Source organism: Lonchura striata, chromosome 14, assembly GCF_046129695.1.
Source record: "Lonchura striata isolate bLonStr1 chromosome 14, bLonStr1.mat, whole genome shotgun sequence".
NCBI lineage: Eukaryota > Metazoa > Chordata > Aves > Passeriformes > Estrildidae > Lonchura > Lonchura striata.
Window position 1 is genome coordinate 8,825,363 of NC_134616.1, and position 60,948 is coordinate 8,886,310.

Consider the following 60,948-nt stretch of genomic DNA (forward strand, 5'->3'; position numbering starts at 1 on the left):
TTTGCTTTCCAGATTTCCTAAGTGAATGTCTGTAACACAGGGAATAATTAAAAAAACAACTCTTCAGTGGCATGTTTGACAGGTGATAGAATCACAGACATCAGAAAATGGGGGGAAATGGGTGATGCCCTTTGCACAGGCACCATGCTCTGTGCAGTGCTGGATGTTCTCTCTAACAGCTTGTGTGTGTTCTCACTGCAGTGCTTGGCTATGAGGAAATACTGTAAAACAGTGCTAATGGAGGAGCTAATAGCCAGATATCTTCCAGAAGAACTCACTGAAAGGAGAAAGATTTATGAAGAGGAAATAGCAGAGCTTTCCAAGTACGTAATCCATTTATGTAAAATCCCATCTCTAATTCTGCTGCTGTTGGCCATGAGTGGCTCTGGCTGCTGTGGGGCACGAGCTGAGATGCTGATGGAGCTTCTTTCTCTGTACCATGTGATTTCAGAGCACAGGGTCCAGGGGAAACTGTGCTTGAGTGAGCATAAAAACTGGACACTGTGCTAAAGAATAAAGAGAGGTAGAAGAAATCCAGAAGGTTGCTTTATAAACAAAGTACAAAGCAATGCATCTGCTTTCAGTGGACTTCTATGAAAGACACAGAGTGAGAAGTAGTCTGACAGGATGGGGTTTGGAATATACTGGATAGGGAAGAAGTGGGATTAGGGGAAATTAAATAAAGCAATACTAGAGAGTCAGTAATGCTTTCACAAGCAAATCCAGACAGCTTAATGAAAAAATTATCTGCTACTAAGTGGTATATAATTTTCTAGATTATTTAGTCAGTTAAGGGGAAAATAATTTTAGCTTTTACCATTCCAGTAAGAATAGAATTAAGCTTTTAACAATAATTTTAGCTTTCTTTATTCCATTAAGAACTTTATTCTAAAGATGCTATAATTTCTATTTACAGATGTCATAATTTTAAACAATATGAGACTTGTCTCAGTAGTTTGGTAAAACGTCATATCTGATTTTTCCTTTCCTTCTTACAGCCTAAATAAGAATGTTCCCATATTTGTGTGCACAATGGCTTATCCTACAGTCCCATGTCCTTTGCACATCTTTGAGCCCTGCTACCGGCTGATGATCCGGAGGTGCATGGAGACTGGCACCAAACAGTTTGGGATGTGCATCAGCGACCCTGTCAAGGGGTGAGTGAAAAGCTTGGACCATGTGGGGTACCCACTTTGTCTGGAGCCAGTGGAGAGGTGCAAAAAGGTCCATAGCTGTAGCATCTGTGGTAGTTTTCCAGCAGAGAAAGCTTCTTCCTGATCATGCAGGTTAAAGACATTGAGAGAACAGAAGTTTCTCTCTTAAGCACTTGGATTCTGATGTGATGATCTGTTCTCTCAAAACACTCGTAACTCACAAATGAATGAACACAGTGTGTAACATGTGACTGAGCTGCAGACCTCCTGTAATACGTGAAAAGAAAGTGTATTTTTCTCCTGCTTTTAAATCTGTTGTTTTGGCACTAGAAATCAAAATGGCAGGTAGGTGTGTTCTTGGGCTAAATTTCCTTAAATCATGGGATATGTTTATATCCTTGATATATTTATAGTGGAGTCTGCAGAGGTATAACAGGACCTTCACAAGGACTGGCTGAGCATTTACAGTCAGTCTTGGGTAATTTGACTTCAATGTTTGACTTTTAGCTTTTCTTCTTTCTTTTTATGTTATAAACTTATGGTATGCATACTCTGTGAAATGTATGATTTGCAGAAAATACCCACCTGCAAAGTAAAATCTTCTGAAATTGTGCAAAAACTGTTTTCTTCATAGATTTCCTAGTCCTTCCATAATGCTCATATTCTGAATTGCACATGTCCTTCTGTACAAATTGACTGAACATATTAGGATTATGGAGAAAGTTTGCTTCTGATCTGTGTATCTTTCTGTTTCATAAGATGCTTCCTGTATTCCAAAACATCCAGTTAGCATTAATCAGATTAGACAGTCTGAATCTTCCTGATAGTTTTGCAAACAATTGTGGAATAATTTGAACTACAGCAGGTCAGTGCTATGAACAATAGAAATGAGCTGACATTTGTAAATACCTTTGTGGTAGGGACTGGCTGTATGGCAGCTCTGTGGAACTCAGGGTGGAGAGAATAAGATTTGTTTACTTGCTTTTGTTCTGATTTCAATAGGTTTGCAGATTATGGCTGCATTCTGGAGATAAGAAATGTTGAATTCTTTGCTGATGGTCGCTCTGTTGTAGACAGCATTGGCAAGAGGAGATTTAAGGTGATCCAGCACAGCCAGCGTGATGGATATAATACAGCAGATATTGAGTACATTGAGGATCAAAAGGTAGATTTAGAAATATTTCATTTAAACTGTATTACATGTGAAATTCTAAGCATGTATTTAGTGAGCTTTTTTTCAGTAGAAGCATGTTCTAAGCATGTTTTTAGTGAGTTTTTTTTGGTAGATGTTTCTAATAAAACAAATTTGGGGTATTTAATAACTGCTCATGGTTAAGGTGGAACACATACTAGTTACACAAGCATGCACACACACTGCCTATGTACTGAAGAGTGTTTCTGGTCTTTATCAGAGGACCAGACTAAGTGAATCCAGGATGAGATCTTGCTGCTCTTCTAGACAGAATAACTGCAGTTTATAAGAGGGTGGAGGGGGAACATTACACCATTTTGTATGGAAGCCAGTTTAATAATTCTCACTCAGGTAAGAAGCAGCAGGGTTGGGTGCACTACAACCTTCAAAATTGCTTGCATTAATTCTTAAGTGCTTTAGGTATGTAAAGGGACAATAAAATGTCTACTCTGAAGCTCTACTGAATTTTTTTAAAGTTTTGTACAATCTTTTTTTTTTCCCTGTTTTTGTGCAATATTTGTGTAAAAGTTTTTTCATGCAACAATCCAGAAACTGCAAATTCTACAAATAGGTATTTTTGATTTAGAATACAGGCAAAGTGAAGAATTTGGATGGGGAGGGTCATCAGAAGGGGAAACACCAAATAAGCTCTCACTATTCCAGAATTCTTTTGGCATGCTTTTTTCTCTTTTCCTTTCCCCTTACCCACCCCTGAAAATCCTATGCCTTCCCCAACATGCAGACTGAACTAACAGTGACTTTCCCCTCTCATTTCTCATTCCAGGTGCAAGGACAAGAGTATGCTGCATTACTTGTTCTCCATGACTCTGTCTATGATCAGGCCTATACGTGGTTTAACTCCCTCAAGCAAGCACTCAAAAGTAGAATTCTCAGTCATTTTGGTCCAATGCCAGCTAAGGATCCTGACCCACAGGTATCCAGAATCAGTGGCTTATGTAACTTTTAGAGACAGAAATAGCAGGAATATCCGATAAGCTGGCAGGCATTGTGTTTTAAGATGAAAATATGAATACTCTGCATTTACTCCATGTAAGCTGAGCCTCTAAATTCTGTTGCCACACACCAGTGGTAGCACAGTTGTAAAGAAAAAGTTCATATTTAATGTTGGTAACTTTGAGACTATTTATCTCACTGCATTAATCCCAGGAGACTGAATGGCCTTTTTGCCTGCTCTACTTCCCCAGTTAAATGACTCAGAGTAAACACGCAATTAGAAACTTTTTACTTTTGTTAAAGGACTGCAAATGGTGGGGTCCTAAAATAACAGAATATAACAACAAGAGCTAAATATTGAGGCAGTGTCATAAAGTAAGGAGAAGGACTCCTGAAGATCTGGGTCAGTAATAACATGGGAAGGAAATAGATTTTAAAAAATCTAGAAGGCCCAGACTATAAGTTGTTAATAGTAACTAACAATTTATAGGCTTTTTTAATTACAAATTTAGCTAACAATTTATAAGTTGTAGTAGTAACTTATAACTTATATAATTAGTAATTTATAAATTGGTAGTAGTAATTAAGAGTTGCTAGTAACAGAAATGCCTTTAACATCCTTTTTTTAGGAAAGATGCCACTTGTTTGTAACCTGCTTCAGGCCAACCAGTAATCACAAGCCATTAGGCTGGCAATGAAATGATCTGCTTGCTGCATTGCTACCAAAAACTGTTTTCAGAGCCAAATCCTCAAAACCAGGACCTGACCAGCTGTATGAATCCTGACTTCTAATTTATTTTTTTTCCCCCAACTGCAGGCAAACCCCAATGGGCCAGCCTGGTGCTGGTGGGTCCTGGCTGTCCTCCCCCTTGAGAACAGAGCTCAGCTGCCCTTCCTCGCCATGAAGTCGCTCAAGGACCGCCTGAGCGGCATCAGACGCGTGCTGGCGTTCATGTCGCGGGCGAGGGCGCGGTGACGGTGAGGAGCAGAGCTGGGGCGGCCCCCGCGGTCCTTGGCTGCCTCTTGTACCTTCATCTAACTGCAATAATGTCTTACAGATCTGAGTGTCAGGGTGTTTCAAGCCTGAATTTCAAAGAGAATGACTTATAAAGAGCAGGGGATGTTTATGGATACTTCAGTAGTTTCCGTTTGGAACTGAGACGAGTATTCAATCACTGCACTGCTAAATTAATAACAAATGTGATAGAACAAAAAGTGATCTTGTTTGCCATAAACCTTTTAAAAATCTTAAGGGTTTTTTAATTTATTTTATTTTTATTTTTTAGTGGATAAAGGATAAACTGTGCAGTTTAATGTGAAGCAGAAATAATAAGGTTAACGTGTTATTTCGGTGAACTGCAAAGTCTTTTATTCAAATGGTTCAGGTTTTATATAGCATTGTGTAAAATAATGTTCACAACTTCTGTTTGATAATTTATTTTTGCACTATGATTTTTTTGTTTAAAAATGTATATTATTTATGTGTTCATTCACTAAAGGAAAGTGAGCTGCTCTATTTATAGTGGTTTTACCCTGTATTTATGACTGGGGGCAAAAAGGATGATTCTTGCAGTGCAAAAGCAACTGCTTTGATAATTTTTCAGTTATTTGTGTTCAAATACTTTGAATGTTTTTCTACTCATCCCCAGTTCTGCTGTAGCTTAAGAACACCCCCAAAACATCCTGCCTTGAAGTCTTTGAATACAGATTGTCTGAGTTAATTCAAGCACAGCTGTTGAAGGTTCATCCTATGCTTGTGGCGAGGTTTCTGATACAACCAGCCAAGCACCTGCTTAAGCATGAGCTTATGTGCTTGGGTAAATTCAAGTGCTGATGGTTGATACCAGTGGTGGCAGAAGGATCTAACCCCTAATATTTCACAGAACAGAATAACTTGAAGTTGAATTTATACCTGAACTCTTTCTTGCAAAAATGGACAATGGCTACAAACAACTGCGAAGAAAGAGCTGCAATATATGGAAAGTGGCTTATCCTAGAGAAAACTGGAAGTACTGGTGTCATTTCATTGTAGGTTAATACATAGATTTTTTTTTTTTCTCATCAACTCTTGTTGCTGTTAAGATGAGTTTTATTTCTTTTAATTGTTTGGTGGGATTTGGCTTTGGAGTGTGTGTATGGGAGGGGGAGGGGGGAGTTATTTTGAACTGTAGGACTCAGAGTAGATTGTGTCACATAAGAAGGAATATATTGTAATAAATGCTATTTATTTCACTCCAATCTTCAGGTTTCTGTTAGCTTCAAATTTCTACCCAACCATTGCTTTTCTCTTAAGAGATTGGGTAGTGTTGCTAATAATAGTTATCTCCCAAGAAAGGCAAGTGAATTTTAGTGTGATTACTTCTAGCTATAAAGCAGGTAAAAATAGGGCAGAAATGAGAACAGGAAGTATCTTGGTTTTGATTTTTTTTTAAATCAACAGTTCATATACTTGTTTTACTGCTTGTATTGCTTACAGTGTACCACTTTCTGGGACTGCTCCCTCCATCTGATTTTTGTCTTTCACTGATTTCAATGTGAGCAAAACTGGGCCTTTTATTCTAAGCTACTGGTCTCCTTTTCAGTGGCACAAACTAGAATGAAGTGAGAATGTTATGGAATGCTATAAATTTCTTCATTTTTTTAATGCAGGATAGCACTGCCATATCATGCCTTTATGAAAAAAAAATGCAGTAGAATTTAATGTAATTTTTCTGCATGTTTTTCCATTATCTCATCAGAAATATTTGTTAGCTAAAAGCAGTTTCCATAAAGCTACCTTTGTTCCCATTTTGTTAAATTCTGTTGACATTTTTTATTAGGGTACCAAAGAAACAAATGGAAGACAAACATGTTTCACCCTTGTGGTGCACATAGAATCTGTATCCTGTTTGCATTGAGCTACTTTGGAAATGCTGTAACTTCTTTCCATACTGCTGGATTGCTGCACTTCCTCCACGAGTGGTATTTGGCATGCTGAAAACAATGTATAAAAACACCTACAAGTTCTGAACAGTACCAAGTGATGGTGGCTGACACCTGCTATGGCATTTTGTGTTCATAAGTCAGCAATGTGATTTCTACTTGTTTGGAAGTGAAGCTGCATTAAATGCAATTCTTCCACAAACCATTATGTACTGTTGCAGAGCATAAGTGTCTCGTATTGCTCCCACAGGAAAAAAAGCTTTCACTGTTGTTACTCTTATCTGTGAGAAAAGGAGCTTAAATACCTAATTGAAGCTGTTTTCTCACTGATGTAATTACTTTTTTATCCTGCACGCTGTGTCTCCTACATACTCATTCTGCCTAATTTGTTGTTTTAGAAAAGATGTCATGGAAAGAATCTTTGATTTTAAAGATGAATATTGTCTTTTCTATTAGCCTTGAGTAAAGCTGCCAGAATTTCCAAGCAGAGACTTGTGTACATGCCCTGCATTGTGAACACCCAGGGCATTTGTTGCAGTCTGGAAACACTGGACCTACTGCACAGGTGATCTGCATGTGCACAACAAATCAAAATTCCATCTGTACAGGTACAGTAGTATTCTTGATGGGGCTGCTCTATGGCCATATGTCCTAGATTAATGGCTAAAGTCTGCAAATTCCATTAGAAATTAAAATCAATACTGAGAAAGATATATGCTGTCCAGGAAAAACTGGACAAGGAGTATCCTTAGCTTCATTGTATTGAGATGGTAAAGTTTCAGTAATGATGCTTAAAATTAAAAAAAAAATTCTAGGTTTGCCACACTACCACTGATTTTTTTCAGTTGCATAAATAAGTGCAAGGATGCAAATGCAACATTTATCACAGGCATGAATAAACAGCTGAACAGATTTAAAAATACCTTCCGTTTAATTATAGAAATAGCATTGATCAGATACAACACTAATTGGGGGAATATTTTATTTAAGCTGCTCACATTTTTCTAGACACCAAACCCAGTTTTATAACCAGTCTTGCTCATCTGCTAAAAACAAAAAACGGATCAAATCATGATTCAAACTTGCATTTCCTGTGTGGTCAGAAGTATTGATTAATCATTGTGGGGGCATAGGTAATGCATAGGCTGCTTAGACAGTAGTTCAGTAGTTGTAATAATGAAATGATAAAATGGTGTGGTAGGCCTTTATGCTAAGTCTTAAGTGGCATTTTGGTGTTAGCTGTAAAAGTTCCTATTGCTTTTTGTCTGTAATTACTCTAAGTGCTGCTATCTTCCATGACCATGTAGCAATAAGAGTTGGCAGCTGTCAGACATGTGGCTCGCCCATCCTGCGTGACTGCTCACTGACAGAACACCTCGACCATGGATTTATTAATCCAAAGATTGTTTTAATCTAAAAAACAAGTGGATTTGGATGTAGCAGGTCTGTCTTAATCTGTGCTGTAGAGAAAGAGCTTCATAGAGTTGAGTTCTGGTTTAGATGGTCTTATCACAGAATCCCAGGTTGGAAGAGACCTCAAGGATCAGCTGGCCCAACTTTTTTTGGCAAAAGCATGGTCTAGACAAGGTGGTCCAGCAGGCTATCCAGTCAAATCTTACAAGTGTCCAGTGTTGGGAAATCCAACACTTCTCTGGGAAGATTACTTCAATGGCTGATTGTTCTCATTGTGAATTTTTTTCTTTTTAATGATTTCTACTTGGTGCTGAAGTTTTACTGGTGTTTAAATCAGTGACAGGAGTTGTATTTAAATGCAATGTTTAGGAATGGAGAACATGTTCACAAACACTTATTTCAAAAAGAAAGTTAAAATTAACTATAGGGTTTTTGTGCATAAAAACCCCATGGACCTATATGTACCTGGGGGAAATGGGGAGCACTACCCTAAGTCCTACATCAGACGAACACAATCCCTCTTTTCAACCCCTGCTTAGTTCTCATTTCTCAACTGATTCTGTAACAGTGCAGCATGTAGTTTAGGAGCTAGGGTTCATTTCCAAAGCCCAGTAAATCACTGGAAGTCTTATGGCAATAGCAAAATGGTAGTTTGAAGAAAGTCACTCTCTTGAAACACTTTACTAAATAAATATTGTCTGAAAGAAGGAAGAAACTAATCTGCTTAGACAGGATTAAAATGGTGGATAACAAAAACCTGAACTATTACATTGACTTACTCATCCAGGTATCATGTGAAGTGCTTACTGATGTTGGATTTTCATAAGGTCTAAAGTAACCCTCACATAGAAGTGCCTGTATTCTGTTATTGCCATTCTTGAGCTTTTTAATAGTCATAGCCATATATTTTATAAATATAAAACATATGCAGCTTTTAATCTTTACATTCAGTTTGCAGAACAAAGGTTTACAGAGCAGAAGTGTAGCAAAAACAATGTAATAGCTTCTATATTCCCTGATGAGGAACGGGAGAAGTACAAAAATGAGGCGCAAAAGACTATCTGTGTAAGATGTCTTAATTTGGAACCATATACTTGTCCAATTTAACTCCATCAAGCTATGTGGTTACAAGAGTGCCAGAAATATATCTATCAAGCCATTTTAAATAAAATGTTTTGTGGACTTGTATATTCCATTTGTTTGTAAAACATCCTTTTGTGCACTGTAATGAACTTGAAATGAAACTTAAGTTATACTCTCATATCACTGGACAGAATACTGTTCAGCTACCTCTACATAAGTTTGAAGTAATTTGTTTTTTTCCAGATTTGTTTGCATTGTCATATAAAATATATTTTAAAAAAATCATAGTCCAAAGAACCTGTATGTGTTTGTAGATGTACTTATAACTATGTTGTACCAACAAAGTCTGTGTGGAGAGTTGTTTCCTAATTAAAATTTTTGTCTTCTTTACTCTTTGGCTTGCATAACAACTACAGAGGCAAACAAATATTACACAGGAGCTGCTTTTTGCAGGTGTTTTAGATAAAGGAATAAAGAACAACTCCTATATCCTGCAGTCACACAACAACACTTGAAGTCAAGAAGCCAAACCATAGAAATTAAGCTGTTCAAACCTCAGATGTTGTGAAAGAGGACAGCAGGTGCTGCTGTTTTTTGGGGAGGTTTTGGGCTTGGTTTTATTTCCCCTTCTCTCTTCCTTTGTTGCTGTGGTAAAGTAAAAAGGATGGGAGCTGGAGAAGGCCTGGCTTTTACTGACTGCACTACCCTGCACTTCTGTGGGCTTTGGTTCCTCTGCTGCATTGCTATTTGCTTTACAGGTTGCTGTGCTTTAACCCTGTGACCAGGATAACTTTTCATTTACTGTCTCAGGCATGAGATCTGAGCTGTGTCTGTGTGGTGATGAAAGAACTCTTTTTCAGTGATGACCACTTGAGAAATTCCATAGGGCTCCCAAACTCAACTTCACAGAGAAAGCTAGAGAACACCTTTATTCATAAATCTAATACTAAGAGTTTATTCTACAAAAAAGTGAAAATTTTAACATTTTTTGCAAGTTTTATATATGTATGGACTGTTTCATTTGCCTTATTTAAGCAAGTTGTAGCATGCTTGTGACTTGCTGCCTAAGCCCCAGCCACTGCTGGGGTCATAGGTTGCCTTCCTGGCCTCTTATGTAAGCTTGTTCAGACTCTGCATTTAGTTTAGAATCCAGGGCATAGGCTAAGGTGAGCCTACAACTCATTATGTCAAGGCCTCTGTTATCTATAACAAAATATATTTGTGTCTGATCAGATGAAATTTTGGTTGAAGTGCATTTTCATCAGGAAATAGTAAATAGCCAAAACTGGACCTTTTCTTGGGAGCATGTTGATTTAAATTATTGTTTCTAAGTCATAACTTTAGTTTTGAAAGCTTTAAGAGTGGTTATAAAAAAATGGGGTTTAGATGCAATATGAAACAGAATTTAATCCAAATATAGGATAGCAAAATATTTCCCAACTACTTTCTCACTATGTCCTCATTTTATAACCGTACCTACACAGATTGATTCAAATGGTATTTGAAATATGCTAAAGTCATCCACACTTACATAATGCTTCATATTAAAATGATCATTAGCAATTTTGGATGATTTCTATCCTATAAAGCAGTTAAAGGAAAGTCACTGCTTCCAGTCAGCCTTTGCTCCCAGTTCCCTGACACAAGAGCCTGTGCTGACTTTGCTGTGATGGGATCAGGACCCTGTGCCATACTGGGCAAAGGGACATGGGACCTGCCACAGCTTCCAAATGCTGTCAGTAACATGCTTGTATTCTGTACATGAAATGCCACAAAACCCTGGAACTTCTCTTAAAGTGCCATGGTTCTCTGTGTGACTGGGTGAAAGGCATAGTGGCAACAGTTTTTAACTTCAAAAGAGGTGCTGACTTCTTATTTTCAACAATTCTTTAGCCTCTACTGTAGGAACCATGGATTGCCTGGTCTTTGCTCCATGCTATTCCCAACCAAGCACAAGGTAAGGAATGCCATCTCAGCCTCTTGGCCACATGTACAGATGAAAGACTAGAATCTGCTTTACTAAATATTGTAGGGCTAGGATGGGTTTTTAAAGGTCTTCCTGATTTTCAAACAGGCTTTTATCATCAGTCACCAATCATCAATATCAAGCTCTCTAAAACCTACACAACAGAAGAACTGGCTACTTCATGCTTACTAGACAAGAGTAATGTTACATTTTAACTACACAGATAAATTGTATATTGATACCAAAAATTAATATACAGAGGCTACTAGAAAACTGATGGAAAGGACAAGCTTTGCTATGAAGACCAGCCTTCAGCTGACACATACTAAGTAGTTTACTTCTCAGGACAGGATCATTTTCAAGTTGCTAAGGCCCAAAAATCACTGGCTGGAAGAATCTATATAATGAAATTATGCACATGCTGTCAATACCTGTTTTATGCTAGTGTAACATCTTTTGTTTCAGTAGATCTGCTCATGATTTATAATTCCATATAAATGAAAGTAGAATTAAGCTATTTATGTAAGGGACTTTATTTATATAACTGACTTATGCTGTATTATGTGATGGCAAAAAAAAGCAAGCACATGTCTCTTTTGTGTTTTCTATGAGCTACAGAAAGATTTTGTAGAAGTAATGCTAGCAATAAACAGTTTTCTCTATGAGACATAAGAAATTCATTCTCATCCACAGGGAGGTTTTATCATGAGTGGAATACAGGGTAATAGATGATACAATAATGTGGAAGGATTTTAGCAAGTCTGCAGACAGTCTAGAAAATGTGAAAGCTGCACATCACAATTTAGACTGCAAATCAGTTCAACAAAGCAATTGTTATTCAGGCTCTTCCTTGGATGAGTCAATGATTTGTACTGTGACTATTAGTACTGAATGTACCATCTAAAATTCATTTTGAAAGATAACTGAAGCATTAATGATTTTAAAATTGGTTCTACAAGTATTTTTTTTTTATCAATGAGAAGTCCAAACACTATCAAGGCTAAAGAGCGTAACACAGGGATTTTCAACATAGCGGAATTAGGGGTTTTTTCCACACGCTTTTACATTGTTTTTACTCCTTAGTGAACAATGACTGTATAATATTTAGGAAATCAGGGTCAGTAGAGTAAATGCTTCTGTAGCAATGTGGCAGACACACCTTTCATAACTCATAAAGTCACTACTGGAAAGGCACAACTGGGTCACAGAAGTGCATGGTGGGATGCTGCTTTCCAGTTATGCAACCAGGGTAACTAAAGGTTAGAGCAAGTACTTGAATAACGAGCTTTTTGCCAGAAAGAGAGGAACAGAAAAACAGTGTTTTTAAATGCTGGCTTCTGAGCAGCAGCCGCCTAACGTGTCTCGTTAGGAGTCATCAAACCGAAATAGAACCGGATGCGTCAGAACTTTGAAGAATGGCAGTTCAACATCCCAAAAGAAAACTACATCTGCTTGTATTCCAAAAGCAGATTCTACCAGTTCTCTCTTTCCCACAGATGATACTAGAGACATTTGCAGCAAGCATGCTGCTCCACTTTTTCTCCTGGCTCACTGTAACTGGCTTTATCACTCATCTCATCATGTTACTTTCTCCATCATCCAGCAACATTTCCTTCTTTAAGGAATTCCAGTTTGCCCCATTCTCTTTGCTCTTCCTATGCCTATGTCGCTGGATTACTTCTATTAAATATAATTAGTGCAGAATTCTTACCTAACTTCTGACAGAGGAAAGAAGAGAGGAAACTTTGTTTCCACACTAATTTTCTGAGGTTTGGAAGGCTAGGACCATAGCCCAAGGGCACAAATTATGATATAACCAGCAACTAACTCCCATCAGGTTCAGGGATATTAGTTACAAAAACCAAAGGCCATTGCAAAGAGACTAAAACCGGTGGTCTTTTAATCACAATTACATGTCCTGTTACAGCTGCACACCAGATAAATATATTAATCAAAATGACCTCATTTTAGGCATGCATAGCAGTGTGTTATATAACCATGTTAAGTATGCTATTTTATTTTCCTCCCGCCAAGGAGAAATGGTATTTGTCTCAGAAGAGTTCCAAATAAGTCTGGTTATAAAGTGATGGGGAAAAGAACAGGAGGGAGAGACAAAAGTGAGAGCATTAATAAGCAAAATGACTCATTTCCCAAGTGCAGAGGTGATGTTACACTCCACTTCTGTCTCACAAGCTCTGTAAGAAACTAATGTTGTCAGCAGCAGTCTCATAATTCCTAACATGCCCAGTATTTCTCAGGATGGGAAAAACAGATGTGTGACAAGGATGGACACTAGATCTTTTGAGACCTCATTGGTTCACAGCATTCCTGATTTGTTTTCAAAGCTGTTTTTGAAGGCTGCGTCCAAAAACAAGGATTTTTCAGCATCCCCATCACTAATTTTGTTGCTCACTTCTTTGGTGAAAAGTGGCATTCAATTAATTCTTTTCTAGTGCTACTAATAATGCTTTAAACAAGCTCAAAAGCACCCTTAAAAGTAGAATACACCCCCCACACACAACAAGGCTGAGACTTGTCTAGATTCATACTGCACTACAGAAAAAAGGACCAAGAGGCGTACATTTTTGCAATATAAGATCACTCAGCCAGAGAACTCTGATAAGTGCTGAAAATGTGAAAAACAAATGGCAGGGTATGCATTTCCCATTTGCTCAATACACACACATAAAAGAAACACTGTGTAGGCTTCACTGCAGCATACCAGTGCGTCCAAAACTCAAAGGTTAGTTACATAAATGATAAGGCGTGGGCTTAAATGCTTCATTCAGCTTGTTAATTACTTGCTTTGTGGCCTGAGCCAATGTTCTGAAGCAGGTTCATCCAATATTGTGCTGCTTCCTCTGAATTTTCATTTACTGTGTTAAGCTGAAGTGCTGGGAACAATTTGTTGCAATACCTAGGAAGAGTCTGTTTTCTTTTCAACCAATTCACAGAACAAACTTACTCAGACTAATCCACAGATGCTCTTTAAATGTCCTTGCTATTTCAGAAAATTATGAAATTTAATTCTTTGAGTATTCTTCTTAAACAAGGGAACTGCTGGCTGCATAAATATGCATGTGTTATTGGCATATGTTTGAAGGTTCCTTTTCTGTGTTCTTTTCAATCTACAGATCCAATGTGGGGAAATGAATGGCAATGTGTTAGAAAACTCTCAAAATGCTTATTATGTCTGTGTCAGAATATGAGAAGTTACATTTTAATAGCAGGTGATAATATTTCCACCTTCAATTCAGTTAACTGGGATACCTCATTGATAAGGCTCTTTAATGGCCAAGGCTAAGAACAAGACCTCATTACTGAACAGCCCATCCCAAGCCAGAAAAACCCAACTATCTATTTCTTGAGATGTGCAGGCAGAAACTAGAGTTTAGAATTCCTTACCTCCATGGAAATAAATCCTATTGTGTTCAGAGAAAATTGTAGTTTTACCTCAAGATCTCTCCTCAAGATTGCACCTGGGAAACCTGAGATTTACATCTAACAACAGAATTTGTTTTAAAATTAAAACTTCCTAACCTGCTTTGTTTTCAGCAGTGTATACTTGAAGATAGCTTGATTTGCAACTCAGACATGGACTAAGAAGTCTATGGAGACCCTGAATTTAACAGCTACAATAATGTGGAAGCAAACTGAACACAAACATCTCAGAAGTTCTTGACTACCTGCATTTTAAAAAGTAAGAAACGTCCTTCAAACATCACCTTTTTGTTTCTACATGAAGGCTCCATCTTTTCTTTCTTTGGTAAGAATGTCACTTAGAGATTTCTGAGTCACAAATGCAGATTAGCATTTGGATTTGAATTACATATCAAAAAAAGGAGGCTGACTGAAACAGAAACCTCATCCAGTCCATTATATGGACCAACTGCAAAACACAGATCACAGCTGCAAATCTGGGCTGAAGCTCTCTGATTGTATGGACTGCTGAGGGAAAGGTGATGACATTATCATGTTACCACCCTATGTAAAACCTTCTTTCTGTATCATTCTCCAGACTTTTCAGGACTACTACTTCTGAAGTTGCTCATTCCTTTAGTTTCTTCATTTCCTATTATTTTCCCTTCTTCTACTGGCTTGCTGTACTTTGCACATTTCCTTATTTCCTGCCCATGGGTCATATCATGTAATTTCATCAATATTTTACCAGAATTATGTGCTACTGGAATCAGTACAGATTTCTGCTTAAAAATTGATGCTGCAATATGGTCCCATGTTTCTATCCTAATGCACCTGTTCCTCTTAAGGTACAATCCCTCCATGTCTTAATACCTTCATTCTTCACATTGTTCAGAATAGCAGAGTAGTCTAAACTGTATTTAAGCTATCAAAGGAATAAAATTTCTAAGTTAAAACATGTATAAAAATGCCTTTTCCATCAGCAACTGAGACTCAGCCACACTATTTAGCTGATTTCACTACACTGATCACTTTTGTCTTCAGGCTAAACATTGTTTCTTCAAACTGAAGATGAAAACTACAATTAAATATAGGCCACAGATGTTCAGAATGCAGAAGACAAAAATATAGGTTTCATAACTCGGTAGTTATGCAACCAGTTGCTTTTCACATATAAAAATGAACATTTAATTTTATGATCTTATTTACCCTTAATCTAAACACAAATAAGCCTGTAAGGAGTCCTTAAAATTGTGAGACTTAAAGGAAGATGTTTTTGATCTATTTTAATCTTTGATTATACTTTGCTCAAGACATCAATTATTTTCTGATTTAACTTTGGGTTCCTAAATATTCAGACATCCAGTTCTCCACTGCATTAATGAGACACCTAAATAACTTTGAGGATTTCAGTCTTAATTTTGTCACTTATCTGTCAAAGGCTAGATTGTTTTAAAATTATGTCTATTATATATAGATGTTATTTACCTTACCTACTGCATTTTACTTAAAGTATCTACCCTGATAGTCAAAGTCCTCTCTGGGACTGGCTGCGTGACACCCTGCAGCAGTGAAACCTCCAACTAGTAGAGCACAGTCACACATGCAAGAGACAAATTTTTTATAGCAGCTGAATCTAGACTATGGAATTGAATCCTGTAGCAGATAAAAATGATCAGGGGAATAAGCACTTTCTGTGCTTATATAAAATCCTTTTTTCCAACTTAGCTTCCCTCTAGTAAATCACATATATTAATTCTCTCGCACAGAAATAAAGCAGCAAACAAAACATGTTTGGTAAGTGGAGACAATGTATAAATGAGAGAATGTTCTCCTTACAAATATTTATACTTTTAGCCTGGGTTTATACAGAACTTCACTTACAATATGGTCCTGCGTGTCCATCTTCTCTGAGAAGTTTTGAACAAGGTGGCTGACTTTTAGGCATTTTTTTTAATATTTCTACCACCTCCTTTCCAATTTCAGCCTGCCAGCCAATCACCCAACATGCAGGTGCACACAGAGAGAACATGGTGAACTTCCAGGTGGCTCTGGACTATCTGCAAGGTGGAGTGGAGAATACAAGGGACAGGGAACAACTAGGTCAGAAATATGGAAGAGAAGATACACAACTCTATATGAGAGAAAACTTCTCCAGTGTCAGTATTCACAGAATTGATTTCTTAATTATTCAGAAGATGCTTGAATATTTGAGCAGTATGAGTTCCCAGAATGAGAAATACAAACTGAGCCTTGCCAGGTATTTCACAAGTTTTTTAAACTAAGGCCAAAAAGCACAATATTAATAATAATAACAACCAAAAGCAGAACAGAACGACAACAGGTATGCCCAGAGTCAATTAAGACACTCATTCCCACTAGAAGGGATGTTTTGTGATCAGCAAGACAGGCTTTGTAGATATGTCAATCTGTATTTTACATTAGCGTGGATATGCAGAACTAGTAAGCTTTTATTTTTAAGCCAAATAAGTTTAATTTAGACACAACCCAGAGCCACACAATGCCATTTTTGCAGCATAATTGCACTCTGAAGAATGCAAATCAGACAAACTAAGAGTCTGAGATTTCTTAGAATAAAGTCTATGTAAACATCTAGAAGAGCTCTTGACCCTTTCGCAATGTCTGAGGAACTGGAAAGCTACACAAACAAAACACTTAATAAATCTGAATTACAGCTGCTGGTAAAAAGCCCTAATGTATGTGTCTGCTCACTCTGGGTCCCCAGAGCCTTGCAAAGGCAGAATCAGCTGTTCCCAAGCCCTGAAGAAAACCTTCATTAATCTTTTCTAGGAATCTGACCCGGGTCGGTTGGGTCTGTCAGGTTCAGCCAAGCTGCACGAGTCACGTCACACGAGTCAAGAATAGACTTTTACTGCTAACTTGGAGAGAGAGAGACAGAGACATGGTTGTTTTAAAGACCCTATAATAGCCAGTCTGGATCTGGCAGGCCAGTTCCTCTCCACAGCACAAAGCAAGCTTCTCACAGTTTCTAAATGAAGCACAAAGTCCTTAATGCAGTTACTAAATGAGAAGTGGCATCTCAGTGGGCTGCCTCAGTGGATTAATTTTAAATGCATAATTCAATATAGACCCACATAAACCTTTATGAATAGAAATAGAGGTTATATAAGCATGTTCTTACAGCATATATTGCAAATTTAAAGGCCAGTTTGAGTATAAATCAACTCTATCTTTTATTAATATGTTCACCTTCCCATTGGTTCATTTCTCCAGCAAATGTGCTAATCAGATTATTTCCTCAGTCATACATTGAGATGCCTAAAATAAAAACAGCATTTCATTGCCAGAAACCAACTTTTTTCCTCAATCCTTGAAGAAAAGTTTACACTGGGTTTATTCTGTGGAGGCAGTTTGCATCAGTGGTAGCTCAGCAAAGGCACTGAAGGTGAAACCATCATTTCACACTGGTCAAAGTCAGCCATCCACAAGCCCTGCAGGTCTCACAAAACCTTGTCTCACCAGAACATAAAGAATGCTGGACAAGCTTCCATAGCAAACCAGTGCTAGAAGGCAAATTTTCAGAACATATTCCACAAAATAGGTATCAGGCAAGAGTGGAGTGGGATATCCTGTAGAAAACAGGCAAAACCTCTGTGTCTACTCCCTGCCTTCTGTGGAGCCAAAACACACACACTCTTCTGGGAAACCAGAATGGAAACCTGCTTCCTATTTTCAGCCCTTCCTACCTAGAGAAAATTTGCCTCCAAACATAGGCCTGCATTAGACACAGGCACTTCACCGCTTCTGTGACAATAAATGGTCACAGGTCATTCAGTTTAGCTCTCATTTCTGTGCTTTAAGCACACAGCTGTTAACTCATCAAAGACTTCAGAAAGCAAAAAGAAACTAAGACCTACCCCAAAACTATTTTTCATGCTGTAGACAGACTGTTTCCCATAAATTGATTTCTTTCAATGCACATCACTGCACTACAAAGAATAAAGGGGGAGCAAAGAGTTAGTTTGATGATTCCAGAAGTACAGACAGTCATCTTTTTAGCCAGGAATTAATACTGCCTTCAAGCAAGGTAAATCCCTAGCCCAGAGAATGCCACTTTAGCAAAACTGATTAGCAGCCTCACCAGTTAAAAAATATGTCCAAAGCATTAATACAATTTATTATTAAGCATAATAAGATTAATTAGAGTCAGAACGTCAGGTTTAGGCTATTAGTAGAAATATTTATGATTATGTGTTGGTAGTAGCAGCTATTCTGCTATTAGGCTGTATATTAATAGAGTGACTCCAAAAATAACACTGTTTATAAGAACAAGAAAATTGTATGGGTTTAAAAACAAAAACAATCCTCCAAATATCTCCATGCTCTGAGAGTTCAAATCCAAACTCGGACCAGAGCATCTCTACATTACAGTTCCACAACACACAGAACCAAAACCTCAACCTGGCTGTGGTCAGCCTGTGAAATCTCCCACCCTGGGACAGCTCAGGGGAAGGAATATCTGAAGTGACAGACAACATAAGTTATATTCACTCACTTCCTGTGAATTCCAGTGACTTTGGCAAAGTTGCAAAGGAGGCTGTTGCTGTATGTAAACTTAAGGAAGTCAAAGAAGCCAACAAAACAGTATTTCTAGTAAGAGACTAGAACTGATAATTACAAGTCAAGGTTTGAAAGGGCTACCTAGGAAACACAGATATATATTCAACCATTTTTATGCTGTAGGCTATCAGGCAATGTGAATTTGGGGCAATTTCCCTCAATTTCAACATAGTTCTGGCATAGCTAGGAGAAGACTTGACCTCAAGTTGTTTACTGGGATTTATTTTTGAGCAATGCAGAAACAGAAAGGCCCAATTATAATCTTATTTAGACCAAACTAATTCCATTGGCTTTAGCAGATTTGTTCCTGTCTGACAGAGCTGTTCCTCAGATCTGAAAGAAAGCCCGAAGTGCCACTTAACACTGAAATTCTTGTTGTTATTCTACATTTCTTTGGAAAATTGCATAAAGACCATTGCTGTTCAGGTCACTCCCTAAAATAAAAAATCTTTACTGCAGTACTGTGGTTATAGGCCCATACTGTTAATAAAAACAAATGCAAAGTCTAGGTTTTTATCTTATTCCATCCTTTTCTTATGGATTTCACCTTTGAAGGCAGTAGGTCAAAAGTGAGAGTATACAGACACACTGTCCTCACTAACTGATTTTTAGGGCATTAGACTGAGCACAGCCCCGGAATCCCACCAACCTGGTTACCAGGCTTGGATTCCAGGAGTAAGTGGTAAGACCCAAATTTCTCCCACCCAAGTATGGTTGTACTCTAGATTGCAACATTACACTTTGTCACATCAGCCCATAGCATATCAGCTCCTGAGTTACATAGTTTGAATTTGCATTACATGGTTTGCTATTAAAGAAATAACACACTTTCCTGAAAGCTTTTGTTACACTTCACTTAAACATCTCTTAAAAGGGGCCTAATCCAGTATGTCCAGTGAAGAGCAGGACCAGACCCACAATCTCCCTTTGGACAGGCCCCACAGGTCAGTCCAAGCCTCAGCCCACACCAAACCATGATTTGCAGAATTTGGGCTTTAGTAGCAAGTAATGCTCTGAAATTATTAAATAAATAGCAAATAAGAACTGATATTGATTTTTCTAGCATTTTACACACAATTATTTTGTGATTATTCTACCACAGTATGTACATCTCACAGCCAAAGCTCTTATTTTATAAACAATGCAAAGTAAGGAGACAGTTATTTTTTTATAGGGATCATAACACTAAGGATGCTTATGTAATAAATTGTTCTGTCAAGGTGGAAGAAAAACCTCCACAAAAAAAGGTTCTGTTCTGATTTCATGCAACTACAGATGAGGTCACTCATCTTTGGGCAGAACTCCCTTTATGAATTAAATGCAGTACTAAAACATATATTTATTCTTCCTCTTTGAAATATGTATGACTCAGGATCCAAACTGAGTAAATGCCTCTTGTGCTTAAAACACAGCTCAAGTTTAACGTAGATATATCCTAATTTGTACATCCAGCCGTGACAGAAATGTCACTTTATTTACTCCCATATGAATAAAACATATTTCTACAGCTCACCAAGTCCAGTGAAGTTATTTCACCCCACAGGCACAAGTGGTGAATTTGCACCTTTGGGGTGCAAGTCACCCCTGCATGCTGCTCAGTGAGTGTCACTTTACCCCCTGCCCGCGTCACCGGTGACGCAGACGTTGGGCACAGCCCGAGTGCCACCCGCCAGGAGCCAACCAGCAATGTCCCCTCCTGCTCTGTCAGCTCCCAGCACTGCCAGGACACCATCGGGGGAGGCTGCTGCTTGGAATTCCAACTCTATGGAAACACAACACAGCCTCAGGACTTCGACCTTATGCCATACATTGCTGCAGTTGTTACGGTGAACTTATTGTGTAACTTGGAAGAAGTTAGCTCAATGCCACACAAACATATTCCTAAGTAATGTGGAAAGGATCTAATTTTAAAGTGGTTAATCCCACCCTTCTGTATTGGAAAAATACCTGTAAATCAAAGCTAATTTGGAGTCAGAATGGTATAATAGAGAAAATGCAATAGAGTATTAGTTTAACCACATAGATTAGGGTGAACTTTGAACACGGGTTGCCAGTATTGACAGGTGATCTTGCATTTGTCAGCTTTTCATCCATATTCCATAAAATAGGACTGACTACAAAACAGGATAAGTAAAAATTGGGTTTGATCCCCCAAGTGAAAAGAAAGAATGCTTAGAGAGGGAAGTGATATATTCTGAGGCAGAGAGAAGAAAGGCTGGAATGAGGCTTCCAGGTACCAAACAACCTTTTCCATGTAGGTTATTTATGTCAATCAATCTCTTCCTCTGTATTTCTATTTCTACATCATACAAAATTATATAAATTAAATTATATAAATTAAATACTCCATGCTTCACCCATTTCCATACCTGCTTCTTGTTTAGTGACTAACTTGGCTTACAGATCAGTCCAAGACTTGACAGTTAATAATCCTGTTTAGATAATCTGCCTCTAGATTCTTCTTCTTTGAACTGCCTCTAAAAAATAAACAGCTATTAAAATAGCTTATTTTTAAATCACTCCTAGCACAATGAGAATAAAAATAGCATCTCACATTTTCCATAGTCAATAATCTGCCCCTCTAGTCAGTGGAAGCTGCTAAAGTTTGGCTTAGCTCACTCCTGAGAAGTTGCATTTTTAATGCACAGATCATACAGCAATTCCTTTTAAAATGCTGCTGTGCTGTGGACTTGATCAGCAGCTCACAACAGGTTTTGATTTGCAGGGCAGTCATGGTTCTCACCTACTTAATGTGGTTCACAGCAACGAGGTCTGGTATTCCTTAGTGCAGAGAGAAGTACAAGAAAAACCACTTTTTAAAGATTGCTTTCAGTGCCCTTCCTTAGATTTAGATCAATTCCACTGTGGAAGAGTAATTTGAATTGCAGCTTCTTACTTCTAAGGCTTTCATTTCTCAAGCTGAACTTTCACTCATCATCAAGCCATGCTCCTTCAACTACCCAGCTGGAAATACCTGAGTAACCTTTTTGGGCAGATTAACGGGCTTGTGTTCCAAAACCAGAATTACAGTTTATTTGATATGCCTACTTCCATAAAAGACATAAAAAGCTGTTTGCAATGACAAAGGTTTCAGTGAACATCTGCACCAAGAACTATCCCAGGCTGTAGCCTGTAACAACTATTGATGCTTTGGGTGCAGTATTTCCTGGCAACATAGAGGAGACAGAATTCTGTAGCATAGCAAGCAAATCAAGGTCAGAATCTTAAACAGATACTCAGATTCCCCAAGGGGTTCCACATCATCATTATTAATATTTTGGTGATGACTGATGTGACAAATTTGCCAAATCTTATAACCAGGATAAATCTCTAGCAGAATTGTAGGTAGGCTATCAAACACGGGAGGAAAAGACAAAGAGAAAGGTTTGGCCTTTTTTTAGGCTGCTGATCACATCTCTCATTACCTGTATCCTTCAGATCTATCCTCTTCCAGGAGCAGTTCTAAAGGACAGAGTACACTCACAGGCTGATGTCTTTCCTGTATTGATCTGAAAAGCACTTAGGAGAGCAGGTGGCACACACTCAGGAACTGCAGCTTTTCTGAGCTGAGAATTTCTACTGTAATACTTCAAAATCAATTACATCTTTTCTTTCAGACAACAGCCCTTAAGAAGACATACCATAATACATTTGAAGGGTCCTCTCTATCCCAACTTCTACACGAGAAGGCTGGATGGAGTTCAGCGCTTTCCTCGCATGCACTGAAATCCTGCGCTGCGCTGCTCGGGGATGCGGCAGCACCCTCTGCTGTCACACGGAGCCGGGTCAGGCACAGGGAATTCAGGCACAGCTTCTGCATCCTGCACCACGCGTTCCGAGCCACAGAACCTCCCCGTGACATTCTGCAACGAGCTCCGCACTTCAACACAGCTCATTGTCAAAGCTAGTGATTGCCTCTTGAAAAGAATCACCCAAAATGAGCTTATTATATTAGTTGTTTTTACTCACTGAACACTTAAAAATTACACTAGAACAGGAAATCAAAACCATGCTAATAGTTACCAACTTCTGTAAATGCAACAATAAATCACTGATCTTTCAACATTTATCTAATATTCCCACTTCCAACCTCCTGTGATTACACGACACTCAGTTTTGATGTTTTCTGTACACACTTTTTGTTCTGTTAGCTGCAGAGACATGAAAACATTAACTGCAGAAATCCAGAATGCAAGACAATTTCAAATGTACATCACACGATTCTCTAGTGCTTTCCTTCTTTGTTAAAGCACTCCAAAAATCTCCTAGAGCAGCTTCTTTGAACACACACAAAAAGTCTTTTCAAGGCTTCCTAGGATCTTGAGTGCCTGCCTTCAAACCAACCCTTCACTGAAGGAGCAACACCTCCAGAGCAACAGGAGAGCCATCAGCAGCCTCATGATGTTTTAAACTTAGATTTAGAAAAGTTCCTTCACCTGACCAGCTGTGTTGATCAGTCTTAAGTTACAAAAAATGACCCCAAAACAAAATCTATGCAGTTTATCCATGTACAGAGTCAATTTTGACCAAAGACCTGTTTTTATTTCTTCCTGAATGAATGATGGCCATCCATCCCTCTTCCCAGAAATGATGTCATCATCACTGGCAACAGCATTTAATAAACCAAACAGGGGAATGGAATACAAAAGGGGATCCTTCAAGATAAGGATTACAAAAACATATATACATACCAAACATAAAAGACAGGAACAATATTAAGACCAAAAGAAAAACACAGGGAAAGAGATTATATTATCCATTGCAGTACTTTGGGTGAAGAATCATAATCCACATTAACAGCATGAGAAGAGAGTTTGCTAAATATAGAAAGGTCTGTATTTTACACAGGGTTGGTAAGCTTCTGGTGGGATGACAACTGTACAAAACTCCAGGAATCAAAGCTGAGTAAATTATTTTACATTACACTCAAAAGTTTCAGAGAAATACAAACGTTTCAGTTCTTTGTAAGGAAATATATGCTTCCTAAAGCAGAGAAAAAGAAGTTACAAAACAGGCATTGATTACCAAGCCACTCCTTGTTTCCTTACCAAGTGAAACTCCTACTCTTTCTGGTGTTAACCCAGAATAAATAGTATCTATAGATTCTGAGCCTTTCTGGGCAAGTAAGTTTTCACCTTTATTTAAAAAATCACAGTCTAGCTCCTAGTTAATACTGTTTTCAAATTGCAAAATCTACATGTTAAATTCAGGCCAAAACTGGAAGATTAAAGTCTCGCTTGAGCTGATCTGAAACCAATTTTCTTTGGTTTGCAGTTAATCCTATCAATAGATAATATTTTCCTTTAAAAATTGCTAACAACTTTCCAGCTAAAAAACAGTCAATCAGCCTTCAAATTTTGCACTGACTGTAAACAAAAACTACATAAACGTGCAATTCTGCAAGAACTGGAAGGACTAGTAAGTGCCCCTGTCTCTTAAGCCACCAGCATAATTTCACAAAGCTCATTTTTCAAATATCTGTATCCTTCAAAGTCAATAGCAAAACTTTTGTGAGTTTAAGTGAATGCAAGGCCAGGCCCTGAGAGAATAATCCTGCTCCAGCTGCACATTCTCAGACTGATCTTGAGTTAATGATTAAAGACTGATGAGCCAAGAAGGAAAGCAGATGCCCCTTTTATGACTAACATTACATACCATTGACTAAATATATATCCTTATGAACATGGAGAGTGGCATTTCTTGAAAAGAAGATGCCACTTTCTAAAGAGCAAGTTCTCACCCCAACACACTCTTCAAGAGAGACAGTTGGCTGAGGAATCTCACAAAAAAATCACTATTTGCCATAATTAAAGAAAGGAAGGATTTTTTTTTTAATAGAATGTTTAATTTACCCAGATTTCTAAAAGTACAACTAAAAGCAGACATGTGCTACAGTGTGGTGGTTTTCCAGTGCATGGGAGAGAGCTGGTGTGCAGCTCTGGGGCATTCCAGTGGGTATCTGTGAGCAAAGCACAGGAGCAACAGCACTGAGACTTCCCACAAAAGCCAGAACCACTCCAGCTCACAACGTGCTTGGACCTTACAGCTATCACAGAACACATCATGAACAGCCTGAAGCAGAGCCAGGCTGCCCATGGTAGAGCTCTAGAAAAGGAGTGTGATGACATCAATGTCCATGACTCACAGTGCGTCAGTGCCCAGCATTGTGAATATTTCAAAGCACACGTTCATTTCTTAGCTCAAAGCCAAACCATACCAAATACAGTGCAGTCTTTTTAAAAGAATAAGTTTCTTTAAAAGAAACTTTAAAGACATATTTTGCTAGAGAAATGTTTCAATAGCCTGAAGCATGTCTTTTTAGAACATCATCACCAGATGTGTAAGCATATAAAAATGAATCAAATTTTCCTAATGTCTGGTAGTAGGAAAATGCTCAGCTTCCTAATACATCAGATTAAGCCCACAATGGCATTTCTTCATTATGTCTTTCTATACAACAGTCTGATCAAAAGTTTTTAAGGCTCTTATTTCTCAAAAGAAAAAAAATGGTCACAGTAAAGAAGGGATTAAATGGAGTTAACACAGCTATTGGCAATGCAAAGAAGGATGGTCATGTCGTTTGCTATTGTACGATCTGGGGCATTTCACTCCATGCTTTGGCTTTCTTCTTGGCCAGGGACAGCCAGGGTGGTTCAGCAGGACTGCAGGGTGTCATTGCCAGGTTAGAGGAGAGCCTTGCTTCCCTTTCAGCAGCAGGAACCACAGATGCTTCTTGAGAAACTGGCCCAACTTTACCTGCCCACGAGAGGATACACATCACTCATTAGAAGTCTAGAGATATGTTCTTCTCTCAAAAGACACTGTTTTACAGCCCAAAATGCTTGTGACTCACCAATAAGACAAAGGAATTATTAATTGGCTATTGCTGGCACTCTCTGGTCCAGCTACAGCAATGGTGAGAACCAGCCATGGCAACAGGAAAATTGATACTAAACAGTGAGTAATGTGCCCATAAAAAAAAATTGGCTCCCCAGTCCAAACAGCAAGTGTCTAAACCCAAATAAATGAAGGACTTTTTCAAAATTCTTCAAGCATGTGAAGACTATAGCCCCAGTTATTTGTCTAATTCAGATTCTTGGTTAATTAATCTCTTAATTTTTCAAATTCTTGATTTCTATTAAACTGCACAGCAAGGAGTTCCACAGGCCAGTTTTGCTCTGTGAGAGCAAGAAAAACAAAGCATAAGACTTCTGAGTATTTAGGAAAACAGAAACAAAATAGCTGAAGGATAAAGATTACCCCAGGCTTGCTGTGGAGTTAAAAGTTTATGTTTTCCAATACTGAGAAGACTTAAAGATTTTTTTAGTCTTCATTGCCAACACAAATATTGCTCCAGCAATATCATTAAATACCAGGTAGGAATCAAACCACTGCTTTATGTACTTTCACTTGTAAACTATGATGGTAGGATTTTTGATGGTTCCTCTTGATGCAACCTAACAGACAACTGTCATAGTCACAAAGGATGTAGAAACACAGATAATGCTTCTTTGATGGCTTTGAGTTCCTATTTAGCAAAGGCCTGCTCCTTTCACGTTGTCTGAAATTTTTCAATGGCCTAAGCCATGTTAAGTAAAAGAATCTTTATCTTGCTTTCACTGAAATCAATGGAAAATGTCCATCAGCTCTTTGAGCAGAGCTGAAGTAATTCCCTATTTTCACACAGAAGGTCTCTGGTCTTTTAAAAGTTCTGGCTGGTTGATAGTTCTTGCAGGAGGCAAACTGTGCTTAGGAATGCTGGAGGTAGGATACTGTCCATTAAACAGGCTGCAGCTCATACAAGAAATTTTCTGAAGTATCTAAGACAAGGTAGGAATTCAGGTGTTACTGAAATTTTGATTTTGAAAATCATTTCCCCATACTGGGAGAGAACCTTCTTTGTAATAAGCACAACAATCCAAATAAATAACTCCTCTGGATATTAACTTTACATCCTTTCCACCACCAGCATTTTCAAGTAGACAAAATCCTGGTTGTGCTAATGGGAACCAAATCAGAGAACTTGTAATTCTGCTGTAAGCACCACAAAGACTGCAAGTTCTAGTAAACAAGTAGCAGAGCAATTTCTGAAGCTCTGAATTTTGACCAAAGACTGCTGGGCTTCCAAGGTTAGGATGATGCAATATATAGAAATCCAGTCAGCCTTTCAAAGGAAGACCTCTGGCCTGTTTGTTTCATCTCTCACTTTGCACCTAAAACCAAGACAAGGCAGGCCTGTAGCAGAATCCTTTTTAAAAGGTGTGGCATTTCAATCTCACACACAAAATTAGCTGCAACCAACGTCAGAGCTTCTGTGTTGGTGCAAAAACGCTGAGCCAGTCACCTGCTGTGGCAAGGGAGAAAGCTAATTTTGTAGGACCTGTAGATTCAGCAATGGTTAACAGCTCTAGCAAGAACTACTACAGGGAGCAGCACGAAGGTACTGCCAAATATCTCCAGTACAACAGCTCTGGGTGCTGCTGGATTACACAGGGAAAGAAAGGGGCCAGGGGCATGGGCTCTTTCCAGACAGCATCTCTTACTCTGCCAGCCACAGGAGTCTGCAATGGAAAAGCCACAGGTGTGGCACAGTGCTGCATCTCTTACCTACTTAGGCAGGATTTGCAATCCATGGCTCCCAGTGTGCTTTTACAGCTGAAGGACTGTACCCAGCTGCAGCGTGTGGCTGAGGTTTGGCACCTCTCTGAGCACGCAGGGAGGGAGAAGCTGCAGCCCAGCAGAAGCCTTGGAAGAGCTAATGTGAGTCACCAAGTGAGTCACACTCTTCCCCTGCATCTTTAATATAAAGAAACAGAGCCAAGTGCTCAGGAGAGGGGCCATCCAGCCTCTGTATTCACCTGAGGGTGAACCTGACTCTACATAAATTATTCCTGATACATTTTTATCTATCCAACACTCCAGCCATGGAAACTGCACACTCTCCATATGCAAGCCACGCTCTTCTGCACCTCACTGCTCCTATTGTTAGAAAGTATTTCCTAACATCTAAGCTAGACATCCCCTGGTGCATTTTAAGTTCATGCTGGCCATAAAGAGTAGTCTTTATGGCAGAAAGTTTAGTTGTCTTTTCTAGACTAAACAACTCCACTCCTATCAGCATTTCCTGACTGACTGGAGATCTAGAAGACCTGACCTTTTTTGCTGCTCTCTTCTGGACACTCTCCAACTTCAACTTCTATTCTTTAGTACTCATCTTGACCAGTAATAAATCACCAGACTGTTTATATGCCATTTCATGAACTGGCAGTGGAGATAAGAGTTCCTCACTTGTTTTCTCTGCTGAGCAAACAAGCCATTATGTTGACTTATACAAAAAACATGGTCTGAATAGGCCTTATATAAAGTGTGCTTTACAAAAATGTGTGATTACAAAAATCATGTCTCTCTTCCCCCATCCCCTGCCACCCACACCACTCACTGGTGCAAATTGTAGCCTCTATATAAAGAAAAAGAATACCTGCTGCTGCAGACACACTGGCCTTGGTTTGTGTTTTCTTGTCCTGAGAGATGGAAGGCATGTTCTTCTTCAGAGGGCCCTCACTAGCACACACCTCTGGCTGCAGCATGAGGAGAGAAGAAAAGAATGCAACTGACTGCCAGCCATGGGTATTGTAAATGCAGGTGATCCCAATGGGAAGAAATTATGATGTCTGACTCAATTCGGAAGGCTGAATGATTTCTTTCTTATAACTATAGCTAAAATACATTAATATACTATATAAAAGGAAGATACTAAAACTACATACTAAATTTTCTGACTCTAACTCTCCCACAACTCATGACCCTCTCTCAAGTCCAGCCATAGCTGGGTTGGATTGGCCATGAGGCTCAAACAATCCTCACCAGAATCCAGTCAAGCACTCACTCCAGGTAAACAATTCTCCAAACACATTCCACATAGGAAAAACAAGGAGCAGCAATAGAAATTGTTTTCTCTTTCATTTCTCTCTGTGCACCTCTATGAAAAATCCTGAGAGGGAGAGAAATGTGCTTGCCACACATGGGCACTGATAAAGCTCACCCTGCACCTCTCACGCTTGCCTCTGGAAATCCAGCAAAAGCCAGGCAAGGATGTTTGGGAACAGCCTGTTGGAGGGAGGTAAAAAGCAGTGAGGAAGCCAATGCAGCTCAAAGCAGCTACATAAATAAGTTCTGGGAAATAAGAAAGCTCTGAAAAGGTTCAGGTTTGAGCAGTGCAAAGGAGCATACAGGAAAATCCAGCTGTGAAATGAATCAGTGACAGTGCAGTCACAGGCATTTGCTCCCTTGCATCACTTGTCTGTCTCAGTGTTTTAGAGGCCAGGCATGTAAAGCTCTCTTTGAAAAGTGCTCACAACACACCTCCCATGAAGACAATATTGAACAGTCTGCAGAAGCACCCAGGTGACCTGGGGCAGGATTCACACCCATGAACATTACTTGGTACTCTACCTCCCCTTGATCCACTTTGTGTTCATCTTTATGTTCTTTGGCAAGAGGATGGTCCTGGAAACCCTTTTGTTTCAGCTTTGCCACAGAGACCCAAGCTGGTTCAGGGGAAGCAGTTTCCAAATATGGAGAGACTTTTTCTACAAAAGAAGTATTTTTGAAGTAAAGAAGGTATTTAGGTCAAGTCAGCCTAAAGCTAGTGCTTCACATTTTAAATCCTTCAGCATCTGTAATAGTCTTTGAACATGGTGGAGATAAAATTACCTTCCCTGATGATTTTGTCCTTGGCAATAACTGGTTTTTCTGTTTATTCTCCTTTTTTGACTCAACTGTGCTTCTGTCTAACTCAATAGCAGATGTCCCACTGAGATCACTGTGAAATGGATTTTGCCTTTGAAACAACATCCTTCCATTGTAGATTAAATGAGTACTACAGTAATGATTTTTTCATGTAGGCAGTAGAATACAGGCTTCCTTGTCACTTTTAAAATATTTTAAATTAAGTAATTTTTTAAAAAATAATCTCACTTAATGCAACTCCTAGTTATGGTTTGAGCAGCTGCAGTCTGAATTTTTAACTAAAACTGCAGCAAGTTTTAAAAATCTGTGTTAAAACTCCAACTATATACACAAATACCAGAAACGTTTCAGAGGCATTAAGCAATTATTCTGTTGTTCTTCTTGCTGGAACACACCCTTCATTAAGATAAGCCAAGAATTCTCTTGACTGGCCAAATCATCAAGCCAATTAAATTATAGTGGTGATGAACTCAAGACTGAATTTGGTGCTTAGCCAAGAGGATTTTTAATTTTCTTTTTCGTGCTGCTCTGCCTAGGCTCTTTACATGACCACTGTTTTCTCTAATGTTTGGGTACAAATACAGTGTAAATACCTGAAGGTTTATAACCATTTTGCTTCTTTGCCACTTCTTCTGATCTTGTCTTGGCAGTATTTTTGTCTTCTAGGAGATCTGTTTTTTTAACAACTGATTTTGTGTTGACAGGAAGGCTTAGAGGTGACTTCCCAATGCCCATCAATTTCTGATCCTCCTTCACTGAAGCAAAAGAAGCAGCTGGAGCAGCTGGAGGGATCAGCTTTGGAGGCTCTACACGGCTTTCATTCTGGTATTTTAGTAAAGATGATGTTCTTCTTAGTCTGACTCCAAATGGGCTCTCGAAGTTGGGTGTTTCATGGTCAGCCCACCCCATAAAATAATTCAAATGCAGATCTCTGTCCTTACAATCTCGATCAAATCTATCTGAGTTGGCTTTTGCTGATTCCTGCATAACTGCATCAAAACGTGTGTGTTCTTTTGTCATTCCTTCAAAGAACTCTGGTCTTATAGGGGATGTTGGAGAACTTCTGGAATAGGAATCTTCCTTTGAATTTGAACCCCCTGAGAGAGACCTTTGCCACGCTGGTGCAATGGTAAATCTGACTGGTTTAGCAGAAGCAGTCTTAAGAGGACTTTTTACACTTTCATCTGATGACTGACTGCCTTCTGCTGTTTTACTGTGAGAAGCTGTAGTGCTTACCTGGTACTCCTTACTGCCAGCATCAGAAGATAAATTACTCTTCAAGCCAGCCAAACTTGAAGAGGCAAGACACCCAATGGAAAGTTTTTCAGAAATGCATGATGTGTTGGCCTGTTGACTGCTTTGGTTACCCTTTGAAACAGGAATAATTTCTGCTTTAAAACATACTTCCAATTTACTGCAAGGTACCACACTAACTGCTTCTGACACAGATGCAGCAGAGTCTGTCTTTTTTCCTACACTGTTCTTGGATAACTGAAATTCCATAACTTCAGGAGTTTCCTTGTCATTTTTTGCTACTGAACTCTTTTCAGACCTCAAATCAGCCACTGTCTTGATGTCAGAACAAGACTCTGAGTCAGCTACTGCAGCTTGTGGAGTACTCAGTGCAGTATCTGAGACAGCAAGGTTGGAAGGATTCCCAGTAGTACCAAAGCAAAGCTCTTCTTTGCCAATAAACAGTAGATCCCCCTTTTCCTGGGCTTTAATGCTTGGATCCACAGAATTTACTGAGGAGCTTTGTGCACCATCTGCCAATACATCCATGCCCACTGTTTCCACACCACTGCTAAACAAGTCAGCTGCTGGTGTGACTGGAGACACAGCAGCTTCTCCTTCAAGTGGCTGCAATTCTGGAAGCTCAGGTACTTCAGCACTGGTACTTTGAGGATGCACTTTTGATTCTTTAGCAGGCCCATCTGCAGAGTACAACTCTCCTGCACTGTGCTGTTCTTGCAGGTCCCCTGGAGGAGGCTCAGGCCTCAGGAGAAGTGTGGCTCCTTTGTAGTGATGGCCCCCACCAGGAGGGCACCCATCCTCTTGCAGCCAAGCACAGGGGTCTTCTACCACACGCGTGGAATCACACGAGTCAGAGGCAGCATCAGTGGGAGTTTTTACACCTGGTGTCTCCTTAAAAGCACTTCCCTTTGCACAGTGTCCCACCTGGGCTGGTAGTCCTATATTAAACAGAGGAAAAGAGTGTGCACTTAAAGGTTGCAATTCAGACACCATCTGTATGCACTCCAGATAGTGCAGTCCTTTAACAGGAATGCCCCATGTCTGGGCACTGCTGACTGATAAATAAGCTTGTTCAGAGCCTATTTAGAAATGGGCTGTCCAAGTGAGGGACTAATAAAATTTTAGTTTGAACATACCTAATCCAGGGAGTGAAAGTTGCTGTCTGTCTCAGGTGTACACATTAGTTGCTGTTAGTTGTTTCCTGTGCATACCCTTAGCTGTAAGACTACCAGTCAGATTTCTCTAGACATTTCTGCATGTGTGTGCTTAGAAAAGCCATCCACAATGACTGGGAAAATTCTCTCTGGGTGAGTGGCAAAGGAAGATCCAGTAAATAGAAGCCAATCAAAGTCACCTGACACACACAACATATAATGCTGAGGTTAAGGTTTTTCTGAGTGCCAAGGAACTCCGTTTCACACACTCAGGTCCAGCCAGCTGTGTAGGGCAGGTGTTTCTGACCATGGTGCTTTCAGCTCATGTGTTTCTGAGTGCTGCCCTCAAAGCTCACCACTTCAGCATCAGTTTGATGAGTGTACTTGATTTTTTCCATCACAACAATTTAGCAGCCAGGATTGGTTTTATGTTATAGAACCAAAAAATGCCTAGTTTGGAAGGACTAACAATTCAAACAGGTCCTGACCGTGTTATGCAGAAGAGTTCAAGCACCCAAAGTAGCAATATCTATGCCTTCATTACCTTCCCAATCACTTTTATGTTTGTCACTCTCAAGTAATTCTGTTGAATTTCCCTTCCTTTCTGGAGTTGCAGGAAGACATGTTTCATTTTCCAGCTGCTGCACCTAAAGAAGTGAAGATGCTTTAATTAAAGAATCATGCACAAAAATTGTAGTTTATACACATGCATTTCTATGAATACTCAAATCATAGAAACAAAACCTCCATCCTGTAATTTACCAACACTGTGGGTAATGTACTATCCCAATTAAGAACTAGATTTGTAAAAATAGACTTAGGCCTCCTTAAAACTGACATTTAGCTTTTCAAACACCAGAAGTGTTTTTACAAATGAACCATAACCCACAATTTTTGGCTAAATCGTGAAAACCAAAAATTGCTCTTTTTTTTTCAGTTTCCATGATATTGAAATTTTCAGAGTCTTTTTTAGTTGGTTGGTTGATTGGTTGGTGCAAAAGAGGTGTTTTCCCTTCTTCCAGTGGAAGAAATAAAGGAACACGGCTAGGAAACAAAAAAGAAAGTTAAATATTTCAAATAATAATTTAAAACTGACAGTCATTTCCTTCTGCCCAGTGATTCTTTCCCAGAAAACACCCACCTGGAGGGGCAGCTGATGCTTGCTGGCAAAGCCTTTCTGTTTCCGAGGGTTGATGGCAATCCTGTGCCTGGCTGCGGAGGTGTCCAGGCAGCCAAGGGGACTGGCAGGGATGGTAAAATCAACAGGAAGGAAGCTGCTGCCCCGTGAGAGGGGGGTCCCCTGAGTGGCAGAGGATAAAGGACTGATGGGCCTGGAGGAAGCTCCAGAAGGTATCTGTAAAACAGAAATACAATGCTGTATATCTTTTGCTTTACTCCCCCGCGTCTCTGGAACATTTCCTTTGCTAGCTCGTTCCATTTCAGAAGCTTGAAATGGCCGTAGTTTTGGACATAAATCCTCATTTTAAAATGCGTGTCTAAAGTCACCTCTGCAGAGAGATGACTCGATTCTGTGTGTTCACGGGTATTTAACACAGAAAGAGAAATACCTCTCAGCTTGTCCCCACCCAGCTCTTACCTGCAAAGCCCTTTGCAGTTTATGCACACACCAGCAGGAGACACTCCTGCCGTTTGTACAGCTGCCTTTTCATCCCAGTAACGTGACCCGCTGCAGAAATACATTATTGAAAAGACACAGAAGTAGCTCCTCATTATCTCTGAGAAAGCTGCCATAGCCACTTTTCTCTTTCAAGATCAACTTTCAGGAAAATCAAATGCTTCTCAGTGGATCAGAAGCATCTTCCAGACAGTGATGTGGAGCTCATCCTCACAGAAATGCTGCTCTGGGGAACTGAACAGCAGTAACCTAGGATTTTGCCATCAAAATAAAGGGTTTACAGAAATGTTTGTACAAAAGCCCCCTAAACGTGAAGTTTGAGTGGTTTTGCTACTGTTTTGAAATGCAGATTAAACTTCCTGGAACACTTGCAAGATGTCACAGACATTTTGCCAAAGAAGCTTCATTCATAAAGCTGGGTGACACATAGCCATTGCACTGGCATTTGCAGTTTAGTTTTGTTTAAGCTTAGGATATAACACAGCATATCAAACATGTATGCTGATGGAGTTTTAAATATCATGAAAACATCTTCATGTCTCATCTACAAAAACTGTCAAGGTACATCAGAAAATAAGACCTCTGCAAATTTTTCCAATCTGGTCAAGGACTGTGTCGTTCTGAGAGCAGAACCTGCTGCTTCTCATGGTCATTTATCATCCAAAGAAAATTGCAAATTAAAACACACCCTTTCCTATGGAATACCTGCCATCAGGAAAGGCTGGTCCTGCAATCATTTCCCATGATAAGAGAGATACAGGGCATTGCTCACAATCCATGCTGATGGGAAGGTGTGATTATTTGGAATGAGGGCCCTGGGATATGGGAGCAGAATTGAAGTGCTTTGCCTGGTCCAATGTTTTGTGTAACTTTACAGATTCATACTGTGTCACAGAGCTGCCTCTGTGCTGTTCACACAACCCACTTACCAGTAGATTTCTGCCTGTCTTTATTTCTTATTGAAAACCCTGAGAGGTACATTTTAAGTATCATTTGTCTCACTCTGGACTCTTAAAGAATTGTTTCCTAGGATACACTGTACCCAGAATAAATTTTAAAAACAAAAATTACTGCACTGGCTCCATACAGACTCCAGATTTTATTAGCAGGAAAAGGAGCTATTTACCTGTTCATCTTCACTGTCTGTCCCGCCTAAACTCAAAGAGCTATGACGCTGAACAGGGTTGGAGGACTGTGGGATAAAATGAGGAAGAGGGTAAGTCAAGGGAAGTATCACACTGAATTATCTTGAGCTGGATATCCAGTGCTAATTATGAGAAAACACAAGAGGAAAAATAAAGGAAGGGTCACGGGGTGCCTGGGTCACAGTGGGTTTGATTTCTTCATTGGCATCAAACATAAAGCAGGGGAGATTTCTCCTGCACTGAGATATGCCAGGAAGGCTGACCACAGGAGGCAGTACATTTTATAAAGTTATTTTAAGTTATTGTTTTAAAATCATAAGATTTACAAATTTTCACAAGTTCACTGAAGTCTAAAATCATGCATTTGCTAATGACAGAGGTCAGAGTCCTGGTCTACATTAAAGCGTGGAAAAATCTACACAGAAAGGGTATTTGTAGGGTCAATTTCTAGGTATACCTCAGAGTGAAAAGTCCACAATCCATCTAGGTAATTTATTCTGGTTTTAACTGATCTGTACTGTCATGTACAAACAAAATGCTCTTCCCCTTCTCTAGGCAGATTTTGTCTGGATGGTCTCACTAGGGTGAGATGACAATTATACCTTGTTTGGCGAATCTGTCAGAACTTCATGAAGGGTTGAAATTTCAGGAGGGCTTCTAGGTAAACCATCATCTTCAGAAACAGCACCTGCATCTTCCAGTTTTTTCCCAGTTATAACAAGAGGAGGTGATCCAAGTTTGACATTCTGCTGCAGCTGAAGCTGTGGTTGAAATACAGAACATAATCTTTCAATGATACAATTTAAAGATGATGTTCTGGACATGCTTCTTTAGATATGCACAATCTTTTAGTTATCAGAAGAACTTGAAGTAACAGATCATTCATAGAAAAGAGCCATTAATAAAATTTTATCCAGCTACATTCATCAAGGACCCATCATTAAAACTGGCATTGGTATAAAATTAAAATCAGTTTTATTCAGTACTTTAACAAAAGAAGACAGGAATTTCATCATTCCAGAAAATTTACTACAGTTTAACTCAATTTAAATTAAAAACTTTCAAAATTCTAGATTTAATTCTTTAGTCACACAAATTTAGGTATTTAGTCACACAAAGTATTGCCAGTCAGCATTCCCAACCTCAGATTTATGTAGTCACCTTTCCCTCACAGAGCCCTTCCAAATTTGAGAGCTTGTTACAGCCCTCTCCCACACAAGTAGCTGAGTCACAATTTTTATACAATACCAAATTAATTTCATTTCTGGTCCACCCTAATGAATTGCTTGTTAATTTCCCCCACCATCACATCCTGGTCATGTCTACAGCAAGACTGGTAACAGCAGCCAGGAACAACTTTATTTGTAAAAGAGTGTGTGGATTCTTCTCCAGGATTGCACAAAAGAATGTTCTGGCAGGCCCTGACCCTAGAAAAATACAACAAAGTCTGCAAACTCACAAGCAGCCAGATGTTCCCTCAAAATAAAAATGTTCAGATCTCAGGAAACACCATTACTAAAATTCTTGGCTTAAGTCTGTCAGCTGTAACAAAGCTGGAATAGAAACAAGGTCTGAACACAAACTTTGTCCTTCAACTGAAAACATCTCAACAGAATATTCCCAACATAAACATGCAGACATAATTTTTCTGTTTCTTTGTTTATTAAACCATATTGGGTAATTTTAAGCCTAGTTTTGTGCTTTCCTGCAATCTGTGCAGTCATTTACACTCCTGTAAAATAGACCCAAAAAGCTGCTAGTGAATCTTATTCAGTAAGATTCATTTGCAATATAATTCCTATAGAACTAGCTGCCACACAGGGCAGCACAATGTCTAACACCACACCCCCCCCCCAGTTCAAACAGCTTTCTTTTCCAATTTATGGGCAATATATTGCAATACTTTGATATATGGGCAACACAAGGCATACAACATAAGTGTGCATTTAATGGGAAGGAAAAGACAGAAAGTCATTTTTGCTTTGGTCTCTTTTCACAACTTCCTGTCTTAGATTTATTAAATTTATTACATGCAGACAGCAAACTGGTGTGGGGGAAACTGAATTTGCATTCCGTCTTCTACCGGTAGAAGTTAATTTACATTGCTAAGAAAGTAACTGCTTTTATTTTTGCTTGGCTTTTATTCTGACAAGAGTCAAGCTCACAGAAAAAGCCTGTCTGTCAGAGCTACAAAAATAGTGCTGGCAGTATTACATTACTGTGCAGGATGATGGATGGGGAGAGGGCACAGTGAACTGCAAACAGCATGAAAAGAGCTTTTCCCCTCAACAATGTTCTGCAATACACAAACATGTTCTCTTCTGCTACTCCTTTAGTTATAAAAAAAAAAATAGCTTTGCCTATTTTGCACTCTTAGAGGGGAACAAGTCCCTCTGTGCATCTTCTATTACTTAACATGTGACTCAATTGTCTTTTGCAACATGAAGCTCACACTAAGCAGAGGAGGAATTTCAATGACCTTTGGCTCCTTTATCAGCCATTTGTATTCAGTCTCTGGAAAAACCTTAAACTTTTATCTGAGTGTTCCAAGCTGGTCAGTTAGTGAAATGCAATTAATATAATCAACAGTTCATAAGGGATCTGTCAAGGAGGGTTCAGTATTGCCTTGTAAGAAGGAAATGACCCAGCAGAAATCAAAAGAATAATTATATAAATAAAGCTGTCAGAGCATCCTGACATTTCCATCATCCCACACACTTACACAGCCACTGGCACTACCATGTATAATGAAAACATCTGAGCCAGAACTACTAAAAAGAGTAACACAAATAATATTTCAAGAATAACAGTGTAAGGGACACACTACAGTATAAATAAATGGCCTTAACCCAAAATCAGTAGCTATGAAGTAAAAAACATAAATCCCATTGGAAGAGGACACACTTAATAAGGAAAATTTCCAAGAGTTCACAAACTGGATTCACATCATTCACTATGAGACTTGGGGAAGGCTGAAAGCTCCAGGACTGCTCAAAAATTCAGCTTCCAAGAGGCAGAATAGATCCAAAAAGAGCAAATTTGGCTTTAGACACTTCAGTCAGCAAAATCCTAAGGCACACAGCAAAAGGAATCAAGCAACAGACTTTCCTGGGAGACAGCTGACAAAAAGCAGCACTGCTGATAGGGGGATGATGTTCTCACCTGCAGAGTTTTCACTCTTCCAGGTATGTTTTCCTGAGACAAGACGTCACCTGTCACATTTCCTGGTGCAGACTCAAAAATGAAGACACTGTCATGGGACAGGGCTTTGCTTCCCATGCTACCCTTGGGCCTGGAAAGGAAGGAAGGATGAGTGGTCACTGCACTGGGTACATTCCCCACAGCACCAGGGCAGAAGGGTGATAAAGAGGCCAGAGTGGGATGCACCATGCTTAACTTCAGATTAGTGCAGGTTTAAGACAGTCACTGTTTGCTTCCTTTATACTCAGAAGAGAGGAGAAACACATTTGATCAAAGGCAGACGTCCCTTTGCAATGCACTCAGCATCTGCATTGAACACACAGGTCAGTTTGCTGACTAGAGAGGGAGTCCAGCATGATTAGGTCCCATGTTAGGAGTTAAGTGGATGCAAACCACCCTAAGAAAGGTGCAGAAAGGGACAAATGCCTCCTTCAGTGGCAGAGTGCCTAAAATGGGACATTCACGATACAGCTTTTACAGCCTGGTGTGCTTCATACCTGCCAAAGATGGTGGATTGTTATTTTCCTTCTTGTAAATGTGGGCAGAAAATTTAACTTTGATATGTTAACAAACTTGACTCAAATCCTCTCATGTCCAGCAATAAAACCAGTTGCATTCACCCACATCCTAAATATAATCAGATCCCAAGTGTATTAAAAAATGTGGATGGGACAGGTGCCCATGGCTACAGTTACAGACCTATCAATGGCCAGGTTAAAGTACACAGGTAAGACTTTCTGTTCTCTGTTTCTGTGCTCATTGGGTGTTCAGCCCAGTGAAGCAATGATGAGTTTCCACAGCAGCTGTCAACTGAGTTGTAATTAACTGAGATTGACTGGGCTTGGGCTATTAAGTTATGCAGAGCAAATTTTGTACTTGAGTGGCACAACCAGGAAGGCCCCAAATAATTTATTAACCAAGTTCCACCAGCATAGGCAGGTATTATTTGTACATTACTTTGTCCAAAAGACAACAAGGTTAGCCTCTACCAGGATTTCATCCTAGTCTTGAACTGGAAAGCATCATAGAATATTCTCTCATTGTTGGCCATGAGACTATCAACAAATGCAAATTACAAGGATTCCTTGGCTCAGATGCTGCAAAGGCAATGCTTTGCCTCTAAAAGTTTGACTCTGGGGAACAGGGGATGATTAGGAACACAACTCTGACAAGAGCAACTCCGTATGTCAAAGCTCTACTGCAAGGAAATCAGACAGAAGAGGTCTCTGCCATTTTCCTAACCATAGATTCTCTCTTTATTTAGAAGAAAGCCAAGAAAGACTGTGAACATTCATTAAATAAATACACTATGCAAAAAAACCCCAAACAAATGACTCTTTTGCCTCCTGCATCCCTCTTTACATCTCCAGAGACACCTCCTCTAGCTGCTGGACTAACCCTTCTGCTGCCCCAAAGGTGTAGTCAGTCAGTCTACAGTTATACACAGCCTCACAGCAGGGCAAAATAAATTTATTCTAAATTTATGTTGTGTCAAAGGTAATCAGAGCTGTTTCTCTCACAGCACAGGTCAGAGTTTGTGCTTCCTCCCATTATACATCATGGTTAATGTCTGTGTTAGTCTACAGGACAGCAGCTCTACACACAAGCAAGGCACTTGCCTTATTTCTTCATTAATGAAGACATCCCGTCCTTTTGTGTTTGATTTTATAGTCCTTTTCAGCATGAGAGGTACTCCATATAGGCAAGACATAATTTTACTGCATTAAGAAAAACAGTCATGCAGCTTTTATTTACTGCAATATATGTTCACTATTAACGCATATTTTATTGATTTCAAAGAATGCATGTGCATTAAGATGTATTTGCCTTTCCATATGGGGAATTCTTTACCCATAAGGACTGAGGTCTCCTTGAGACTGCCAGTACAAGATCTCTGTCTTTTTTTCCTCTCTCTGTATATGTATCAGATGTGCTGGCAAGAGAATTACTGTATTTTCTTCTGTCAGTCATCAAAAAACCATAGGATTAAATATAGAATTAACTTCAGCTTTAGTACAGATCAGTCTCTTATATGCAAATCTACATTCCTCTGTAATTCCAGGCATATATTCCATATATATGTATTTGTAAATATTATATATGCACATGTAATTCCATATATACGCATATGTGTATATGCATATGTATATTTCTGCCGAAGCTAAAGATGCACTAACTAAAGCCCAGATGTTTCAGCCATCGCCTGTCCACACTGATTTCCCTATACAAATGCTCAATTCATTCATGTGTATTGACATTCAAGCTTCCCAAAGGAACCAAAGCAGAGGAAATGATGGGACTCTATGGGCAGTAGTTGTGTAGTTTGATGGTCTAAAGATTATCAGTGAAGCAGTGTTTGCAGTGCAAGCTGACAGCTTGTATCCCACTGACTGAGAAAAGGACATCGGTTTGCACTGACACCATTCCAGAGCTGAGAAATGTTCCTATGGGCTTGCAAACCTCCCTTACAGGCACAGCCCTCCAGGGGTGGCTGACACAAAACCAGGGCCCTTCAGTTGTTATCTATGCCCAAAGGGCTAGGTATGGAAGTTGAAGAAGCAATCACACACTCATAATATACCAGAAATACTTTTTACTGCAGCGGTGACAGAGGGCATCACTGATGCTGAAAAACACCCACAGAGCTCCACACGTCTTCTCTGTACTAGCAGCACTCAGTCATCATCCTCTTCTTGTAAAGCTGCTGCTGCTGCTCAGACCCTCCTAGACAGATTTCAAACACTAAAAACCATCAAAGCAATCTGGGCTATCTGCACTCTTACACTAAGAGGTTGGGTCACCCCTGCCCCGGCTGCCCTCCCCCTCCTTTCCAGGCTGAGTCTCCAAGCACCAGCAAAGAGGAAATTCCTGGAATTCCTTCATCAGCATTAGGGCTTGTTTTGCACAAATTTGGACAGAGGCTGCTCCTGAGGGGCCAACTCATGCTTTCATCCTGCTGCTGTGAGAGGTCCACTTTTATTTATTTTCCTTCCCTGCCAGCTTACCCAGCCTCCCTCGGTGAATGAAGTGCAGTAGTGTTGAGCACAGCAATGCTGACATCGCTGCTGGACTGGCAAGGTTTTAAATTACTCTCTCCCCTGGGAGGTGGAGGTACTTTCCTTTTCTTCTTGGCAAAGAAGTTCTTGAAAGTCTGAAATTTGGATTTTTTCTTTCCTGCAACATGAAAAAAAAAAAAAAAAAAAGAAAATTTATGAAAGTTGGTGGTATTGCCTAGCTTGGGTAATGCTATCTCTTAAATTCTGGAGGAAGCCCCAAAGCTAGAGCAGCCCATTCAGTTTCAGTCAGCTCCTTTGTAAATAATTCAGTGCTGGAGTCCAGTGAAAGGTGAAGCTTCGATTCTTACATTTGGTTCCTATAAAGCAGCACTGGCATTAAGCTGACAATAGTGGTGCCTACCTAGGTTCCAGTCTATGCAAAAAAAATCTTATATAGAGAATGTATCTATCTACAACTGAACAGTCATCATGCTTGGTGTATCTTCAATAAAATTTGCTGTCAATGTCTTTAGGTATTAAGGTTCTTTACTTAGTTTGGTTTAGTTCTGCTTACTCTTTATTCAGTGCTCTAAGGAGACAACATCTGAAGGACATTCAACATTGGCAAAAGATTGAAACTGGAAAAAGAATTAATAAACTCCAAAAACAAAATATGTTTCCACATTAAAAAACTGTCCCAGAATAAAATGAACAACTTCTCCAGGGACAGTGAAGAAAACTTAAATTAAGACACAGTCTTTCAGGACACAAAAGTCCCAAACAGAGCAGCCCTAAGAACACAATTGGAAATCTGTTCATTTGGTTTCAGATTTTCCACAGTCTAAATGAAAATACAAAAAGAACTAAAAAAAAAATCTCACCAAGAAACATCACCAATCTTTTATTTTTAATAAGATCTAAGATACTTCAGCATTCTTATGTATATTTCTTTCAGCACACAAGTCCTGCATTTCATCCCTGACCCTTACACTGAGGGGTCACTTTGAGTGGTTTGGGTCAAACTATTGTACTAAGACTCCTGAGATTGACTTAAATACATACTCAGAGCAATAACATCATTGCACATCTGAGCCAGCTTCATTGTTCAATTAATACTTTACAGCAGTTGGCATAACCCATGCCCACAGCTGGAGGATTCCTTCATAAGCAAGGCATTATTTCCAGACAATTATTGTCCTCTCCCAGCAGTGATTGAGTTGGTGATGCTCTGTCTCAACGTGTGCCCTGTACGTGCAGGGATCTCTGCCAATGGGCCTTATCTGGGCTGGAACTGCCACCACGCAGCTGCATCAGACAGTGGCCACTTTGAGAAACAAACAATGATTCTGAGATTACTCCCCTGTCTCCTCGCTGCTCCTCAGCCCAGTGCCAGCACCACGTGCCAGGACACACAAGGACGCTGCCACAGTGTCCCCAGGGCTGGTGACACGGCCTGGTGACACGGCTGCCCCTGTGCAGAGCCACCAAAGCCCTGCAGCTGCTGGCCAAGTGACCTGGGCTGCTCCTGAGACCAAAGTGTCTTTCAAGCCATGGAAAGTGAACTCTCCCTGCAGCCCCACAAGCACCAATGGGACGTGGCTATTATTAGGGAGGGTTTATCAGTGGAAGGCTTTTTATCTTCCACTGCTGCTTATCAGGCAATGAGTGAATGAAACACACAGCTTGTATTGCTGTGGCCCCCACAACAGAGCTAATCCCAAGGGTTTGGGATTTGTTAATATTCCCACAGGGCTCACTGAGCTTCATGCTGCACCTGTAGCAAGAACTGGCAAGAGAAGACAGGTCACACAGCAAGCACAGAGCCTCTCAATAAAACAAGCATGATGTGTTCTTCAGAGCCTTTAGAAACACATCCTGACCATTCCCGTCTTTCCTATCAGCAACTAGACAATGTGTGTGGTATTCTTCCAGGAAATTTGTCAAAGCTGATCTGGTTTATCTTAGATAGGCAAAACAAAAGTTTAATGAGTTTAATGAAAGCAGTTCCCCAAAATTATCAATTCTGCAATGTCTGCTGACACAGTCAATGACTCAAAGAATGAAATGCCAAACTTTGAGACAGGCATAGAGCTCTGCAACTCAAAAGCTATCTAAATGAGAAACAAGGACATGTACATTGGTCATGTACACTGGTGAACTGTCAGTTGCACAGAGAGAAAGAAAGCTGGATTCTAGTGCAGGCATTATTGATGAGCTTAATTAGATGCTGGTATTTCCAGAGAACCAGGAGAGTGTTAAAAAACCAAAACAAGACAAAAATCCACACCAAAAAATCCACCACACAACAAGTGATCCTAAGGATGTTTGGGAGAAGCAGACCTAAGTCTTGCCACAAAAACAAACATTGCCAAGGTACTACTCCAAATACTTGTCTAGATCAGAAGTGGGGCTAACTTTAGAATGGAGCTACAGAAAGGATTTCCAAACACTGCCAATGAGCAATCCCCAGCTGGCATGGGCCAACACTTGTACCATTGTGCAACACAGAGTATCTGATGCAGACACATCAGTCACTCCAGTGCCTCCTTTAGACTCTAATTTATTACTGATGTGTGGGGTACATCCCCTCCAGCAATAACTCCTCTTCAACCATGCTTTGCTCAGCTGCAAACATTCTGTTGCCTCAGATGAATGAGAAGACAGTAAGTTTCCCTGCAGTTCTAGAGTTCTTGCCATATTATTATGTAAAAAAGGATAAAATCACTACTAGGCACTCAGTGCTGGATGCAGATGAAAACTGTGGGACTGTTCTATGAGAGAGCACTTAGCAAAAAAACATGGTTCAGAAAGACAATGCTCTTGTTTGCTTCCTGCTGGGAACAGCTGTGCTCTGGTTTTGCATTTAAGCTAAAGGTGCCAACATCTCAGTGCACTGTGAAGCAGCCCAACATAACAATCAATTGGTACTTGATACTTGAACCAATAAAATACAAGAGGACCTTAATAGTTAAAATGGAAAAAAAAAAATCATTGCATAACAAAAATCCAAGCTCAAACAACTATGCATATTTCCCCTTCGTCCACTGGTGATTTTTGAAATCTTACAGTTGCCAATCTTCAGTTTTATGGCATTAAAAATAAAATACTAAATTTCTAGGTTACTGCCCTAAAAATGAAAATTCTTCCCAAAAATTAGTTGCTTATGCTATGTTTTAGCCAACTATAACAGAAAACAAGCATTTTCCTTTCTCTGTAAAGCTTGTAAATTCTGTACTTTTTACGGTATGTGTAGTGCCTATTTCATTGTGTCTGCTGTGCACAGAGACAATTAACTCAGAACTTTCTGCTCTTTGAATAGTTCTTCCCTATAACAAGATAGAAAAGAAAAGGTTGCTTCTTCCAGTGTAAAAACTGAAACTGCAAAAAGCATGGGGAACACCTGATTTGGGAGGTCAATGATCTCCCAAATTGATAATCCCAAATGATCAAATTAAAACCATTCATCTGGGGATCTTCTATGGTCTCTTACTTCCTAGGGTGCAGTCAGGAAGTATTTTCTATATTTTTTTACCCTCAAATCCAAGGACTAAATAGTTTCAACATTAAAAACACCTAGAAAAAAAACCCCAACCCATAGACAAGATTCTCAGAAAGTGTCATGATTTTAGCTTCATAAAAATACCAGATATTGGCAGACAGGCAATAAAATAATGGAATTCAGTGCCACCAAAATTGGATGCTGACAGTTTTTGGACAGCAACCTGGTTCCTGCCACAAAGGAGGAGCAGCATGCACTGGAAGCCTTGCACTACAGACAATAAAGCAAACCTCAAGAAATCAGTCTAACTGGCTGGATTTGAAGGGTGGGATTTTAGCCTCCTACAGCCTGTACATCATGAGCTAATTATGAAGAGGGAAAGGTGAGGCATTCATTACCTTTGGAAGTAAACAGAAAATTCTAAAATGGCTTTATCCAGGTCCAGCCAAGGGTCTCCTGAACTACTTGGCAACAGCACAGCAGCCTTTAACTATTTAAAATTTTGTTCATTTAAGGTCAGAAATATTCCTGGTGGATTTAGAGCCAACACTTCAGATCATGAGCCATATTCTACTTTTCCTATCACCCAGGCCAGAATCTGATCTCTTTCCTGAATCCTCTAGTGAACCTGAGTACAAAATTTTCATGCATGGGCACCACGCAAGCTTACCAGATTGCTGGGATAGCACTAGACTGAGTGACAAACTAGTAAATCTAAGAAACCAGAGAGTGCTGAGCATCTTTCAATACACTTTCTTCACCTCTGTCCATCTGCCAAGTGGAGTTCAACTAACAGTCTCTTTGCCATTTGCTTATCTCTTCTAACAATATTTTGATAGTGGCAAATATATTTCTAAAGGAAAAAGCAAGATGACCTTTAAAACACAAACATCTAAGATGACTGCAAAATATTAGCCAATGAAAAGAGAGAAAGACCAAATGGTGTGCCGGCCACTTCTCCAGAGATATTTCAATCAGCCCTTCAAGCTCTAAAATCCTGCTTTTAAAACCCAAGTCAGACTCAAAAGGAATATCCTCCAACAGGATATGTTGCTTCAGTATTGCACATTAAATCATCTTTTCCAGCTGACAAAGACACGCAGAATTTTCTTCATACTAAAAAAGAAGCCCCAAAAAAATAACACTGCAAAACAGGTTACTACAGACCTGACTAATTGAAGAAAACAAATCTTCCAAATCAGCTGTACCTTCAGAGAACAACTGCTTACCTGTGGACTCTTCGACTGTGTCTCCAGTTTCAGGTGACTGAGTGACCTCTGTGGGTCTCGTGGCCATTATATAGTCACTGAAACAGAGATGAAAGCATCAGTTAAATTTTAGTCCATCTCCCTAGCAGAATATGGTCCCACCCAGCATGAAGAAAGAACACAGCTGGATCCTTTCTAAAACTACATGCCCAAATGGCTATCAGAAACATGCCTTGCACACTTTTGTGCACTTTGGCCACAGAACTCTTCATTTTTCAGTGAATTTACTTCTCCAGCCACAACTAACAATCCAGTCTAATCATTGCCAGTACCTCTGTCTTGCTAGGAGACCAGAATCAAAGCTTGCTTTCAGGACAGATGTCATTACACTTGCTCAGCAAACACTGTAATGCTTCCCAGTCTTAGAATAATGAACCTTTGCTAGGGAGTGACAGCTCCACACTACTGTAAAAAACATAAGTGCTCAGCATTCATGCATTACAGTGTCCTCACAGCAGGCACCAGTCTAGTCTGTCATCATTATTAAAACCAGTTAAGCATCAGCACCGAAACATCATTCCGGGCTATGCTACATTTGTGGAAACCAATAGATCAAATTTATTTTGGATCCAGTGCAATCAGCTTTTAACCACAAGCTCTGAAACCTTATCGCCAGCAGGGCTATTGATCAACCAAATTAGATGATGGCATCATCTTCCTCCCCGATGAAAACAGAAGTTCAACCTAGTTTTAAGATCATTCAGTGTTAACTGGTTCCACTTTGTATTTTCCAAATGGGTGTCTGTCCAGACAAAGGAATGGAGGAGCAGACCACAAGAGTTACAGTACAAATGTCAAGCAACAATGGAAATGTGAGTTTAGCAGGGCAGCTCATAAATACTGTGTTCTGTTATTCAGGGTACCTCAGTGATACTTTTATATAAGTTGAGGTTCCCATATGCTGTCAGGATTCAAAGAGTAAGAATTTTACAACCAAATCCTGCTTTCTTTTCTGCACAGGTCACATCTAACAATTTTCCACATTTCAGTGGTGTAACAATACAGCTAAGTCAAGTATCTCAACAGCAAACAAGAATGTGGTTCTGTAGTAATTTGGTCGATCACTAAACTCTTCCATTTCTTCTGGGTCACCCCCGTACTCTAAAATCTGTCATGCCCAAAAGCACTGGGACCTTTCTATGAGCCCACATCCTCAGACAGCCTTAAAAGATAAAGTGCACAAACTCAGAGGCAGAGGTGTCTGTCAGAGACAAGAAAGGAGCAGCTCATGGAGGTAAAACAGGCAGGGCTCCTGTGAGAAAAGAGGCCATGGAGAGAAACATTCCCTGCACTGGCCACACAGACATGGAAACTGTAAAGCTGCTGAACTCTGGGGAGGAATTGGGGAGGTATAAAAGAAAAGTAAAGTGCAGTCAAACAGAACCCTTGGGAGCACTGGGCACAGGGGAGCATCAACACAATCTAGTTCCAAATAATCTCACTTCAGCTTGTTAAAAACCAATGAAAAAGTCATTGCAACAAGCAGGGCTGATTGCACCTTTCCTAACAGATACACTGAGGTTGTTCTTGAAATAATTGTCAGACAATATTGACAATAAAATATAAGATTTCTAAGTTTCCTTCAGTATGATCATAACCATTCAACTTTTATCCTTTTTTCCCCTTGTCTCATCAATTATCTATGAAAATGTTTGCATTTCCTGCATACTTTCTTTAAAGCAGTCATCAGTAGACTTTCTTTATATTAAAAAGAAATTTAGTTGCAATTTTTCCTCTCAGCTTTATACACCATTCACACTGTATTAGATTTTTCTGAGGTAAAGGGAAATGCATTTTAAACAAAACATTGAGAAAGCATTCAACAAATTTACAAGGACAAACTGACAAGTCCCCAGCCTTGAGTTTATTTTCAAAGAATGTGAGTGGACCTGGAGTATGGCTCATCTAGACCTCTAACTTCTGCTTTATCCACCTTCAATTAAATCAAAGCAAGAGAAAATTGATGCTTTCAGATTCATCTTTGTTTGCATTAGTTCAACATTTATTTAACTCACTCAATCATCTCAGCTGCTCTCTCAGAATCATTCCAGCCTTTGAAGATGTTTTGACTGCAGTGTTTATTATAACTGCAAGCATATACTTCCAACTGGTGTATCTTTTATACAAGTAGAGCTACAACTGCAAAGCAGTTCAGCTCTAAGGCATTTTCTTCATGGAGAAATCAGCTCCAGCATTAACTCAATTTTATAGTTGAGTTCTCTGGGGCACATGGGGCTCAAGTGTCAACTACAAGGGTGCCCCATTTAGGACCTAATGGTTTGGTGCCTTTGTATACCTCATCATCTTTTTCCAGTGAACTGAACATCACAAATTTTTGATTTAGTTGAAGTAGTTGAATTATACAAAAAAACTCCATATAACATATGATGTATATATTTTACCAGCAAAGTGGAGATACCATCATTAAAAACCTGATGGTATACCTGGAGCAAAGTTAGCAATCAGATGGCATTTAGACTTCAAATTCTGGTGGCAGTGAGTTGTACTTTACAGAGAACTGTTAGCAAATATTCCGAGCCACAAACCCTAGCCTGGAGGTCAGTGTAATGGAGAAAAAGAGGACAAAACCCCATCAATACAAATACACATGGATGCACAGGCATTAACTAATCGAACCTCCAGACACCCACCACTTCCAGGCCTCAATAACAGCAGACAGACACAGTGTCAGATGTATCAATACCATGTACATCCATTTCAATCAGCTGTACTAACACCCTGTGAGCTCTCCCAGAGCATTACACCATTAGAGACAAAGTTTTTAACAAATACTGCCTGTGTATTGATTTTCAGTGATAAAAATATCAGGTTAAATAAATGGCCCTTTAGAGGAGTATTTCTGATACTCTTGAGGTGCTACAGGACAGCTGGGAGAAGATGCCTGCAGGAGGATGCAGGAGACTTCTCCTCAGTGTGGGAGCAGGGGCAGACACGGCCAGCCAGGACAGGAGAGCTGCCAAGCCACAGCTACTGTTTGCTTCCCACTAGAAGTGGAACAGTGGGTGAATTTCCCCAGTCTACAGCTTTCTAATATGTTCTTAATCCTCTCTCATATTTGCAATCCCTGCATAGGCACAGACCTCCTGCTGCAGAGGTACAGGGCACACAAGATGTAGAATCTGCCACACCTCTCAAAAGCCAGACTCAGCCATGGCCAGTAAGTCCACTGCATCAATTCCTATGTAGGGCCATGGAAAAGACTGAAAGTTTACCAAAATCACAGCATTTGCCCTCCCTGCACAGCGTGATGGGCTGGATTACCACAAATGTGAATTAATTAATTACTTGCAAAGAGTGGTTTCCTATGTAGATGCAATCACAAAAATAATATTGGCATTTTTAGACTCTATTTACATTGCTAGGGTGTACTTTAAAACAATTAAACTCCTACAAAGTTGTAGGGTTTGCTTTACCTTCAAAACAGACAATGGAACTTAACAGACACCACTACCCTCACTTGGTTTGAGCTTTAGATCTAGGCTATCTCTGCTATCCCCTATAACATTTCCATTGATAACCCCACTGTGTTGCATTCACTTGGAGCTCTTCAACTCATTACAGAAACTAGTCAGTCTGAAAAGTAATAAGAAATCTCCAGGGACATGAGAAATGTCCTTGTCTCCCCTTTGCAAATTGAACCAACTGGACAAATATTTGGAGTACTCTATGGGAGGGCAATGATAGGGCAAAAGACATAAAGTTCCAGGATGGTGTTCTGACCGTTTGCTCTGCTGAGCTGAACACATGACTTAATATGTACATGGGGGGTAGAGGGGTGGGAGAATGCTAAATGAATAAAAGACAATTCCCTTTCACTGCTTGGTTTGTGTATTTAAGGACTCCTGGGAAGTTAACTTTGTACAGGACTCAAATTTCCTGCATTCAACAAAAGTCCAAGACAAATGCTCTCTGCTCAGCCTCAGAAAAGGGACACAGCCTCCAGTGGAGCAGAAGACTTGGAAACTGCACAGCAAGCAAGCTCCTAGCCCACCCTTAGTGCTTCTTCAGCTTCAGTCCATGGCTCTGCAGGAGCATTCCTGAAGGCCTTATGACAGAGAGATCAAAGGAGATGCTGAACCCTGAACAGCTTCTTTCTTATCAAATAAATGCTTGAGGAAATAAAGCCTCAAGAATGCGAGGCACTGCATTCAGTTAGCATCTCCATAGCCTATAGGAGACAGACAGTGGCAAGCAGCCAAGAGAAAGAGGTGAAATTTTTGCCTGGAGCTTTTAAAGACCAATTTCCACCACGCTACAAATATTATTTGAAATGAAGCTTGTGCTCCAGATTTCAGGACGCACACTTTCCACAGCAAGATGCATCAGCACAGGAAAATGGAGCCTGTGGACCTCATCTGGTCCTCCAGGTCACCACCCTGCAGCCAGCCTCCCCCAGAACACACTTCAAGCTACTGCAGGACCTCACAGAAAACCCCTCTATTCCTCCTGAAAACCAAGGTTCAAAAAAACACGAAATGCAGGTTTAATATTCAGATTACATTCTGCAGCAAAAGGTGAATGAGAGGTGAATTTTCTTCTCTCTTATTAAAGCACATTAGAGGACTTTGTTCTGACAAAATGTGGTTGATGGCTTTCCTCTCTGGGAAATGCCCAGCTTTTTACCAACCAGCTATCAATGAACTCATTAATCCAATAACAGCTAAGTGAAGTTTACCCTCTGCAACTTCACTGAAGGATTTCAGAGTCAATCTTAGCAATAGCAAAGCCAGCAAGATTTCTATTCAATTTTCACATCCCTTGAGCATATCAGAAACTCAGCAACCCTTTGCTGCCCATGAGTTGAGTGACCTGCACTTCCAGGCCCGTGGTCACAGAATATCTGAACAGTGTAAGATTCAACAAAACAGCTTTGTTGAAATGGGGTACAATCCAACATGAGAGGGGCAACCAGGATCTGACCTTGTACAGCTGATCCCTTTGTGCTCTTCTGCAATGTAGTGTTTCTAGGATGATATTCCCAAAGTTTTTTGCCAGCCCTTAGCTGGTATCTCCCATGTGGTCCCTTCCATGACTGTTCAATGTAGGTATAAGAGAATAGCACAAATAGCAGTTTACACCAGGATCCTTGCAACTCTCTCCACTGGTAATGGGGAGGGGAAGAATTTATAAAGTTAAAGAATATTGATCTTGTAATTTTCACTGACAGAAGAATAGTTCAAGAAAGTTTAAGGTCCTTTTCCAAGGATCACAAATAATAAATACAGCAGTAGTACCCACCAGGAAGTCTGGATAAGCATCTAGATAATATTTAATATCAATAAAATATTCTCTCAGAATCAAGCAGGGGGTCATAATTCCCCATACCAACAGGCAACATTCAGCTCCTAACCTTGAGAAGATATCCAGAGCAAACAACCCTCCACATGGAGAGATCTGCTCCCAGCTCTCACACTTTGCATTCAGACAATGCCCCCAACCCCCTCTGTCCCCACACCTTGGCTCCTCCGTGAAGACTCTCCAGAAGACAGGTCCCAAAGTGCTGAACTCTTGTTTGCTACAATCTGCTTTGAGAAGCCTCTGCCTGACAGCAATTCTGAAGGATTTCTGCTGTTCAACAGTGCCTGAAGCATTATGTCCTGCCCTCCTAGTGAGTGTGTGTGCAACACTAATGGAAAGCAGCTGGTGGGCTGAAGCAGACTTTAGGAAAAAAAAAAAAAAAAAAAAAGTAAGAGGAGGAAATGCCTTTCATACAGTCACACAGACTCATTCTGTAATTGTGTGAGAAGCCAAGAGGATAAGAAGGGGGAAGGGTAAATGGGAAAAATTCATAAGCACTCTGTACCAGTCCAGAAACTGAGTCAATGCCTCTGCCCCTGCACTGCTGCTGCACATCCCCAGCCTCCCTCCCTCCCTGCACTCCTCCATTTCTGATTTTGGGAACTGTGTCCCTGCACGGGGGCACTGACTGCAGCACAGACCTGCTGCCTGAAACCTGAGGCAGGCACCAGCAGCAGGGCAGCTTTGGCTTGTACCCAGCTCAGGAGGCCAAACTGGAGTCCCAGAGCTTTGCAACACTTGGCACCCACGCCAGACAGATTAACTTGGTTTGCTGCCACTTCAAGCTGTCCTCATGCACCTAATTACTCTGCTGTGCTTATTAGCATGATCTTAGGTAGCTGCTGTCTGTGCATCAGCTCAGACAATACAGCAAATATCTACCTGTCAGCCAAAAGCCAAGGAAAATGGATCTTGATAGCCCATCCCTAATAATAATTTATCACAGATTTTACAGTGCATTTGCAGGTCAGTACCAATCAGGAGAAATGTGACAGAAATTTGCCCAAATCAAGGCTGGCTCTAACCTAGTCATGATCTAAGCCACAGCAAGATTTTGGCCCCAGACTGTCTCCATTTTAAAGGAATGGCCATTAAATTACCCAGTTAAATCCCACAGTTTAGCATTAGCATAGGACTAAGCTTTTCCCATGTAGTAATTTTTTTTTTTCACACTAACACACTGGGGAAATTTCAGGAAATAGCTGGAATGAGGATCTTCTCCCACTCTTCCTAAAAAGAAGAAAAAGAATAGCAAAGTCTTCCAGCAACCACACTAAAGGAACCAGCAGCCAGCAGCAGGAGATGCTCTCAGATCCACTCGACAGTGATACGTGTGAAGAAGTTGCAGAGGAGGAGGAACATGCATTTAAAAATCATCAGGGATGTAACCAAAGGCTGCCTTTGCCAGCCAGGGAGCTACTCCCAGTGTGCATTACTGCCTTTGGAATTGGCTTCAAGGCAAAGCAACAGGAAATGTCAAGCCACTATCACTGAACAGCAGACATGCCTCATGTCAGCAGAGTCAAGATGTCAGAGAGTCAAGTATGGGAATAAAAGTCAAGCTCACTGTCTCTGCCTCTCCAAGTAAGTGTAATCTTCCATCCCAGATCTGGTAGTGGGCATATTTAGGTGCTGTGTTTTCTAGCCTGTGTATGTGCTTTTTACCCCCTCTCCAAATTCCTAATTAATTTTGTTTCACCTGGACCCCTCAAGCATGAAGTTAGAGGAGTGGGATCTGGCCTGTGGTGTGCAGAGCCCTGGGAGTCTATGGGCTGCTTTGTAGGGATCAGCAAAAGGTGGCAAAGGAAAGAGGTTTGCCATCAGCTGGCATCAACATGCTCCACAGGGGTGTGAAAGACTGAGAGGCTGAGAAAACTTCCAGGAAATTGCAAATATCTGCAAACTGTGAAGGTGACAAGTATTAGTTTACACAGCAAAATCTATGAGACAGAGCTTGTCTTTTAAACATATTCTAGCAGATGGAGACTGTTGGGCTGGGATTTGGGTCAATTCACTGGTTTTCCTGGCTCTATCATTGAATTGCAGGGCAAATGACTGGATTTATATCAAGAGCCAAGTTATTTATCACTCAGCCACGAGCTTCTTTACCTGTGGAATCACAATGGTCACACTGAACTCCTGGAAAGCTTAGTGAGCCCTATGGGAGAGGTTAGTATCACCTCTGCTGCAGGAGACAGCACGCTGGAGCTGTATGGACTGACACAAGTGCTAGAACCACACCGAAGGTAAATTTAAAAACCCATAAAATTTCACAGCAGTAATCTGCATATTTGCCTTGCCCTCATATTTGAGTCACAGTGATTTCCAGTATGTTATTCTCAGAAACTAGGAAGAATCATTACGTCCTGGATTTTTGGATTTTCCCTGAAAGAAAAGAGTCTGGAGGCATTTTTACCAAACTAAGCTGACTATTGCAGGGAAAATGAGGCAGAAACAATAGAGAACTGAACTGAATAGAGAAACATGGAACTTTAGGCTACATCTAAAGCTTTCTTTTTAAGGTTTTTCCAAAACAGTCACTTATCCCTCAACTTTTGGTTAAAGAGAAGCTTAAAGATGGGAGGGGAAAATCTTCAGATACAATGAAACTTCACAGGACAAGAGATGATAAAGACATTTAATGACCAAGAATTCAAAGTGCACTTAAAAACTGGGAGGCCAACAGAAAATTCTGGGACAAACTGCTACAAATTTTCACTCTAAAGATCAAAACACCATGAAACCAGCCAGCCATCTTTTGGCTATAAAGAAGCAAATAAAACACAGGCTTTGTGGTCTCAGAAGCTGCCTTTGGCAGGAAGCTCAGGAAATCTCTCTTCATGTGAAGTCCCCAAACCTATTTGTGAGTATCTGCTGCCTGTACACACAACAAATAAAAACAAGGCCAGTTCCTTTCCAGTTCAAACACAGAGTGTCTGCCTGGCTAAGCCTGAATTGCCACTGCCCCTGGGCATTTCTGAATTCAGAGCCCATTTCTGACTCCTGAGCAAGGGAGGCAGAGGCAGCCCTGTGCCTGCAGAGGAATTCTTCTGCAGCTCTGTGAGAAGTTTGATGGGTTCCCTCCCTTCTATTCTAAATAAAGCCTCCTGCTGGCCCTGCTCTGCTCTCTCTAGAGCCTTGAGTCAGCAGCTCCTGAAGTACCATTGGTCGTGAAGCACATGGAGAACTCTTGGAGCCAGGGGAGATCATCCATGTGCTCAGAGCAGTTCCTGAGCCAGTTCTGTCCCAGGGGCAGCTCCTGACCTTTCACTTCAGGATAGCAACTACTAAAAAGGGATCCTACTTCTCTGGGATTCCAGACACAAATACCTCTCTAAAACAGGATCATCTAAAATAAGATTATCTGAGCTAATGCTGTTTTGCACCAATGGAGTATCAAGCTGAATTCAACTGAATTCAGCAGAAACTGACACCAAAGACAACAAGAACTGCAAGATGGGATAGTGACATGCAGGAATGTAGGGGAGAGAATCAGATGGGGACAGATATTCTGTAATATCTTCACAAGCCAAGGCTTCAAGAAAGGAAGCAATGAGACAATTTGCATCTTTTTAATTTAAGCTTTTGAAATATTCTTTTTACTAAACTGAAGTGATGGAAAGCAGTTTAACTGCTAGAGTGAACCAGCAAACAATTCCTCCACACCTCTGTCAGGTCTGTATTTTCCCATGTACACAGATAGCTTGATGGTTACCACAATGTCTCCATCCTAATTCTGAGCTAGACCACTCAAATTCATCTCATTTGCATCAGAACTACTGTGTGGATTACAAGTGCCCTGCTAGATGAGTGATACCTGGAAGCCCCAGCAGATGTGCACAGTTACATATTTCCCAGAATGCATAAGCATAAATTAATTCATCATGAACACAAGTCAAATATTTAATTCATTAATTAACACCAGATCCTTGAATCTCAGAGGCCAAAAGGAACAACCACCACAAACTTTTGAAGCTGGAATGCTGCCTTGGCTCTGGATGAATGGTTAAAAAGTAAGATCAAGCAGCTTTGTCTGCACAGCCAAGTTTCCCTGCTCTGACTCCGAGTGCTACAATTCCCTCTAAGAGCACCCTGCTCTGGGCTGAGTAGAGTTAATTTTCATCCTAGCAGCTGGTCTAGAGCTGTGGTTTGCTTTTATGCCTGAAACAGTGCTGATAACTCTGAGATGCTTCCCTTATCACTAAGCAGGTCTTACCCAGAGCCTTTCCTGACCTCATCCTCAGCACAGAAACCTGGGGAGAAGGAGAAAAGGTGGGCATTTGGAGGGATGGTTTTTGTCTTCTTGTCACCATTACATGTGACAGAGCCCTGCTGTTCTGGGGATGCTAAACACCTGCCTGCCCTGGGGAAGTGGGGAATAAATTCCTTGTTTTGCTTTGCTTGTGTGCATGACATTTGCTTTATCTCTTTAATTGTCTTGATCTCAACCCACCAGTTTTCTCACATTTACCTTGGGATTCTCTCTCCAATCCCAGAATGAGTGGCTGTTGTAGGGCTGAATTGCTGGGGTTAGAAGATACCAACATGCTATAGCATATGACACAGCAGAATGTCTTGGCACCCTTCTACCAAGTGTCTTGGTACACTTCTCCAAATGCAGCAGCACACACAGGTAAAACAATACAGCTAAAGAAATTAATAATGATGTTTGTGACCTTTTTCACACACATAGTGCTGGAAACCTTGGGCTGTTGGCACAACCTTGACTTGGCACAGTGATGAGCAGTGGCAGCTCAGCTTCTGCAAGCAAAATCAGACAGGATATCAACTGACTGGGGTTTTTTTTCTTTGTTTATACAGTGACTCCCACAATGGAGCGGGAGGTCACCTGCAAACTTGAAAAAAATAATTATTCATAAAATAACAAGATAAACAAAATAAAATAAGAGAGTTTGCAGTTAGTATTTGCTGTATTCAAAATAATATGTAAAACTACTTAATCCATAATAGTTTTACAAACCTTGAGACTATAACAGATGTAATGCAGAGCTATAAGCTTGAATTATGTTAGTGTAGAACACCTTGTGCTCAACAGTTTTCTTACAGCAGGAGGAATATGGGGGGTGGAAGGGAATCAACCTTGGAATTACCTTGGGGTTTTTCCTGTTTCCCCATGGACAGACTTATCTCAAATTTTCTCAAATCTGGCTAGTTATCAGCACCAGCTGCCCTACACCAGCTCAGGTAGGTTATCTACTGAAGTACAATTTGAACCCACCTCATTTTTGTTCCATATATCATCAGATTCCAGCTTTTACATCCAATTATAGGCCTTCACATCACAGCAGATGTGAAAGTCTAAAACTTTGTAGACCTCTGCACAAGAAGGAAATTACAAATTAATCTCTCCAGTTGGCTCTAGGCATACAAAGCTAGACACTTGAAGCAGCAGAAATTTCTGTCTAAGAAGAGAACACAAGGGAAAATTATGACAAGATGTTTTCATGGCTCAGTCTGGCAAAAATTATATAGACAAAAAATCTGATGGTCAAATGATGCAGAAGAGTGAGAATCACATTCAGCAGATTGTCCCAACCCAAGCTTCTGCTCCATTGCAAGTGATGTAGGACAAGCAGCACTAGAGGTCAGTTTGACAGTGTATCTGCCAAATACTGAGAACCTTGGTGATAGCAAAAGGGCTGTTCCAGTGAAACCAAATAAACAGGCCTGCTTGGAATTCCTCTGCCTACAGCCAGCAAACACACTGTACCACTGTGGCTGCAAAAACAAACACCGTCCAGAGAGAAGCATGAACAGAATGAGGAGCTGGGAGTGACTCACTGGCATATTAAGCCAGAATTGAACTTCTTGCACAAATATGAGTCAAACAGAATGAATCACAAAGAGAAATAGTAGATTTTTTCATTAATAATATAGTACCATTGTACTAACAGTGCCCAACTGCCTGCAGTGCCATGGCTCTGACACCTCCTAGCTGCTTTTGTTCACCCTCTCTGCTATTTTTGAATAAGAGAACAGGACTTAAGTCTCTGTACATTTAATACCAGGCAGAGCACTGAATGGCTCCTGTGGGTTGAAGACAAAATGCTCACAAATATCCAAACACTGTACAATTGTCTAATAGAAGAATATGCTCCTAGGTTGTGTACTGAAAGATTCCTCCAAAAGACTCACAACCCCTGAGGAGACTCAGCTCACGCTCTCTGATTTGGCCTTAGTGGGGAGATCTCTTAAGATCTCTTCTCTCAAGGAGCATAAAAGCTGCTTCTTGAAACTCATTAAAGGTTTGTCCATGCACAAGTGAACTTGCTTTGCTGGGCAGAAACCACCTATCATACTCAGCAGCTGGTGGAGCTTTAAACCACTTCCAATCCACTTGTCACTGTCCAAGCTAAAACAGCAGCTGCTTGCTGTGGATGGGGAGCCAAAGGCTTGAAGGACTGCACAAACAAAAGCTGTAAAAAGTGTAACTAGCCACAAGGACAAAGGGATTTTTGGATTTCCACCGTCCCCCACGAGCCTCTTCCACAAGAAGGCTGAGGTGAAGGTGCAGGGGCAGTGAACACACAGCCTATCCATCAGGTGGACAGCTCTGTAGCATCTTGGGAATAAACCCAGCAATCGCCACAATCTACTCCTGACACTTCTCTGAACAGGCAACAACACAAAATACAGCAACAGCACCTACTCCAGAAAACATATTTTACTCAATTTCATGGTCATAACATCATTTTAGATTGGCAATTGCTTTCATCTCAAACTATCTAGAAATATATTGAAAATTCTACTGATGCATTCCTTGATCAACTTGCTTTGCCCAAATGCTGAACTTCTCTGCAGGATAAAAGTGCACATCAGCATTTTTTTACAATTATGGAATATAAAAGAACACAATACCCCACTGGAAGTGCAAAGCTTGGCAAAGCAGAAGACATTCAATCCATAATTCTGGGATTGTTTGTGAAAGGCACCATGAAATCCTGAGTGACCACATTAAACACAGTTAAATACATTTTCTTATAGCCTACTATAGAAACCAGTCTGAGCTGGCACATAAAGCCTTCAGCCAAATATTTTATATAGCTTCTAACACACTATATTTGTCTTTGGAAATTGGCAGTTTGCATTGACCATCAGTGAACCTTACTATTCAAGCAACCACATTTTCAGCTCATAACAACATACTTAGATAGTCCCAAAAACTGAGTAGCATATGAAAAGATTCCTCCACAGGCTTTAGGAAACTATCATACCTTTTTAGGTATAATATTTTTTTCCTGGCACCATGCTTGGAGCAAGAAAGAAACAGAACTCTGCAACAAAGGTGATGATAAACTTAACAGCAGAACTCAAGATTACTCAGGTTGCTTTTACTGGTTAAAGAGAAATATGAAAACAATCTAGAAGTTTTATTTCAGTGAAATAGCAGACAAGATTGTGATGAAGAATTACCTGGATTAGGCTTTAGGTTATTTTTTCCATTTCATAAGAGGTCATTAACAAAGCACAGGGACAAGACTGTATAAAATCAGATTTAGCCACACATTATTACAGTCTATCAAGGCAGAGCCTTTGCTTCCTCCTGTAAAATGTGGGAGAGTGGGATAAATGTGACAGCAGCACAGCAGAGCACTCCCTAAAGCAGCTTTTAAAACTCTCCAGGTCCTTTAGCTGGACTCAGCAGCTCAAAGCCCTGGAGGGAACCCTTCCCCAAAGTCCATGGCAATTATAGGTTTCTTGGCAGGTACTGAGCTCTAAGTCGCTCAAATTCCTACTGGTATCCAAACCAATTGCTTAAAGGATAAAAGTAATTTCATTCCAAAAGAGCTTTCATTCAGAAAGCAAATTATCTCCTACAGGTGAAATGACAACATGAAAATTTCGGGAAGTTGTTTCAATGTTCTCCAGAAAGACAAATACTTCATGTTTAACTCCTAATAAATTTCATTTAAAATTAATCTCAGGCTAAAAACATCACTATTTCTGCAACTGGTGTCTTGAACACATTTTAATTGCCAATAACCACAGCCAAATCAGCATATAAAATATGTGAAGACTGCAAAGGGTTTGTAGTTGTATTGATTCACCTGGGAACACTTCACAGGGCTGAAATAACAGACTGAGGAATACAACATATTCCTCAGGATACATATATATCAAGTGTAGAGACCTAATTGAGGAATATCAATAAAGAATAATCTATTGAATAAAAAAAAACCTGTTCCTCATAAGTCAGGTGGAGACTGACCAGGAAAGAAGAGATGGTTTACCACATGTAAAATGCCTCATCTGTCCAAACTTTATAGCCTCTCTCTGAATTTCAAATTTGTTTTAAGTGCATTAGATTCTGAAGGATTTGGAGTGGCGGGGGGAGAATCAAACAACGGAAATTTAATACTTTTTATCAATTCAAGTGCCAATCCACCTACCTTCATCTGGACTCACTCATAGCCCTTTTTACTAGTTCTGATGGCACACTCTCCCTTTCTCTAAAGCAAACTTCTCTGCCAAATATTTATTCCCTGTTACAAATTTCAGAGGAGGAAAGGAGTCAATGTGGGATGGAAATGCTAACAGAAATCCAGTAGGAGTTGTGTGCCTTTGAAAATGCACATTTCCACCAGAGTAATGTGAGACAAACTGTTGGTGGGAGGGATACAAGCTTTGGGAGAAGGAAAAGGAGTCAATTGCCAGCTCCACTTTTGAGCTGCTTTCCTCCCTCTGCTATCCAGGATTTACCCACACATTTAACTATCAGTATTCACATCTTAAGCCCCAAGACACAATTTCACTTGCCTTCCACTGTGCACATTCCCTGTCTGGAATCTCTCACCAGGTGCAAGAATAGAGCCCTCTGCAGTCTGCTGGTGCAAAACACCATCAAACCACTCCTCAGGTTTGGCAGCAGGAAATTTTGTTCCATCCCTCAGCAGGGAGAATGTCAAAAGAAAAACAGAATGCATCTTCATGGTGGCTTAAAGCATGCATCTCTCATTCTCTTTTCCCTTGATAGTATTCTCCAAAAGAACATGCCAGCAAAGCAATAAAAAAAAAAAAATTTAAATACAACCAAATCTCTCAACAGGGAGTAATTACAAAAAAACCTCAGATTGCTTATAGAAAAACTGAGCTCATCAAGTTCTTAACCAGTATTTACTGCCAGACTTCTAGCTGAATATTTTTTAAAAGCCAGTGTGAATTTCTGTATTTCTCCTTTTTATGTGTTAATATAGAAACAATACAGCTGATCACTAGGAAAGAGGGCATTTTCCCTCTTGCTATAATCAAACAGGAAAAGGTTCTTAATGCCTTTTTCAATGTTTCATGTTTATACCTCTGAAAGAGAAAAAAATTGACCAATTTTCACCAAATGAATACTTTAGCCAGGACGTATTTTTTTGCACTTTTGTGCTCAGGCTGGCACTTCAGACCCAAGGCAAACCCACTTTGTTCAACGCTGCAGCTGCAATACAACAAAGAGAGAATTTCAAAGTACCCACTAGACTCAGCTCCCTTTGGAAAGGTGGAGGGGAGGGCTCAGCATGGCACTTACTTTTCACTTTTCAGGCACCCGTAGAACCCAGCCATGGTGTTTCCAGGGAGGCTGTGTGCATTCATTCACCCCTGGGTGGGGATGCCAGCACAGGACTCTGCCCGCACACGCGAGAGCCCCGGCAGCTCCAGCCCAGATAAAGTTCCTGATCCCAGGCACTCAGACTCTGCTGAACTGGCTCCAAGGAGGGCTGTGCCTGCTCCATAAATGGATATGAATTGTTAACTCCCCCTTTTCCTGTCCCTTTCCAGCTATTGGTACGCACAGCATCCGAAGTGTAAAATGCCATATGGCGTTTGATTCCGTCTCCCTGTGGGACTAATAAGAGGCTTGCTTATAATTAGGATGTGGAGAAGCCCTGAGGAGATTAATTGTTATTGTTATTTTTTTAGACAGAGGAAAGCTACAGAAAATACTTGCAACAGCTTTGAAATAATGACTAAAAGCTGCAGTTATTCTCTGGCTCAAAAGGGGAGCACAGGATCT

General features: G+C 40.1%; 2 protein-coding genes and 1 long non-coding RNA gene across 7 annotated transcripts in view; 2 read left to right on the forward strand and 1 right to left on the reverse strand.

Annotated features, from left to right (window-relative positions):
* LONRF3 (LON peptidase N-terminal domain and ring finger 3) overlaps positions 1–9,108 on the forward strand; it is a 19,896-nt gene extending 10,788 nt beyond the window's left edge. For 2 of the 3 annotated variants that reach the window (XM_021548342.3, XM_021548344.3), the window contains 5 exons: positions 202–323; positions 999–1,157; positions 2,157–2,319; positions 3,131–3,280; positions 4,118–9,108. In XM_021548342.3, the coding sequence (XP_021404017.1) occupies positions 202–323; positions 999–1,157; positions 2,157–2,319; positions 3,131–3,280; positions 4,118–4,276 (753 nt within the window). In that variant the 3' untranslated portion in view covers positions 4,277–9,108. Of the gene's footprint in view, positions 1–201; positions 324–998; positions 1,158–2,156; positions 2,320–3,130; positions 3,281–3,513; positions 4,069–4,117 lie in introns of those variants that run through there. The other variant, XM_021548343.2, reaches the window with a different exon arrangement.
* Positions 9,109–9,787: 679 nt separating this feature from the next.
* Positions 9,788–14,909, forward strand: LOC144247112 (uncharacterized). The gene is made up of 2 exons (XR_013340792.1): positions 9,788–10,675; positions 14,240–14,909. It is a non-coding gene; the product is annotated as an uncharacterized LOC144247112 (long non-coding RNA).
* An 8,398-nt stretch (positions 14,910–23,307) lies between these two features.
* KIAA1210 (KIAA1210 ortholog) lies at positions 23,308–60,603 on the reverse strand. 3 transcript variants are annotated; one of them, XM_077786517.1, is made up of 13 exons: positions 60,463–60,603; positions 45,570–45,646; positions 40,851–41,019; positions 39,465–39,563; positions 37,807–37,936; positions 35,247–35,405; positions 34,626–34,691; positions 33,005–33,217; positions 32,408–32,510; positions 30,049–31,647; positions 29,159–29,295; positions 28,185–28,284; positions 23,308–25,462 (listed from the first exon to the last, which is right to left on the reverse strand). In XM_077786517.1, exons 1-13 carry the CDS (start codon positions 60,525–60,527, stop codon positions 25,290–25,292), a joined length of 3,090 nt encoding a protein of 1,029 aa, XP_077642643.1. In that variant the 5' UTR covers positions 60,528–60,603; the 3' UTR covers positions 23,308–25,289. The 3 variants fall into 3 exon arrangements, with proteins under 3 accessions (XP_077642643.1, XP_077642644.1, XP_021404026.2); XM_077786518.1 differs by lacking the exon at positions 60,463–60,603 and adding an exon at positions 51,085–51,288; XM_021548351.3 differs by lacking the exon at positions 39,465–39,563.
* Between the last annotated feature and the right edge of the window lie 345 nt (positions 60,604–60,948).

Coding starts and splice junctions, on each gene's coding strand:
- KIAA1210 (XM_077786517.1), bottom strand. CDS start 60,527: ATGAATGCACACAGCCTCCCTGGAAACACCATGGCTGGGTTCTACGGG. Junction 41,020..45,569: donor CACAGTCGAAGAGTCCACAG/GTAAGCAGTTGT, acceptor TTCATGTTGCAG/GAAAGAAAAAATCCAAATTT. Junction 34,692..35,246: donor TGACAGATTCGCCAAACAAG/GTATAATTGTCA, acceptor TTTATCCCACAG/TCCTCCAACCCTGTTCAGCG.